We start from the raw sequence: 72,089 nt of genomic DNA, 5'->3' as shown, positions 1-72,089 counted from the left end.
GATTCACTTCATGTTACATTTGCCCCATACATATGTAAGATATTAGTAATAAGGGAAATTGGGTATGGTGTACATGGTTATTATCTTCACAATATTTCTGTAAATCTGGAACTACTCAAAACTAAAACATCCATTAAAACAACACTCAAAATCCTAGGAAATGGTAGCTACTGATCATAGCGGAAGGGACCACTGAAATGACGGGGGCGTATGGGAATTGTCTTAGAGGAAACACCACCTCCTTGCCATATGCTGGGCTTTAATGGAAGTAGAGGAAATGGGAGAGAGAGAGAGGTCAGTTTGGTTAAATTTCTAGGAGTTAAGAGGAAGGTCTCTGTTCTATAACCAGAGTGTCTGAATTTTCTGCATCCTCTGCCACCCCCGCCCCTCCAGGATGGTGAAGCTGAGGCTTTGTGATGTCAAGCCACACCATGGCAACCACTGATTTTGGGCTGCCAGAGCTGAAGTAAGTGGCTCCTCATTAACCAAAAGAGTATATGTAGAGGCCAGGACCCTTTGAGTAGTGTCTGTTGCCTCAAGATAGCGAAACTTAATAAGACGATATTGTAGACTAGTAGAGATAAGGAATAAGACTCCAAACACAAGGATGGATGAAGAAACTGCAAGTCCATAAGTGAATTTGTGTTTGTATTTTGGAGGGGGTGTGTAATGGATGGTGGTGGTCGCAGTCATGAGGAACAAAGTGTTTTGTTAGGGCTGGCAGTGTATTATAATGAATTTGATTTCCTTTTTACATGGTAGACTATTGAATATTGTTAAACTATTGAAAGGATGGGCAGCTCAAGATGTGAAGTTTTAAGCCACAACTGGTACAGTATTTTTTATAACATCATGGTCTAGAACAGCATTGTTGGATATTGGCGATACTAGAGAAGTGAGGTTTGCCTCTGTTTCACTGATGGGGAGGGATATAAGAAGGGGGCAGGCATGTGAAAAGGGAGTAATGTAGACTTTTTAGTTGTGGCACCAGACAAGACATTCCATAATGAGCCAGGCCCTTAGAATAAGGACCAGGAGAAGTCTGAATGGGGATTTTTTTTTCTCAACACTTTCTCATACTGGCAAGGAATAAAGAAGCTGATGTTTAATTTAGGTTTGGATTGGGGGTGTGGGATGGGTTGTGGTGGTCGCAGGCATGAGGAACAGGGTGTTGTGTTAGTGCTGGCAGTGTATAATAATGAAGTTGATTTCCTTTTTACATGGTAGACTATTGAATATTGTTAAACTATTGAAAGGATGGTCAACTCAAGATCTGAAGTTTTATGCCACAACTGGTCCAGTTTTTCCTTTAACAACATGGTCTAGAACAGCATTGCTGGATATTGGAGATACTAGAGAAGTGAGGTTTCACTTTAACAGTTTCACTGATGATTCACTTCATGTTACATTTGCCCCATACATAAGTAAGATATTAGTAATAAGGGATATTGGGTATGTTGTACATTGTTATTATCTTCACAATATTTCTGTAAATCTGGAACTAGTCAAAAATAAAACATCCATTAAAACAACACTCAAAATCCTAGGAAATGGTAGCAACTGATCATAGTGGAAGGGACCACTGAAATGACGGGGGAGTATGGGAATTGTCTTAGAGGAAACACCACCTCCTTGCTATATGCTGGACTTTAATGGAAGTAGAGGAAATGAGAGAGAGAGAGGTCAGTTTGGTTAAATTTCTAGGAGTTAAGAGGAAGGTCTCTGTTCTATGACCAGAGTGTCTGAATTTTCTGCATCCTCTGCCACCCCCGCCCCTCCTGGATGGTGAAGCTGAGGCTTTGTGATGTCAAGCCACACCATGGCAACCACTGATTTTGGGCTGCCAGAGCTGAAGTAAGTGGCTCCTCATTAACCAAAAGAGTATATGTAGAGACCAGGACCCTTTGAGTAGTGTTTGTTGCCTCAAGATAGCGAAACTTAATAAGACGATATTGTAGACTAGTAGAGATAAGGAATAAGACTCCAAACACAAGGATGGATGAAGAAACTGCAAGTCCATAAGTGAATTTATGTTTGTATTTTGGAGTGGGGGTGTGATGGATGTTGGTGGTCGCAGTCATGAGGAACAGGGTGTTGTGATAGTGCTGGCAGTGTATAATAATGAATTTGATTTCCTTTTTACATGGTAGACTATTTAATACTGTTAAACTATTGAAAGTATGGTCAACTCAAGATCTGAACATTTATGCCACAAGTGTTTCAGTTTTTCCTTTAACAACTTGGTCTAGAACAGCAATGCTGGATATTGTAAATACTAGGGAAGAGAGGTTTCACTTTAACAGTTTCACTGATGATTCACTTCATGTTACATTTGCCCCATACATATGTAAGATATTGGTAATGAGGGAAATTGGGTATGGTTTACATTGTTATTATCTTCACAATATTTCTGTAAATCTGGAACTACTCAAAAATAAAACATCCATTAAAACAACACTCAAAATCCTAGGAAATGGTAGCAACTGATCATAGTGGAAGGGACCACTGAAATGAAGGGGGAGTATGGGAATTGTCTTAGAGGAAACACCACCTCCTTGCCATATGCTGGACTTTAATGGAAGTAGAGGAAATGAGAGAGAGAGGTCAGTTTGGTTAAATTTCTAGGAGTTAAGAGGAAGGTCTCTGTTCTATAACCCGAGTGTCTGAATTTTCTGCATCCTCTGCCACCCCCGCCCCTCCTGGATGGTGAAGCTGAGGCTTTGTGATGTCAAGCCACACCATGGCAACCACTGATTTTGGGCTGCCAGAGCTGAAGTAAGTGGCTCCTCATTAACCAAAAGAGTATATGTAGAGGCCAGGACCCTTTGAGTAGTGTCTGTTGCCTCAAGATAGCGAAACTTAATAAGACGATATTGTAGACTAGTAGAGATAAGGAATAAGACTCCAAACACAAGGATGGATGAAGAAACTGCAAGTCCATAAGTGAATTTATGTTTGTATTTTGGCGGGGGGGTGTGATGGATGTTGGTGGTCGCAGTCATGAGGAACAGGGTGTTGTGATAGTGCTGGCAGTGTATAATAATGAATTTGATTTCCTTTTTACATGGTAGACTATTTAATACTGTTAAACTATTGAAAGTATGGTCAACTCAAGATCTGAACATTTATGCCACAAGTGTTTCAGTTTTTCCTTTAACAACTTGGTCTAGAACAGCAATGCTGGATATTGGAGATACTAGAGAAGTGAGGTTTCACTTTAACAGTTTCACTGATGATTCACTTCATGTTACATTTGCCCCATACATATGTAAGATATTAGTAATAAGGGAAATTGGGTATGGTGTACATTGTTATTATCTTCACAATATTTCTGTTAATCTGTAACTACTCAAAAATAAAACATCCATTAAAACAACACTCAAAATCCTAGGAAATGGTAGCAACTGATCATAGTGGAAGGGACCACTGAAATGACGGGGGAGTATGGGAATTGTCTTAGAGGAAACACCACCTCCTTGCTATATGCTGGACTTTAATGGAAGTAGAGGAAATGAGAGAGAGAGAGAGGTCAGTTTGGTTAAATTTCTAGGATTTAAGAGGAAGGTCTCTGTTCTATAACCAGAGTGTCTGAATTTTCTGCATCCTCTGCCACCCCCGCACCTCCTGGATGGTGAAGCTGAGGCTTTGTGATGTCAAGCCACACCATGGCAACCACTGATTTTGGGCTGCCAGAGCTGAAGTAAGTGGCTCCTCATTAACCAAAAGACTATATGTAGAGGCCAGGACCCTTTGAGTAGTGTCTGTTGCCTCAAGATAGCGAAACTTAATAAGACGATATTGTAGACTAGTAGAGATAAGGAATAAGACTCCAAACACAAGGATGGATGAAGAAACTGGAAGTCCATAAGTGAATTTGTGTTTGTATTTTGGAGGGGGTGTGTGATGGATGGTGGTGGTCGCAGTCATGAGGAACAAAGTGTTGTGTTAGGGCTGGCAGTGTATTATAATGAATTTGATTTCCTTTTTACATGGCAGAGTATTGAATATTGTTAAACTATTGAAAGGATGGGCAGCTCAAGATGTGAAGTTTTAAGCCACAACTGGTACAGTATTTTTTATAACATCATGGTCTTGAACAGCATTGTTGGATATTGGCGATACCAGAGAAGTGAGGTTTGCCTCTGTTTCACTGATGGGGAGGGATATAAGAAGGGGGCAGGCATGTGAAAAGGGAGTAATGTAGACTTTTTAGTTGTGGCACCAGACAAGACATTCCATAATGAGCCAGGCCCTTAGAATAAGGACCAGGAGAAGTCTGAATGGGGATTTTTTTTCTCAACACTTTCTCATACTGGCAAGGAATAAAGAAGCTGATGTTTAATTTAGGTTTGGATTGGGGGTGTGGGATGGGTGGTGGTGGTCGCAGTCATGAGGAACAGGGTGTTGTGTTAGTGCTGGCAGTGTATAATAATGAAGTTGATTTCCTTTTTACATGGTAGACTATTGAATATTGTTAAACTATTGAAAGGATGGTCAGCGCAAGATCTGAAGTTTTATGCCACAACTGGTCCAGTTTTTCCTTTAACAACATGGTCTAGAACAGCATTGCGGGATATTGGAGATACTAGAGAAGTGAGGTTTCACTCTGTTTCACTGATGATTCACTTCATGTTACATTTACCCCATACATAAGTAAGATATTACTAATAAGGGAAATTGGGTATGGTGTACATGGCTATGATCTTCACAATTTTTCTGTAAATCTGGAACTAATCTAAAATAAAAAAAATCCATTAAAACAACACTCCGAAACCTAGGAAATGGTAGCAACTGATCATAGTGGAATGGACCACTGAAATGACTGGGGAGTATGGGAATTGTCTTAGAGGAAACACCACCTCCCTGCCATATGCTGGACTATAATGGAACTGGAGGAAATGAGATAGAGAGCTCAGTTTGGGAAAACATTTTACGAGTTAAGAGGGAGGTCTCTGTTCTATGACCAGTGTCTGAGATTTCTGCATCCTCTTACACCCTCGCAACCTCCTGGATGGTGAAGCTGAGGCTTTGTGATTTCAAGCCACAGCATGTTAACCACTGATTTTGGGCAACCAGAGCTGAAGTGAGTGGCTCCTCATTAATCTAAAGAGTATATGTAGAGGCCAGGAGCCTTTGAGTAGTGTCTGTTGCCTCAAGATAGCGAAACTTAATAAGACGATATTGTAGACTAGTAGAGATAAGGAATAAGACTCCAAACACAAGGATGGATGAAGAAACTGGAAGTCCATAAGTGAATTTGTGTTTGTATTTTGGAGGGGGTGTGTGATGGATGGTGGTGGTCGCAGTCATGAGGAACAAAGTGTTGTGTTAGGGCTGGCAGTGTATTATAATGAATTTGATTTCCTTTTTACATGGCAGACTATTGAATATTGTTAAACTATTGAAAGGATGGGCAGCTCAAGATGTGAAGTTTTAAGCCACAACTGGTACAGTATTTTTTATAACATCATGGTCTAGAACAGCATTGTTGGATATTGGCGATACTAGAGAAGTGAGGTTTGCCTCTGTTTCACTGATGGGGAGGGATATAAGAAGGGGGCAGGCATGTGAAAAGGGAGTAATGTAGACTTTTTAGTTGTGGCACCAGACAAGACATTCCATAATGAGCCAGGCCCTTAGAATAAGGACCAGGAGAAGTCTGAATGGGGATTTTTTTTCTCAACACTTTCTCATACTGGCAAGGAATAAAGAAGCTGATGTTTAATTTAGGTTTGGATTGGGGGTGTGGGATGGGTGGTGGTGGTCGCAGTCATGAGGAACAGGGTGTTGTGTTAGTGCTGGCAGTGTATAATAATGAAGTTGATTTCCTTTTTACATGGTAGACTATTGAATATTGTTAAACTATTGAAAGGATGGTCAGCGCAAGATCTGAAGTTTTATGCCACAACTGGTCCAGTTTTTCCTTTAACAACATGGCCTAGAACAGCATTGCTGGATATTGGAGATACTAGAGAAGTGAGGTTTCACTCTGTTTCACTGATGATTCACTTCATGTTACATTTACCCCATACATAAGTAAGATATTACTAATAAGGGAAATTGGGTATGGTGTACATGGCTATTATCTTAACAATTTTTCTGTAAATCTGGAACTAATCTAAAATAAAAAAAATCCATTAAAACAACACTCCGAAACCTAGGAAATGGTAGCAACTGATCATAGTGGAATGGACCACTGAAATGACGGGGGAGTATGGGAATTGTCTTAGAGGAAACACCACCTCCCTGCCATATGCTGGACTATAATGGAACTGGAGGAAATGAGATAGAGAGCTCAGTTTGGGAAAACATTTTACGAGTTAAGAGGGAGGTCTCTGTTCTATGACCAGTGTCTGAGATTTCTGCATCCTCTTACACCCTCGCAACCTCCTGGATGGTGAAGCTGAGGCTTTGTGATTTCAAGCCACAGCATGTTAACCACTGATTTTGGGCAACCAGAGCTGAAGTGAGTGGCTCCTCATTAATCTAAAGAGTATATGTAGAGGCCAGGAGCCTTTGAGTAGTGTCTGTTGCCTCAAGATAGCGAAACTTAATAAGACGATATTGTAGACTACTAGAGATAAGGAATAAGACTCCAAACACAAGGATGGATGAAGAAACTGCAAGTCCATAAGTGAATTTATGTTTGTAATTTGGAGGGGGGGTGTGATGGATGTTGGTGGTCGCAGTCATGAGGAACAGGGTGTTGTGATAGTGCTGGCTGTGTATAATAATGAATTTGATTTCCTTTTTACGTGGTAGACTATTTAATACTGTTAAACTATTGAAAGTATGGTCAACTCAAGATCTGAACATTTATGCCACAAGTGTTTCAGTTTTTCCTTTAACAACTTGGTTTAGAACAGCAATGCTGGATATTGGAGATACTAGAGAAGTGAGGTTTCACTTTAACAGTTTCACTGATGATTCACTTCATGTTACATTTGCCCCATACATATGTAAGATATTAGTAATAAGGGAAATTGGGTATGGTGTACATTGTTATTATCTTCACAATATTTCTGTTAATCTGGAACTACTCAAAAATAAAACATCCATTAAAACAACACTCAAAATCCTAGGAAATGGTAGCAACTGATCATAGTGGAAGGGACCACTGAAATGACGGGGGAGTATGGGAATTGTCTTATGGGAAACACCACCTCCTTGCTATATGCTGGACTTTAATGGAAGTAGAGGAAATGAGAGAGAGAGAGAGGTCAGTTTGGTTAAATTTCTAGGAGTTAAGAGGAAGGTCTCTGTTCTATAACCAGAGTGTCTGAATTTTCTGCATCCTCTGCCACCCCCGCCCCTCCTGGATGGTGAAGCTGAGGCTTTGTGATGTCAAGCCACACCATGGCAACCACTGATTTTGGGCTGCCAGAGCTGAAGTAAGTGGCTCCTCATTAACCAAAAGACTATATGTAGAGGCCAGGACCCTTTGAGTAGTGTCTGTTGCCTCAAGATAGCGAAACTTAATAAGACGATATTGTAGACTAGTAGAGATAAGGAATAAGACTCCAAACACAAGGATGGATGAAGAAACTGCAAGTCCATAAGTGAATTTATGTTTGTATTTTGGAGGGGGGTTGTGATGGATGTTGGTGGTCGCAGTCATGAGGAACAGGGTGTTGTGATAGTGCTGGCAGTGTTTAATAATGAATTTGATTTCCTTTTTACATGGTAGACTATTTAATACTGTTAAACTATTGGAAGTATGGTCAACTCAAGATCTGAACATTTATGCCACAAGTGTTTCAGTTTTTCCTTTAACAACTTGGTCTAGAACAGCAATGCTGGATATTGGAGATACTAGAGAAGTGAGGTTTCACTTAAACAGTTTCACTGATGATTCACTTCATGTTACATTTGCCCCATACATATGTAAGATATTAGTAATAAGGGAAATTGGGTATGGTGTACATTGTTATTATCTTCACAATATTTCTGTAAATCTGGAACTACTCAAAAATAAAACATCCATTAAAACAACACTCAAAATCCTAGGAAATGTTAGCAACTGATCATAGTGGAAGGGACCACTGAAATGACGGGAGAGTATGGGAATTGTCTTAGAGGAAACACCACCTCCTTGCCATATGCTGGACTTTAATGGAAGTAGAGGAAATGAGAGAGAGAGAGAGAGGTCAGTTTGGTTAAATTTCTAGGAGTTAAGAGGAAGGTCTCTGTTCTATAACCAGAGTGTCTGAATTTTCTGCATCCTCTGCCACCCCCGCCCCTCCTGGATGGTGAAGCTGAGGCTTTGTGATGTCAAGCCACACCATGGCAACCACTGATTTTGGGCTGCCAGAGCTGAAGTAAGTGGCTCCTCATTAACCAAAAGAGTATATGTAGAGGCCAGGACCCTTTGAGTAGTGTCTGTTGCCTCAAGATAGCGAAACTTAATAAGACGATATTGTAGACTAGTAGAGATAAGGAATAAGACTCCAAACACAAGGATGGATGAAGAAACTGCAAGTCCATAAGTGAATTTGTGTTTGTATTTTGGAGGGGGTGTGTAATGGATGGTGGTGGTCGCAGTCATGAGGAACAAAGTGTTGTGTTAGGGCTGGCAGTGTATTATAATTAATTTGATTTCCTTTTTACATGGCAGACTATTGAATATTGTTAAACTATTGAAAGGATGGGCAGCTCAATATGTGAAGTTTTAAGCCACAACTGGTACAGTATTTTTTATAACATCATGGTCTAGAACAGCTTTGTTGGATATTGGCGATACTAGAGAAGTGAGGTTTGCCTCTGTTTCACTGATGGGGAGGGATATAAGAAGGGGGCAGGCTTGTGAAAAGGGAGTAATGTAGACTTTTTAGTTGTGGCACCAGACAAGACATTCCATAATGAGCCAGGCCCTTAGAATAAGGACCAGGAGAAGTCTGAATGGGGATTTTTTTTCTCAACACTTTCTCATACTGGCAAGGAATAAAGAAGCTGATGTTTAATTTAGGTTTGGATTGGGGGTGTGGGATGGGTGGTGGTGGTCGCAGTCATGAGGAACAGGGTGTTGTGTTAGTGCTGGCAGTGTATAATAATGAAGTTGATTTCCTTTTTACATGGTAGACTATTGAATATTGTTAAACTATTGAAAGGATGGTCAGCGCAAGATCTGAAGTTTTATGCCACAACTGGTCCAGTTTTTCCTTTAACAACATGGTCTAGAACAGCATTGCTGGATATTGGAGATACTAGAGAAGTGAGGTTTCACTTTAACAGTTTCACTGATGATTCACTTCATGTTACATTTGCCCCATACATAAGTAAGATATTAGTAATAAGGGAAATTGGGTATGTTGTACATTATTATTATCTTCACAATATTTCTGTAAATCTGTTACTACTCAAAAATAAAACATCCATTAAAACAACACTCAAAATCCTAGGAAATGGTAGCTACTGATCATAGTGGAAGGGACCACTGAAATGACGGGGGCGTATGGGAATTGTCTTAGAGGAAACACCACCTCCTTGCCATATGCTGGACTTTAATGGAAGTAGAGGAAATGAGAGAGAGAGAGAGGTCAGTTTGGTTAAATTTCTAGGAGTTAAGAGGAAGATCTCTGTTCTATGACCAGAGTGTCTGAATTTTCTGCATCCTCTGCCACCCCCGCCCCTCCTGGATGGTGAAGATGAGGCTTTGTGATGTCAAGCCACACCATGGCAACCACTGATTATGGGCTGCCAGAGCTGAAGTAAGTGGCTCCTCATTAACCAAAAGAGTATATGTAGAGGCCAGGACCCTTTGAGTAGTGTCTGTTGCCTCAAGATAGCGAAACTTAATAAGACGATATTGTAGACTAGTAGAGATAAGGAATAAGACTCCAAACACAAGGATGGATGAAGAAACTGCAAGTCCATAAGTGAATTTGTGTTTGTATTTTGGAGGGGGTGTGTGATGGATGGTGGTGGTCGCAGTCATGAGGAACAAAGTGTTGTGTTAGGGCTGGCAGTGTATTATAATGAATTTGATTTCCTTTTTACATGGCAGACTATTGAATATTGTTAAACTATTGAAAGGATGGGCAGCTCAAGATGTGAAGTTTTAAGCCACAACTGGTACAGTATTTTTTATAACATCATGGTCTAGAACAGCATTGTTGGATATTGGCGATACTAGAGAAGTGAGGTTTGCCTCTGTTTCACTGATGGGGAGGGATATAAGAAGGGGGCAGGCATGTGAAAAGGGAGTAATGTAGACTTTTTAGTTGTGGCACCAGACAAGACATTCCATAATGAGCCAGGCCCTTAGAATAAGGACCAGGAGAAGTCTGAATGGGGATTTTTTTTCTCAACACTTTCTCATACTGGCAAGGAATAAAGAAGCTGATGTTTAATTTAGGTTTGGATTGGGGGTGTGGGATGGGTGGTGGTGGTCGCAGTCATGAGGAACAGGGTGTTGTGTTAGTGCTGGCAGTGTATAATAATGAAGTTGATTTCCTTTTTACATGGTAGACTATTGAATATTGTTAAACTATTGAAAGGATGGTCAGCGCAAGATATGAAGTTTTATGCCACAACTGGTCCAGTTTTTCCTTTAACAACATGGTCTAGAACAGCATTGCTGGATATTGGAGATACTAGAGAAGTGAGGTTTCACTCTGTTTCACTGATGATTCACTTCATGTTACATTTACCCCATACATAAGTAAGATATTAGTAATAAGGGAAATTGGGTATGGTGTACATGGCTATTATCTTCACAATTTTTCTGCAAATCTGGAACTAATCTAAAATAAAAAAAAAATCCATTAAAACAACACTCGGAAACCTAGGAAATGGTAGCAACTGATCATAGTGGAATGGACCACTGAAATGACGGGGGAGTATGGGAATTGTCTTAGAGGAAACACCACCTCCCTGCCATATGCTGGACTATAATGGAACTGGAGGAAATGAGATAGAGAGCTCAGTTTGGGAAAAATTTTAGCAGTTAAGAGGGAGGTCTCTGTTCTATGACCAGTGTCTGAGATTTCTGCATCCTCTTACACCCTCGCAACCTCCTGGATGGTGAAGCTGAGGCTTTGTGATTTCAAGCCACCGCATGTTAACCACTGATTTTGGGCAACCAGAGCTGAAGTGAGTGGCTCCTCATTAATCTAGGAGTATATGTAGAGGCCAGGAGCCTTTGAGTAGTGTCTGTTGCCTCAAGATAGCGAAACTTAATAAGACGATATTGTAGACTAGTAGAGATAAGGAATAAGACTCCAAACACAAGGATGGATGAAGAAACTGCAAGTCCATAAGTGAATTTATGTTTGTATTTTGGAGGGGGGGTGTGATGGATGTTGGTGGTCGCAGTCATGAGGAACAGGGTGTTGTGATAGTGCTGGCAGTGTATAATAATGAATTTGATTTCCTTTTTACATGGTAGATTATTTAATACTGTTAAACTATTGAAAGTATGGTCAACTCAAGATCTGAACATTTATGCCACAAGTGTTTCAGTTTTTCCTTTAACAACTTGGTCTAGAACAGCAATGCTGGATGTTGGAGATACTAGAGAAGTGAGGTTTCACTTTAACAGTTTCACTGATGATTCACTTCATGTTACATTTGCCCCATACATATGTAAGATATTAGTAATAAGGGAAATTGGGTATGGTGTACATTGTTATTATCTTCACAATATTTCTGTAAATCTGGAACTACTCAAAAATAAAACTTCCATTAAAACAACACTCAAAATCCTAGGAAATGGTAGCAACTGATCATAGTGGAAGGGACCACTGAAATGACGGGGGAGTATGGGAATTGTCTTAGAGGAAACACCACCTCCTTGCTATATGCTGGACTTTAATGGAAGTAGAGGAAATGAGAGAGAGAGAGAGGTCAGTTTGGTTAAATTTCTAGGTGTTAAGAGGAAGGTCTCTGTTCTATAACCAGAGTGTCTGAATTTTCTGCATCCTCTGCCACCCCCGCCCCTCATGGATGGTGAAGCTGAGGCTTTGTGATGTCAAGCCACACCATGGCAACCACTGATTTTGGGCTGCCAGAGCTGAAGTAAGTGGCTCCTCATTAACCAAAAGAGTATATGTAGAGGCCAGGACCCTTTGAGTAGTGTCTGTTGCCTCAAGATAGCGAAACTTAATAAGACGATATTGTAGACTAGTAGAGATAAGGAATAAGACTCCAAACACAAGGATGGATGAAGAAACTGCAAGTCCATAAGTGAATTTATGTTTGTATTTTGGAGGGGGTGTGTGATGGATGTTGGTGGTCGCAGTCATGAGGAACAGGGTGTTGTGATAGTGCTGGCAGTGTATAATAATGAATTTGATTTCCTTTTTACATGGTAGACTATTTAATACTGTTAAACTATTGAAAGTATGGTCAACTCAAGATCTGAACATTTATGCCACAAGTGTTTCAGTTTTTCCTTTACCAACTTGGTCTAGAACAGCAATGCTGGATATTGGAGATACTAGAGAAGTGAGGTTTCACTTTAACAGTTTCACTGATGATTCACTTCATGTTACATTTGCCCCATACATATGTAAGATATTAGTAATAAGGGAAATTGGGTATGGTGTACATTGTTATTATCTTCACAATATTTCTGTAAATCTGGAACTACTCAAAAAAAAAACATCCATTAAAACAACACTCAAAATCCTAGGAAATGTTAGCAACTGATCATAGTGGAAGGGACCACTGAAATGACGGGGGAGTATGGGAATTGTCTTAGAGGAAACACCACCTCCTTGCCATATGCTGGACTTTAATGGAAGTAGAGGAAATGAGAGAGAGAGAGAGAGGTCAGTTTGGTTAAATTTCTAGGAGTTAAGAGGAAGGTCTCTGTTCTATAACCAGAGTGTCTGAATTTTCTGCATCATATGCCACCCCCGCCCCTCCTGGATGGTGAAGCTGAGGCTTTGTGATGTCAAGCCACACCATGGCAACCACTGATTTTGGGCTGCCAGAGCTGAAGTAAGTGGCTCCTCATTAACCAAAAGAGTATATGTAGAGGTCAGGACCCTTTGAGTAGTGTCTGTTGCCTCAAGATAGCGAAACTTAATAAGACGATATTGTAGACTAGTAGAGATAAGGAATAAGACTCCAAACACAAGGATGGATGAAGAAACTGCAAGTCCATAAGTGAATTTGTGTTTGTATTTTGGAGGGGGTGTGTAATGGATGGTGGTGGTCGCAGTCATGAGGAACAAAGTGTTGTGTTAGGGCTGGCAGTGTATTATAATGAATTTGATTTCCTTTTTACATGGCAGACTATTGAATATTGTTAAACTATTGAAAGGATGGGCAGCTCAAGATGTGAAGTTTTAAGCCACAACTGGTACAGTATTTTTTATAACATCATGGTCTAGAACAGCTTTGTTGGATATTGGCGATACTAGAGAAGTGAGGTTTGCCTCTGTTTCACTGATGGGGAGGGATATAAGAAGGGGGCAGGCATGTGAAAAGGGAGTAATGTAGACTTTTTAGTTGTGGCACCAGACAAGACATTCCATAATGAGCCAGGCCCTTAGAATAAGGACCAGGAGAAGTCTGAATGGGGATTTTTTTTCTCAACACTTTCTCATACTGGCAAGGAATAAAGAAGCTGATGTTTAATTTAGGTTTGGATTGGGGTGTGGCATGGGTGGTGGTGGTCGCAGTCATGAGGAACAGGGTGTTGTGTTAGTGCTGGCAGTGTATAATAATGAAGTTGATTTCCTTTTTACATGGTAGACTATTGAATATTGTTAAACTATTGAAAGGATGGTCAGCGCAAGATCTGAAGTTTTATGCCACAACTGGTCCAGTTTTTCCTTTAACAACATGGTCTAGAACAGCATTGCTGGATATTGGAGATACTAGAGAAGTGAGGTTTCACTTTAACAGTTTCACTGATGATTCACTTCATGTTACATTTGCCCCATACATATGTAAGATATTAGTAATAAGGGAAATTGGGTATGTTGTACATTATTATTATCTTCACAATATTTCTGTAAATCTGTTACTACTCAAAAATAAAACATCCATTAAAACAACACTCAAAATCCTAGGAAATGGTAGCTACTGATCATAGTGGAAGGGACCACTGAAATGACGGGGGCGTATGGGAATTGTCTTAGAGGAAACACCACCTCCTTGCCATATGCTGGACTTTAATGGAAGTAGAGGAAATGAGAGAGAGAGAGAGGTCAGTTTGGTTAAATTTCTAGGAGTTAAGAGGAAGATCTCTGTTCTATGACCAGAGTGTCTGAATTTTCTGCATCCTCTGCCACCCCCGCCCCTCCTGGATGGTGAAGCTGAGGCTTTGTGATGTCAAGCCACACCATGGCAACCACTGATTTTGGGCTGCCAGAGCTGAAGTAAGTGGCTCCTCATTAACCAAAAGAGTATATGTAGAGGCCAGGACCCTTTGAGTAGTGTCTGTTGCCTCAAGATAGCGAAACTTAATTAGACGATATTGTAGACTAGTAGAGATAAGGAATAAGACTCCAAACACAAGGATGGATGAAGAAACTGCAAGTCCATAAGTGAATTTATGTTTGTATTTTGGAGGGGGGGTGTGATGGATGTTGGTGGTCGCAGTCATGAGGAACAGGGTGTTGTGATAGTGCTGGCAGTGTATAATAATGAATTTGATTTCCTTTTTACATGGTAGACTATTTAATACTGTTAAACTATTGGAAGTATGGTCAACTCAAGATCTGAACATTTATGCCACAAGTGTTTCAGTTTTTCCTTTAACAACTTGGTCTAGAACAGCAATGCTGGATATTGGAGATACTAGAGAAGTGAGGTTTCACTTAAACAGTTTCACGGATGATTCACTTCATGTTACATTTGCCCCATACATATGTAAGATATTAGTAATAAGGGAAATTGGGTATGTTGTACATTATTATTATCTTCACAATATTTCTGTAAATCTGGAACTACTCAAAAATAAAACATCCATTAAAACAACACTCAAAATCCTAGGAAATGGTAGCAACTGATCATAGTGGAAGGGACCACTGAAATGACGGGGGAGTATGGGAATTGTCTTAGAGGAAACACCACCTCCTTGCCATATGCTGGACTTTAATGGAAGTAGAGGAAATGAGAGAGAGAGAGAGGTCAGTTTGGTTAAATTTCTAGGAGTTAAGAGGAAGGTCTCTGTTCTATGACCAGAGTGTCTGAATTTTCTGCATCCTCTGCCACCCCCGCCCCTCCTGGATGGTGAAGCTGAGGCTTTGTGATGTCAAGCCACACCATGGCAACCACTGATTTTGGGCTGCCAGAGCTGAAGTAAGTGGCTCCTCATTAACCAAAAGAGTATATGTAGAGGCCAGGACCCTTTGAGTAGTGTCTGTTGCCTCAAGATAGCGAAACTTAATAAGACGATATTGTAGACTAGTAGAGATAAGGAATAAGACTCCAAACACAAGGATGGATGAAGAAACTGCAAGTCCATAAGTGAATTTATGTTTGTATTTTGGAGGGGGGGTGTGATGGATGTTGGTGGTCACAGTCATGAGGAACAGGGTGTTGTGATAGTGCTGGCAGTGTATAATAATGAATTTGATTTCCTTTTTACATGGTAGACTATTTAATACTGTTAAACTATTGAAAGTATGGTCAACTCAAGATCTGAACATTTATGCCACAAGTGTTTCAGTTTTTCCTTTAACAACTTGGTCTAGAACAGCAATGCTGGATATTGGAGATACTAGAGAAGTGAGGTTTCACTTTAACAGTTTCACTGATGATTCACTTCATGTTACATTTACCCCATACATATGTAAGATATTAGTAATAAGGGAAATTGGGTATGGTGTACATTGTTATTATCTTCACAATATTTCTGTAAATCTGGAACTACTCAAAAATAAAACATCCATTAAAACAACTCTCAAAATCCTAGGAAATGTTAGCAACTGATCATAGTGGAAGGGACCACTGAAATGACGGGGGAGTATGGGAATTGTCTTAGAGGAAACACCACCTCCTTGCTATATGCTGGACTTTAATGGAAGTAGAGGAAATGAGAGAGAGAGAGGTCAGTTTGGTTAAATTTCTAGGAGTTAAGAGGAAGGTCTCTGTTCTATAACCAGAGTGTCTGAATTTTCTGCATCCTCTGCCACCCCCGCCCCTCCTGGATGGTGAATCTGAGGCTTTGTGATGTCAAGCCACACCATGGCGACTGCCCCGACCCGCGGGACAACAACGGGGGAACGAAGAGACACCCTAGGAGAATGAGACAAACAAGGGACACGAAAGAATGGAGGCAAGACAAGTTCTGATCAAGCCTCAAACTTTATTCTCACAGCGGCAGAATATATACTGTTTTAGGAAAGGGGGGTGGGTAAAGGGGTCTATGGGCAGTAACCTTTTACTAGAGATTTATTAGGCTTTTGATGGCTGTGCTTATCAGCGGAGATGTGTGATTTAGCAGCCTTCGGATGGCTGTGTGTTTATCAGTGGAGATGTGTGAAAAAGCGGCTGTGTGAGGGTAGTTTATCTGTAACTGCTGGCCAATTTGCAAGACACAGGTGGTTTCTGGTAATTAGGAGTTTCTGGAGGAACCAGAAACTTATAGTTCTTAAGATGGCTTTGTTTAAGCCAATATCTTTAATGGCTCCCAACAATTCCTCCCTTTTTCTTTATTAAGGGTGGGCTTTAACCGACTGGGGGAGTAGGGACCTGGTTCCTCCCGTGGGATGGTGGGGTCCCACCGTCAGTGGCTCTTGGTATCTTTTGGGGAGGAGAGGCAGAGCCGAAAGTTATGTATGGATACCAACCTCTATGCAAACCAGGTGTGCTCACAGGGAAATCCAGAGGAGGTCGAAAATTTTTGTGACCTTCCCTTGCAGTGCTTTGCCGTGCACCCAGGTCGGTGCCCATGCCTTTCTCCTTCTATGGGGAGTAGGCAAGCATCCCTCTGGCGTCATGCTGTCCCTGCAGGGAGGGAGTTTTAGCAGTCATTATAATCACATTCACTGTCTAACATGGCTAGACGATGGTAGTGTACCTGAATGGGTTTGGCCAGGACGCTATCAACCTGCTGTTTTACAAAGTCTGTTAATTTCCTAAAAGCCCAGGGGCCGAAAGCTAGGATTAGGAGAAGGCTTATAAGGGGGCCGAGAATAGGAAGCAGGTAGGGCAGGAGTCCGTTCAATCCGCTCCAGAGGGGGTTCTCGAATAATTCTCTCCGTCTCTTCACTAGATCTTCTTGTAACTTCTTTATCTTGTCTCGGACGATCCCGGATTTGTTGGCATAGAAGCAGCAGCGTTCCTGTAGGGCCAAGCATATTCCTCCCTGTTCTGCTGTGAGCAAATCTAACCCTCTTCTATTTTGTAGTACTACTTCAGCTAATGAATCTATCTGATCTTGGAGATCATTGATAGTGCCTGAGAGAGCTTGGACATCATCAATTAGCTGGTTAGATAATTTGTTATAGGTATGCAATGCTGTTCCTAGCCCAGCTGTACCAGTAGCTACAGCTCCAGAAATTCCTAGGCCAATAAGTAAAGGGATAAATTGAACAGCCCGCTTACTGCGTCCAGCGATGTAATCAAGGCTGGGCAGGGGGACAGGTTCTCCTCCTGGGATGATGTCAATATCCGGGAGAATACTGGCCTGTACACATAATCCTGTCCAATTTGTAGGTAGGGCCGTGTAGGCCATATTTCCCCCACAAACAAATACTCGTCCTGGAGCGGGACAGAGGGGTGAACTATAATTACTAATAGAAGAGCAATTTGTAAAGCTGACGAATCCTACATTTAAATCATAGCTATTATTTTTGGGTTCTTTTTGTAAACATGATGACAAGTTGAATGCAATAGGCTGAGTTCTAAAGGGTAAGCTAAGGGTACAATTGTTATAGGAAGTGATGGCGGTAGCATTATTATCCGGTATGACAAGGGGCATAGCTGTGCCAAGAGTCATACATAACCAGCAGTCTTCTGCGAGGGAGGGATTGGTAGTATTTAAAGCTTGAAATGTGGCTTTTAATATGTCAGAGGTTTGGGTGTCAAGATCTACGCCTCGAGACTTGGGTAAGGCCAAGGGGTGGTAATTTACAGGGGGATACATATTTCTGGAAATTTCTTCAATTTGTTTTTGAACTATGGCTTCCCTAACCCTGTCTGTCGGTCCACCGCCATCAGACACGTGGATAGGTGCCTGCAGCGGCCAGCAAACGGGTTTGCCAATTTTTCCGCGGCAAGAGGCTTGGGCATATTTAGAATGTCCCCTGCTGGAGGAGTGATCATATTCGCCTCCAAATGAGCCACTATATGTTCTTTGTAGAATAGCGGTGAGTTGTATTTTGCCCTCTGAATTAGTGCACTGTTGAACGGTGTTATAGCAGGTAGAGTGCATCTGAGTGACTGCTTGGCAGTCCGAGGGACAAGGCCCTGGCCTATCATTAATCGGGGGTATGATTTTGGGCTTTCCTACACATTTCCAGCTTGATTTGTATCCTCCTGCCATTAAAGGCTCAGAGATAAGGTAAGCAGTAACGGAGCCACAATCAGCTGTTCGGGTGTATTGGTGTGTCCAGGGTGTCACCGCAGTGTGACCTCCCCTGCAGTCGCAGGGAGGCCCAAAAAGCACTTTGGATAGTTCAGCTAAGTTCGGGGGGGACTGCAGCCCACCAAGGGCAGTAGGGAGCAGGACGGAGAGAATAATAACCGTCTGGGGGAACATTATAATTGTAGGAGGTTTATACATCAGTGGCCCAACAGGGACAAAAGTGTCTTCCTCCAGGTATCAGATCAGGGTTGCGCCTACACTCACGGAGGACTGAGATGAATATAAGTAAAAAGCCAAGGAGAATTCCTATCCAAAAGTACCAGGGTAGAGAATACCAGAGCATTTTTAAGGGGCAATTACCTTGACCGGCGATGCCAAATGGCTTCGGCTTCCTGAAAGAGAAAGGGAAAAATCGTTCTCAGGGACTATTTCCCTGGATGAATGTATTATTTCGAGGGGTTAATGGGTTTAATTAGACGTTCAGGTAACCATCGTGGTCCTTCCTCTTGCGTGTCATAGACACATGCAGATCCGCGTCCCCAAATGAGAACTGGATCAGGGCCATGCCATCTGGCGGTCATGGGATCTTTCCACATGACTTTAGCATATTGTTTTTTTGTCTCTTGGTGCCATAGCCGGTCTGCAGCAGATTTCCCTTCCTTGTCAAGTTGGAGGAAGTTTAAGGTAAATAAGGCATGAGATAGGAGATTGCGAGGAGAACCTTTGGTGGGATATATGTTAGTTGATTTGAGTTTATTTATGGTATTTTTGAGAGTTTGGTGAGCCCGTTCAATTATTCCCTGGCCTTGGGGATTGTAAGGAATTCCAGTGATATGTTTAATGTTAAATTGAAGGCAGAAGTTTTTAAAAGCCTGGGAGGTATACCCAGGTCCATTATCTGTTTTTATTGTTTGTGGTTTCCCGAGAGTAGTTAAGCATTGGAGGACATGGGCTATAACATTCTTTGAAGCCTCACCACTATGAAGGGAGGCAAAGATAAATCCACTATAGGTATCGATGGACACATGGACGTACTTAAGATTGCCAAATTCAGATATATGGGTGACATCCATCTGCCAAATTTCATTAGGAAGTAGGCCCCTGGGGTTGACTCCTAGGTGAGGAAGAGGGAGGAGAGTAACACATCCTGGACAATTTTTAACTATTTGTCTGGCTTGTTCTCTGGTGATTTTAAACAGGAGGCGTAACGTATGGGCATTTACGTGGTGGAGGCTATGATATTGCTTGGCTTTAGAAATCAGGTCTATAGAAAGGGAACATGTGAGGCGAGTGTGTCTGTCTGCGAGGGCGTTGCCATGAGAGAGGGGGCCGGGGAGATCGGTGTGAGCCCTTAGGTGTCCTATATAAAAGGGAGCATTTCTTGCTATGATAAGGGCCTGAAGCTGGTGGAAGAGCGGGACTGCATTAGTAGATGGCTTGATATAGGGCACTGTTTCTAGTGAGGGTATAGAGAGTGCTATATAAGCGCTGTCGGTGTAGAGGTTAAAGGGGGTGTTAGGTAATTTCGTGAATACTTGGAGGATTGCATATAATTCAACAAGTTGTGCGGACTTGAAGGGGGATGGGGTGGTATAAGGTTGGTTGTCAATGATATAAGCAGCTATACCACTAGAGGACCCATCTGTAAATACCAGGGAAGCTTGTTTTAGTGGTATTCTTGAGGTGATTTTAGGAAATATAAATGGATGTAAACGGGCAAAATGGATTAGTTTATGAGGGGGATAATGGTTATCAATCTTTCCCTGGAATGAGGAGAGAGATATAGCCCATTCGTCCTCATTTTGTGAGAGCCAGTTTATTTGTTCTTTAGTGTAGGGAAGAATGAGTTGATCAGGGTCTTTGCCAAAATGGTGTCGGCTTTTTTCTCTGCCAATTTTTAAGAGGAGAGCAACTAGGGAGGGGTATGAGACAAGTACTTTAGATGGGGAAGAGGGTAGGTGAACCCACAAGAGGGGGTTATCTTGCCATAAAAGTCCAGTGGGAGTATGGGGTGTAGCACAAATAATGAAGGTGAAGGGTTTATTGTATGAAATGAATGTTATTTGTTGTTGTTGTATGGCTTTGTTAATTATGTGGAGAGTCTCTCTTGCTTTTAGGGAGAGAGTACGGGGGGACAACGGGTCTGGATCTCCTGGTAGAATATCAAAGAGGGGTTTTAAGTCATGAGTGGTGAGTTTGAGATAAGGTCTAAGCCAGTTGATATCGCCTAAGAATTTTTGAAAGTCATTAAGGGTGTGTAAATGTGAGGTTTTTAGTTGAATTTTCTGTGTGGTGATTTTATTGGAGTTTAACTCAAAGCCTAGGTAATAGTAGGGATCTTTAAGCTGTATTTTATTAGGGGCAATTTGGAACCCAAAGGAAGTGAGGTGGTGGGTTAATTCTTGGCTGCATTTGAGTACCTCGGAGGTGGAAGCTCCTGCTAAGAGGATATCATCCATATAATGGATAACATAGATATAGGGCCATCGTGTCCTGAGAGGGTCGATGGCTTGGGCAACAAATTTTTGACAGAGTGTGGGGCTGTTTGCCATGCCTTGGGGGAGGACTTTCCATTGATATCGTTGCATTGGACCTTTGAAGTTAGTGACTGGGAGGCTGAATGCAAAGCGTTCCCTGTCCTGGGGATGCAGGGGGATAGTAAAAAAACAATCTTTAAGATCGATAATGATTTTGAAATAATTAGCTGGGATAGCTATGGGAGAGGGGAGGCCAGGTTGGAGGGCTCCCATGGTAAACATCGTTTTATTGATTTCTCTGAGATCTTGGAGGAGTCTCCACGCCCCACTTTTCTTTTTAATTACGAAAATGGGGGTGTTCCAAGGAGAAGTAGTGGGCTCTAGATGTCCGGCAGCCAGTTGTTCCTGTACTAACCTAGTGGCAGCCGAAAGTTTTTCATTTGTTAAAGGCCATTGATCTACCCACACAGGGGAATCGGACTTCCATTTGATTTTGTCTGCATGGGGTACAGGGAAGTCAATGGCCGTTATGAAAAATTTTTACTTCCTAGTCCTGAGCGATCAATGTTGGAATCAACTGAGATAGGGTGTTTGATGCCTTGATTGTTTTTTCCAAGTCCTTGCCCAGGGAGATAGCCCTGATTGAGCATTAATTGAGTTACAATTTCATTAGGACTACACATAATGAGTTTTAACTGAGATAGTATATCACGGCCCCATAGATTAACAGGAAGATTGGGGACTACATAGGGTTGTACCTGCCCAGAGTTGCCTTCATTGTCGGTCCAGGTTAAGACCTTTGAGCTTTGTTTAGGATTGGTAGATTGGCCAATACCCTTGAGGTGAGTTATAGTAGTTGTAGTGGGCCAAGAAGTTGGCCAGAGGTGGGCAGCAATGACAGTGGCATCTGCCCCCGTGTCAATTAATCCTTTAAATGATTTTCCATCTAATTTAAGGGTAAGTAAAGGTCTTTCAGGAGTAATTTGTTGTACCCAATAGGTATTAGAGGAGCCAAAGGCAGCATTTAATCTGGGGTTTTTGTTATTGCTTTTATTTGTGGAATCTAAGGGGAGTAGTATGAGCTGAGCTATTCTTTTTCCTTTTTGGATAGATATGGGGCCTGTCGGGGCTGATGCCAGGAGAGTAATTTGTCCCGTGTAGTCATTATCAATAACTCCTGGGGTAATGTGGAGGCCAGCCAACGTAGAGCTTCCTCGTCCTAAGATTAGGCCAAATGTCCCAGGGGGTAGGGGTCCATAAGCCTCTGTAGGGATAAGTTGAATCCCTTGTTCGGGGGTTAGTATTGTGTTGGAGGCGGAACAGAGGTCCAGTCCTGCGCTTCCCGGAGTGGCGCGGCAGAGGGAGTTGATGCCTGCGCGGGGAAGGTTCGTTTCTGTGTTTGCGCTTGGGGAACGAACCTGGCTGCCCCTAGGTTCTGTTCTGATGGTGGGGCCAGGGGCTGGCCCCTCTGGGAGTTTCCCTGTTTTGGTAGAAGTGGTGTACCTTCAATGTCTGTTTTGGAATGACACTCATTGGCCCAATGTAAGCCGCGTCGGCATCGAGGGCAAATTGTTTTAGGGGGTGCGCGGGGCTGTGTCCCTGCCGGGCACTCACGAGCAATATGCCCTGGCTGCTTACAATTAAAACAAGTTTTTTGTTGCTTATCCTTGGTAAAGTCCTTAAGCGCAGCCCCTATGGCTAGTCCAATGGCATGGGAGGTTCCTATACCTGAGCAGAGTTTGATATAATCAGAGAGACTGCCGCAGCGATGGGGTCGTATAGTTTCCTGGCAAGACGGGTTAGCATTTTCATAGGCCAGGTGTTTAATAAAAGCACTTTCTGTTTCTCCTTCCCCGACTAGTCTTTCAGCCGCGTCAGTTAAGCGGCTGACGAAATCACTGTACGGTTCATCAGGGCCTTGGCGGATTTTTGCTAAGGAGGTGGTAGCTGAGCCTTTAGGCGGAAGGCGCCGCCAAGCCTTAAGGGCTGCGTTTTGGATTTGGGCTAAAAGGCCGGGGGGGAAGGCTGCTTGAGCTTCATTGGTGTCGTAGGGGCTGCGCCCAAGTAGCTTATCCCTAGTCCATGAGCGAGAGGTCTTACTTTCACTATTGCGCTGCGCGGTCTCGCGGCAGTTTTCCACAAAATCTGTTCGCCATAGGACATACTCCCCTCCTGCTAGCGTGGCTCGAGCCAGGGAAAACCAATCGTTAGGGATCAGCCATCCATCGCTCAGGCTTTCGATTAAGGCTAGGGTGAAAGGGGCAGTAGGGCCATAATTGGTTACAGCCGCTTTTAAATCTTTTAAATGTTTTAGGTTTAAGCGACGGTATTTTTGGCCTTTAGCTTGGTTTTTTGTTTTATCCTGGTCTGAAATGGGGTCCTCTGCATCAGAGGCTTCATCTGTAGAATTTTGGTCTCGGTTTTGCGAGTCAGGGGAGTCCTCCTCCCCCTCTTCCTCGGGGAGAGGTACGTCCTCCGGAGGAGGTCCTGAGTTGTGACTACGGGTAACTGGAAATGCAAGGACAGGAGTTTTAGATTTTAGATTTTTTGTGGGCTTTTTAGGAGGCTGGGTGGGTTGATTGGGGCTTAGGGATGTGAGTTCAGCCTCGAGGGCTCGGATTTCTTTGACAAGTTGGACGTGTTCGCGTTTTTGCTGTAGAATTTCCTTTAGTGAGGAAATTTCCTGGGTTAGGGAGATTTTAGCTTGCCGGATAGGATCGGGGGAGGGAGAGGGGCCGTGGAATGGTTCCAGGGCTGGAATTCGAAAGATAGGGATGTTTAGTGAGGGGTCGGGGTTGTAAGGAGGGGGCCTAAAGGATTTATTAGAGGTGCTACGAAGAGCCGGCGCCGTAAAACGCCAGGGGTCTTTATTATTGTGATAATGGGCGGCCTGATCTTCTAAGGTTTTCTCATCCTCCGGAGACAGGTGGTCCTCTAGATGTCTTTGGGAGGTGAGGGAAGGATAGATACTTGAGATTTTAGGGGGAGGGGGTTCAGGTTTATTACAGATGTCTGGAGATTCTTTGTCAGGCTGAGATTTAGTGATTTCTTTGGAGAGTGCCATGGGCTCCTCAGGGATATCAACAGATACTGAAGGGCAGGCAGAGGGTGGCCGGGAGCTATCCCTAAGGGCCGTTTCTGCTGTTTTTATTATGTTTTGGATGTCAGGGTCTTTAGGGTGGACTTTAAGGATGTCCTGGATAAGATTCCAATACGAGAAGGCAGAGACAGGGATTTTTTCAGGTCCAAAGGTTTGATAGAAATCCTGAAGGGCATCGCCTACTCTTTTCCATCGTCTATGGTCAATAGTGCCCTCTAGGGGGAACCATGGGCAGGTCTCATGAATAAAGGAGAAGAATTGTCTAAGATCCTTTCTCTTAACCCTTACTCCCCGTGTCCTGAGGGACTCCTTGAGCCCACCTAGAAATACCTCATGAGAGTTCAATGAGTTGCCCATTATTTTGGCTGGGTAGTTCTCAAGATTTCCTCCTCCACGTAAGCCTCTGGGACGTATAAACCCCGTGCCAGGTCAGCTGGGAATTTCTTAAATCTCTGGTGATCCTTATGTAACCGCTCTCCTTTTACCTTACGGCCTCTGCTCGCGTGTCATAGGTTGGGATGTATAAGCCCCATACCAGGATTGCAACCACTAAGACATAGCGAGCTCAGAGTTTGCCAGAGAGGGCGACACAGGTCGGGCCAGAGAAGAATTACTTTTCCCAGTGATTCAGAGTTTTCACTGCCGGTGTCGGGTACCTTTCACTCTTCCCCGAACGGCGAGGTGAAGTGCTTATTAGTGGACTGGAGGGAGATCAAGAAAACTAAAAAGGCCAGCCAAAGAGGGTGCCAAAGAGGGTGAAGGCTCTCAAGAGGTATTTTGAAATTCTTGTTTGAAAAGTTTCGTCTGCTTACCTTCACAACGATCTGTCTCACGGGCGGGTGAAACCGTGGCGATCAAGATGCCGAGTCTTCACTCACGAGTCAATACTGCGCGGCGACTCTATGGGGTGCCTGGCCAGGCGCTTCAAGCAGACGTTCTCGCAGGGGGTCCCCAACGCCCCACGTTGGGCGCCAGACTGCCCCGACCCGCGGGACAACAACGGGGGAACGAAGAGACACCCTAGGAGAATGAGACAAACAAGGGACACGAAAGAATGGAGGCAAGACAAGTTCTGATCAAGCCTCAAACTTTATTCTCACAGCGGCAGAATATATACTGTTTTAGGAAAGGGGGGTGGGTAAAGGGGTCTATGGGCAGTAACCTTTTACTAGAGATTTATTAGGCTTTTGATGGCTGTGCTTATCAGCGGAGATGTGTGATTTAGCAGCCTTCGGATGGCTGTGTGTTTATCAGTGGAGATGTGTGAAAAAGCGGCTGTGTGAGGGTAGTTTATCTGTAACTGCTGGCCAATTTGCAAGACACAGGTGGTTTCTGGTAATTAGGAGTTTCTGGAGGAACCAGAAACTTATAGTTCTTAAGATGGCTTTGTTTAAGCCAATATCTTTAATGGCTCCCAACAGGCAACCACTGATTTTGGGCTGCCAGAGCTGAAGTAAGTGGCTCCTCATTAACCAAAAGAGTATATGTAGAGGCCAGGACCCTTTGAGTAGTGTCGGTTGCCTCAAGATAGCGAAACTTAATAAGACGATATTGTAGACTAGTAGAGATAAGGAATAAGACTCCAAACACAAGGATGGATGAAGAAACTGCAAGTCCATAAGTGAATTTGTGTTTGTATTTTGGAGGGGGTGTGTGATGGATGGTGGTGGTCGCAGTCATGAGGAACAAAGTGTTGTGTTAGGGCTGGCAGTGTATTATAATGAATTTGATTTCCTTTTTACATGGCAGACTATTGAATATTGTTAAACTATTGAAAGGATGGGCAGCTCAAGATGTGAAGTTTTAAGCCACAACTGGTACAGTATTTTTTATAACATCATGGTCTAGAACAGCATTGTTGGATATTGGCGATACTAGAGAAGTGAGGTTTGCCTCTGTTTCACTGATGGGGAGGGATATAAGAAGGGGGCAGGCATGTGAAAAGGGAGTAATGTAGACTTTTTAGTTGTGGCACCAGACAAGACATTCCATAATGAGCCAGGCCCTTAGAATAAGGACCAGGAGAAGTCTGAATGGGGATTTTTTTTCTCAACACTTTCTCATACTGGCAAGGAATAAAGAAGCTGATGTTTAATTTAGGTTTGGATTGGGGGTGTGGGATGGGTGGTGGTGGTCGCAGTCATGAGGAACAGGGTGTTGTGTTAGTGCTGGCAGTGTATAATAATGAAGTTGATTTCCTTTTTACATGGTAGACTATTGAATATTGTTAAACTATTGAAAGGATGGTCAGCGCAAGATCTGAAGTTTTATGCCACAACTGGTCCAGTTTTTCCTTTAACAACATGGTCTAGAACAGCATTGCTGGATATTGGAGATACTAGAGAAGTGAGGTTTCACTCTGTTTCACTGATGATTCACTTCATGTTACATTTACCCCATACATAAGTAAGATATTAGTAATAAGGGAAATTGGGTATGGTGTACATGGCTATTAACTTCACAATTTTTCTGTAAATCTAGAACTAATCTAAAATAAAAAAAAATCCATTAAAACAACACTCCGAAACCTAGGAAATGGTAGCAACTGATCATAGTGGAATGGACCACTGAAATGACGGGGGAGTATGGGAATTGTCTTAGAGGAAACACCACCTCCCTGCCATATGCTGGACTGTAATGGAACTGGAGGAAATGAGATAGAGAGCTCAGTTTGGGAAAAATTTTAGGAGTTAAGAGGGAGTTCTCTGTTTTATGACCAGTGTCTGAGATTTCTCTATCCTCTTACACCCTCGCAACCTCCTGGATGGTGAAGCTGAGGCTTTGTGATTTCAAGCCACAGCATGTTAACCACTGATTTTGGGCAACCAGAGCTGAAGTGAGTGGCTCCTCATTAATCTAGGAGTATATGTAGAGGCCAGGAGCCTTTGAGTAGTGTCCGTTGCCTCAAGATAGCGAAACTTAATAAGACGATATTGTAGACTAGTAGAGATAAGGAATAAGACTCCAAACACAAGGATGGATGAAGAAACTGCAAGTCCATAAGTGAATTTATGTTTGTATTTTGGAGGGGGTGTGTGATGGATGGTGGTGGTCGCAGTCATGAGGAACAAAGTGTTGTGTTAGGGCTGGCAGTGTATTATAATGAATTTGATTTCCTTTTTACATGACAGACTATTGAATATTGTTAAACTATTGAAAGGATGGGCAGCTCAAGATGTGAAGTTTTAAGCCACAACTGGTACAGTATTTTTTATAACATCATGGTCTAGAACAGCATTGTTGGATATTGGCGATACCAGAGAAGTGAGGTTTGCCTCTGTTTCACTGATGGGGAGGGATATAAGAAGGGGGCAGGCATGTGAAAAGGGAGTAATGTAGACTTTTTAGTTGTGGCACCAGACAAGACATTCCATAATGAGCCAGGCCCATAGAATAAGGACCAGGAGAAGTCTGAATGGGAATTTTTTTTCTCAACACTTTCTCATACTGGCAAGGAATAAAGAAGCTGATGTTTAATTTAGGTTTGGATTGGGGGTGTGGGATGGGTGGTGGTGGTCGCAGGCATGAGGAACAGGGTGTTGTGTTAGTGCTGGCAGTGTATAATAATGAAGTTGATTTCCTTTTTACATGGTAGACTATTGAATATTGTTAAACTATTGAAAGGATGGTCAGCGCAAGATCTGAAGTTTTATGCCACAACTGGTCCAGTTTTTCCTTTAACAACATGGTCTAGAACAGCATTGCTGGATATTGGAGATACTAGAGAAGTGAGGTTTCACTCTGTTTCACTGATGATTCACTTCATGTTACATTTACCCCATACATAAGTAAGATATTAGTAATAAGGGAAATTGGGTATGGTGTACATGGCTATTATCTTCACAATTTTTCTGTAAATCTGGAACTAATCTAAAATAAAAAAAAAAATCCATTAAAACAACACTCCGAAACCTAGGAAATGGTAGCAACTGATCATAGTGGAATGGACCACTGAAATGACGGGGGAGTATGGGAATTGTCTTAGAGGAAACACCACCTCCCTGCCATATGCTGGACTATAATGGAACTGGAGGAAATGAGATAGAGAGCTCAGTTTGGGAAAAATTTTAGGAGTTAAGAGGGAGGTCTCTGTTCTATGACCAGTGTCTGAGATTTCTGCATCCTCTTACACCCTCGCAACCTCCTGGATGGTGAAGCTGAGGCTTTGTGATTTCAAGCCACAGCATGTTAACCACTGATTTTGGGCAACCAGAGCTGAAGTGAGTGGCTCCTCATTAATCTAGGAGTATATGTAGAGGCCAGGAGCCTTTGAGTAGTGTCTGTTGCCTCAAGATAGCGAAACTTAATAAGACGATATTGTAGACTAGTAGAGATAAGGAATAAGACTCCAAACACAAGGATGGATGAAGAAACTGCAAGTCCATAAGTGAATTTATGTTTGTATTTTGGAGGGGGTGTGTGATGGATGTTGGTGGTCGCAGTCATGAGGAACAGGGTGTTGTGATAGTGCTGGCAGTGTATAATAATGAATTTGATTTCCTTTTTACATGGTAGACTATTTAATACTGTTAAACTATTGGAAGTATGGTCAACTCAAGATCTGAACATTTATGCCACAAGTGTTTCAGTTTTTCCTTTAACAACTTGGTCTAGAACAGCAATGCTGGATGTTGGAGATACTAGAGAAGTGAGGTTTCACTTTAACAGTTTCACTGATGATTCACTTCATGTTACATTTGCCCCATACATATGTAAGATATTAGTAATAAGGGAAATTGGGTATGGTGTACATTGTAATTATCTTCACAATATTTCTGTAAATCTGGAACTACTCAAAAATAAAACTTCCATTAAAACAACACTCAAAATCCTAGGAAATGGTAGCAACTGATCATAGTGGAAGGGACCACTGAAATGACGGGGGAGTATGGGAATTGTCTTAGAGGAAACACCACCTGCTTGCTATATGCTGGACTTTAATGGAAGTAGAGGAAATGAGAGAGAGAGAGAGGTCAGTTTGGTTAAATTTCTAGGAGTTAAGAGGAAGGTCTCTGTTCTATAACCAGAGTGTCTGAATTTTCTGCATCCTCTGCCACCCCCGCCCCTCCTGGATGGTGAAGCTGAGGCTTTGTGATGTCAAGCCACACCATGGCAACCACTGATTTTGGGCTGCCAGAGCTGAAGTAAGTGGCTCCTCATTAACCAAAAGAGTATATGTAGAGGCCAGGACCCTTTGAGTAGTGTCTGTTGCCTCAAGATAGCGAAACTTAATAAGACGATATTGTAGACTAGTAGAGATAAGGAATAAGACTCCAAACACAAGGATGGATGAAGAAACTGCAAGTCCATAAGTGAATTTATGTTTGTATTTTGGAGGGGGGGTGTGATGGATGTTGGTGGTCGCAGTCATGAGGAACAGGGTGTTTTGATAGTGCTGGCAGTGTATAATAATGAATTTGATTTCCTTTTTACATGGTAGACTATTTAATACTGTTAAACTATTGAAAGTATGGTCAACTCAAGATCTGAACATTTATGCCACAAGTGTTTCAGTTTTTCCTTTAACAACTTGGTCTAGAACAGCAATGCTGGATATTGGAGATACTAGAGAAGTGAGGTTTCACTTTAACAGTTTCACTGATGATTCACTTCATGTTACATTTGCCCCATACATATGTAAGATATTAGTAATAAGGGAAATTGGGTATGGTGTACATTGTTATTATCTTCACAATATTTCTGTAAATCTGGAACTACTCAAAAATAAAACATCCATTAAAACAACACTCAAAATCCTAGGAAATGTTAGCAACTGATCATAGTGGAAGGGACCACTGAAATGACGGGGGAGTATGGGAATTGTCTTAGAGGAAACACCACCTCCTTGCCATATGCTGGACTTTAATGGAAGTAGAGGAAATGAGAGAGAGAGAGAGAGGTCAGTTTGGTTAAATTTCTAGGAGTTAAGAGGAAGGTCTCTGTTCTATAACCAGAGTGTCTGAATTTTCTGCATCCTCTGCCACCCCCGCCCCTCCTGGATGGTGAAGCTGAGGCTTTGTGATGTCAAGCCACACCATGGCAACCACTGATTTTGGGCTGCCAGAGCTGAAGTAAGTGGCTCCTCATTAACCAAAAGAGTATATGTAGAGGCCAGGACCCTTTGAGTAGTGTCTGTTGCCTCAAGATAGCGAAACTTAATAAGACGATATTGTAGACTAGTAGAGATAAGGAATAAGACTCCAAACACAAGGATGGATGAAGAAACTGCAAGTCCATAAGTGAATTTGTGTTTGTATTTTGGAGGGGGTGTGTAATGGATGGTGGTGGTCGCAGTCATGAGGAACAAAGTGTTGTGTTAGGGCTGGCAGTGTATTATAATGAATTTGATTTCCTTTTTACATGGCAGACTATTGAATATTGTTAAACTATTGAAAGGATGGGCAGCTCAATATGTGAAGTTTTAAGCCACAACTGGTACAGTATTTTTTATAACATCATGGTCTAGAACAGCTTTGTTGGATATTGGCGATACTAGAGAAGTGAGGTTTGCCTCTGTTTCACTGATGGGGAGGGATATAAGAAGGGGGCAGGCTTGTGAAAAGGGAGTAATGTAGACTTTTTAGTTGTGGCACCAGACAAGACATTCCATAATGAGCCAGGCCCTTAGAATAAGGACCAGGAGAAGTCTGAATGGGGATTTTTTTTCTCAACACTTTCTCATACTGGCAAGGAATAAAGAAGCTGATGTTTAATTTAGGTTTGGATTGGGGGTGTGGGATGGGTGGTGGTGGTCGCAGTCATGAGGAACAGGGTGTTGTGTTAGTGCTGGCAGTGTATAATAATGAAGTTGATTTCCTTTTTACATGGTAGACTATTGAATATTGTTAAACTATTGAAAGGATGGTCAGCGCAAGATCTGAAGTTTTATGCCACAACTGGTCCAGTTTTTCCTTTAACAACATGGTCTAGAACAGCATTGCTGGATATTGGAGATACTAGAGAAGTGAGGTTTCACTTTAACAGTTTCACTGATGATTCACTTCATGTTACATTTGCCCCATACATAAGTAAGATATTAGTAATAAGGGAAATTGGGTATGTTGTACATTATTATTATCTTCACAATATTTCTGTAAATCTGTTACTACTCAAAAATAAAACATCCATTAAAACAACACTCAAAATCCTAGGAAATGGTAGCTACTGATCATAGTGGAAGGGACCACTGAAATGACGGGGGCGTATGGGAATTGTCTTAGAGGAAACACCACCTCCTTGCCATATGCTGGACTTTAATGGAAGTAGAGGAAATGAGAGAGAGAGAGAGAGGTCAGTTTGGTTAAATTTCTAGGAGTTAAGAGGTAGATCTCTGTTCTATGACCAGAGTGTCTGAATTTTCTGCATCCTCTGCCACCCCCGCCCCTCCTGGATGGTGAAGATGAGGCTTTGTGATGTCAAGCCACACCATGGCAACCACTGATTTTGGGCTGCCAGAGCTGAAGTAAGTGGCTCCTCATTAACCAAAAGAGTATATGTAGAGGCCAGGACCCTTTGAGTAGTGTCTGTTGCCTCAAGATAGCGAAACTTAATAAGACGATATTGTAGACTAGTAGAGATAAGGAATAAGACTCCAAACACAAGGATGGATGAAGAAACTGCAAGTCCATAAGTGAATTTGTGTTTGTATTTTGGAGGGGGTGTGTGATGGATGGTGGTGGTCGCAGTCATGAGGAACAAAGTGTTGTGTTAGGGCTGGCAGTGTATTATAATGAATTTGATTTCCTTTTTACATGGCAGACTATTGAATATTGTTGAACTATTGAAAGGATGGGCAGCTCAAGATGTGAAGTTTTAAGCCACAACTGGTACAGTATTTTTTATAACATCATGGTCTAGAACAGCATTGTTGGATATTGGCGATACTAGAGAAGTGAGGTTTGCCTCTGTTTCACTGATGGGGAGGGATATAAGAAGGGGGCAGGCATGTGAAAAGGGAGTAATGTAGACTTTTTAGTTGTGGCACCAGACAAGACATTCCATAATGAGCCAGGCCCTTAGAATAAGGACCAGGAGAAGTCTGAATGGGGATTTTTTTTTCTCAACACTTTCTCATACTGGCAAGGAATAAAGAAGCTGATGTTTAATTTAGGTTTGGATTGGGGGTGTGGGATGGGTGGTGGTGGTCGCAGTCATGAGGAACAGGGTGTTGTGTTAGTGCTGGCAGTGTATAATAATGAAGTTGATTTCCTTTTTACATGGTAGACTATTGAATATTGTTAAACTATTGAAAGGATGGTCAGCGCAAGATATGAAGTTTTATGCCACAACTGGTCCAGTTTTTCCTTTAACAACATGGTCTAGAACAGCATTGCTGGATATTGGAGATACTAGAGAAGTGAGGTTTCACTCTGTTTCACTGATGATTCACTTCATGTTACATTTACCCCATACATAAGTAAGATATTAGTAATAAGGGAAATTGGGTATGGTGTACATGGCTATTATCTTCACAATTTTTCTGTAAATCTGGAACTAATCTAAAATAAAAAAAAAAATCCATTAAAACAACACTCGGAAACCTAGGAAATGGTAGCAACTGATCATAGTGGAATGGACCACTGAAATGACGGGGGAGTATGGGAATTGTCTTAGAGGAAACACCACCTCCCTGCCATATGCTGGACTATAATGGAACTGGAGGAAATGAGATAGAGAGCTCAGTTTGGGAAAAATTTTAGGAGTTAAGAGGGAGGTCTCTGTTCTATGACCAGTGTCTGAGATTTCTGCATCCTCTTACACCCTCGCAACCTCCTGGATGGTGAAGCTGAGGCTTTGTGATTTCAAGCCACAGCATGTTAACCACTGATTTTGGGCAACCAGAGCTGAAGTGAGTGGCTCCTCATTAATCTAGGAGTATATGTAGAGGCCAGGAGCCTTTTAGTAGTGTCTGTTGCCTCAAGATAGCGAAACTTAATAAGACGATATTGTAGACTAGTAGAGATAAGGAATAAGACTCCAAACACAAGGATGGATGAAGAAACTGCAAGTCCATAAGTGAATTTATGTTTGTATTTTGGAGGGGGGGTGTGATGGATGTTGGTGGTCGCAGTCATGAGGAACAGGGTGTTGTGATAGTGCTGGCAGTGTATAATAATGAATTTGATTTCCTTTTTACATGGTAGATTATTTAATACTGTTAAACTATTGAAAGTATGGTCAACTCAAGATCTGAACATTTATGCCACAAGTGTTTCAGTTTTTCCTTTAACAACTTGGTCTAGAACAGCAATGCTGGATGTTGGAGATACTAGAGAAGTGAGGTTTCACTTTAACAGTTTCACTGATGATTCACTTCATGTTACATTTGCCCCATACATATGTAAGATATTAGTAATAAGGGAAATTGGGTATGGTGTACATTGTTATTATCTTCACAATATTTCTGTAAATCTGGAACTACTCAAAAATAAAACTTCCATTAAAACAACACTCAAAATCCTAGGAAATGGTAGCAACTGATCATAGTGGAAGGGACCACTGAAATGACGGGGGAGTATGGGAATTGTCTTAGAGGAAACACCACCTCCTTGCTATATGCTGGACTTTAATGGAAGTAGAGGAAATGAGAGAGAGAGAGAGGTCAGTTTGGTTAAATTTCTAGGTGTTAAGAGGAAGGTCTCTGTTCTATAACCGAGTGTCTGAATTTTCTGCATCCTCTGCCACCCCCGCCCCTCCTGGATGGTGAAGCTGAGGCTTTGTGATGTCAAGCCACACCATGGCAACCACTGATTTTGGGCTGCCAGAGCTGAAGTAAGTGGCTCCTCATTAACCAAAAGAGTATATGTAGAGGCCAGGACCCTTTGAGTAGTGTCTGTTGCCTCAAGATAGCGAAACTTAATAAGACGATATTGTAGACTAGTAGAGATAAGGAATAAGACTCCAAACACAAGGATGGATGAAGAAACTGCAAGTCCATAAGTGAATTTGTGTTTGTATTTTGGAGGGGGTGTGTAATGGATGGTGGTGGTCGCAGTCATGAGGAACAAAGTGTTGTGTTAGGGCTGGCAGTGTATTATAATGAATTTGATTTCCTTTTTACATGGCAGACTATTGAATATTGTTAAACTATTGAAAGGATGGGCAGCTCAAGATGTGAAGTTTTAAGCCACAACTGGTACAGTATTTTTTATAACATCATGGTCTAGAACAGCTTTGTTGGATATTGGCGATACTAGAGAAGTGAGGTTTGCCTCTGTTTCACTGATGGGGAGGGATATAAGAAGGGGGCAGGCATGTGAAAAGGGAGTAATGTAGACTTTTTAGTTGTGGCACCAGACAAGACATTCCATAATGAGCCAGGCCCTTAGAATAAGGACCAGGAGAAGTCTGAATGGGGATTTTTTTTCTCGACACTTTCTCATACTGGCAAGGAATAAAGAAGCTGATGTTTAATTTAGGTTTGGATTGGGGGTGTGGCATGGGTGGTGGTGGTCGCAGTCATGAGGAACAGGGTGTTGTGTTAGTGCTGGCAGTGTATAATAATGAAGTTGATTTCCTTTTTACATGGTAGACTATTGAATATTGTTAAACTATTGAAAGGATGGTCAGCGCAAGATCTGAAGTTTTATGCCACAACTGGTCCAGTTTTTCCTTTAACAACATGGTCTAGAACAGCATTGCTGGATATTGGAGATACTAGAGAAGTGAGGTTTCACTTTAACAGTTTCACTGATGATTCACTTCATGTTACATTTGCCCCATACATATGTAAGATATTAGTAATAAGGGAAATTGGGTATGTTGTACATTATTATTATCTTCACAATATTTCTGTAAATCTGTTACTACTCAAAAATAAAACATCCATTAAAACAACACTCAAAATCCTAGGAAATGGTAGCTACTGATCATAGTGGAAGGGACCACTGAAATGACGGGGGCGTATGGGAATTGTCTTAGAGGAAACACCACCTCCTTGCCATATGCTGGACTTTAATGGAAGTAGAGGAAATGAGAGAGAGAGAGAGGTCAGTTTGGTTAAATTTCTAGGAGTTAAGAGGAAGGTCTCTGTTCTATGACCAGAGTGTCTGAATTTTCTGCATCCTCTGCCACCTCCGCCCCTCCTGGATGGTGAAGCTGAGGCTTTGTGATGTCAAGCCACACCATGGCAACCACTGATTTTGGGCTGCCAGAGCTGACGTAAGTGGCTCCTCATTAACCAAAAGAGTATATGTAGAGGCCAGGACCCTTTGAGTAGTGTCTGTTGCACAAGATAGTGAAACTTAATAAGACGATATTGTAGACTAGTAGAGATAAGGAATAAGACTCCAAACACAAGGATGGATGAAGAAACTGCAAGTCCATAAGTGAATTTATGTTTGTATTTTGGAGGGGGTGTGTGATGGATGGTGGGGGTTACAGTCATGAGGAACAAAGTGTTGTGTTAGGGCTGGCAGTGTATAATAATGAATTTGATTTCCTTTTTACATGGCAGACTATTGAATATTGTTAAACTATTGAAAGGATGGGCAGCTCAAGATGTGAAGTTTTAAGCCACAACTGGTACAGTATTTTTTATAACATCATGGTCTAGAACAGCATTGTTGGATATTGGCGATACCAGAGAAGTGAGGTTTGCCTCTGTTTCACTGATGGGGAGGGATATAAGAAGGGGGCAGGCATGTGAAAAGGGAGTAATGTAGACTTTTTAGTTGTGGCACCAGACAAGACATTCCATAATGAGCCAGGCCCTTAGAATAAGGACCAGGAGAAGTCTGAATGGGGATTTTTTTTCTCAACACTTTCTCATACTGGCAAGGAATAAAGAAGCTGATGTTTAATTTAGGTTTGGATTGGGGGTGTGGGATGGGTGGTGGTGGTCGCAGGCATGAGGAACAGGGTGTTGTGTTAGTGCTGGCAGTGTATAATAATGAAGTTGATTTCCTTTTTACATGGTAGACTATTGAATATTGTTAAACTATTGAAAGGATGGTCAACTCAAGATCTGAAGTTTTTTGCCACAACTGGTCCAGTTTTCCTTTAACAACATGGTCTAGAACAGCATTGCTGGATATTGGAGATACTAGAGAAGTGAGGTTTCACTTTGACAGTTTCACTGATGATTCACTTCATGTTACATTTGCCCCATACATATGTAAGATATTAGTAATAAGGGAAATTGGGTATGTTGTACATTGTTATTATCTTCACAATATTTCTGTAAATCTGGAACTAGTCAAAAATAAAACATCCATTAAAACAACACTCAAAATCCTAGGAAATGGTAGCAACTGATCATAGTGGAAGGGACCACTGAAATGAAGGGGGAGTATGGGAATTGTCTTAGAGGAAACACCACCTCCTTGCCATATGCTGGACTTTAATGGAAGTAGAGGAAATGAGAGAGAGAGAGAGGTCAGTTTGGTTAAATTTCTAGGAGTTTCAAGGAAGGTCTCTGTTCTATGACCAGAGTGTCTGAATTTTCTGCATCCTCTGCCACCCCCGCCCCTCCTGGATGGTGAAGCTGAGGCTTTGTGATGTCAAGCCACACCATGGCAACCACTGATTTTGGGCTGCCAGAGCTGAAGTAAGTGGCTCCTCATTAACCAAAAGAGTATATGTAGAGGCCAGGACCCTTTGAGTAGTGTCTGCTGCCTCAAGATAGCGAAACTTAATAAGACGATATTGTAGACTAGTAGAGATAAGGACTAAGACTCCAAACACAAGGATGGATGAAGAAACTGCAAGTCCATAAGTGAATTTATGTTTGTATTTTGGAGGGGGGGTGTGATGGATGTTGGTGGTCGCAGTCATGAGGAACAGGGTGTTGTGATAGTGCTGGCAGTGTATAATAATGAATTTGATTTCCTTTTTACATGGTAGACTATTTAATACTGTTAAACTATTGGAAGTATGGTCAACTCAAGATCTGAACATTTATGCCACAAGTGTTTCAGTTTTTCCTTTAACAACTTGGTCTAGAACAGCAATGCTGGATATTGGAGATACTAGAGAAGTGAGGTTTCACTTTAACAGTTTCACTGATGATTCACTTCATGTTACATTTGCCCCATACATATGTAAGATATTAGTAATAAGGGAAATTGGGTATGTTGTACATTGTTATTATCTTCACAATATTTCTGTAAATCTGGAACTACTCAAAAATAAAACATCCATTAAAACAACACTCAAAATCCTAGGAAATGGTAGCGACTGATCATAGTGGTAGGTACCACTGAAATGACGGGTGAGTATAGGAATTGTCTTAGAGGAAACACCACCTCCTTGCCATATCCTGGACTTTAATGGAGGTAGAGGAAATGAGAGAGAGAGAGAGGTCAGTTTGGTTAAATTTCTAGGAGTTAAGAGGAAGGTCTCTGTTCTGTAACCAGAGTGTCTGAATTTTCTGCATCCTGTGCCACCCCCGCCCCTCCTGGATGGTGAAGCTGAGGCTTTGTGATGTCAAGCCACACTATGGCAACCACTGATTTTGGGCTGCCAGAGCTGAAGTAAGTGGCTCCTCATTAACCAAAAGAGTATATGTAGAGGCCAGGACCCTTTGAGTAGTGTCTGTTGCCTCAAGATAGCGAAACTTAATAAGACGATATTGTAGACTAGTAGAGATAAGGAATAAGACTCCAAACACAAGGATGGATGAAGAAACTGCAAGTCCATAGTGAATTTATGTTTGTATTTTGGAGGGGGGGTGTGATGGATGTTGGTGGTCGCAGTCATGAGGAACAGGGTGTTGTGATAGTGCTGGCAGTGTATAATAATGAATTTGATTTCCTTTTTACATGGTAGACTATTTAATACTGTTAAACTATTGAAAGTATGGTCAACTCAAGATCTGAACATTTATGCCACAAGTGTTTCAGTTTTTCCTTTAACAACATGGTCTAGAACAGCAATGCTGGATATTGGAGATACTAGAGAAGTGAGGTTTCACTTTAACAGTTTCACTGATGATTCACTTCATGTTACATTTGCCCCATACATATGTAAGATATTAGTAATAAGGGAAGTTGGGTATGGTGTACATTGTTATTATCTTCACAATATTTCTGTAAATCTGGAACTACTCAAAAATAAAACATCCATTAAAACAACACTCAAAATCCTAGGAAATGGTAGCAACTGATCATAGTGGAAGGGACCACTGAAATGAAGGGGGAGTATGGGAATTGTCTTAGAGGAAACACCACCTCCTTGCCATATGCTGGGCTTTAATGGAAGTAGAGGAAATGAGAGAGAGAGAGAGGTCAGTTTGGTTAAATTTCTAGGAGTTAAGAGGAAGGTCTCTGTTCTATAACCAGAGTGTCTGAATTTTCTGCATCCTCTGCCACCCCTGCCCCTCCTGGATGGTGAAGCTGAGGCTTTGTGATGTCAAGCCACACCATGGCAACCACTGATTTTGGGCTGCCAGAGCTGAAGTAAGTGGCTCCTCATTAACCAAAAGAGTATATGTAGAGGCCAGGACCCTTTGAGTAGTGTCTGTTGCCTCAAGATAGCGAAACTTAATAAGACGATATTGTAGACTAGTAGAGATAAGGAATAAGACTCCAAACACAAGGATGGATGAAGAAACTGCAAGTCCATAAGTGAATTTATGTTTGTATTTTGGAGGGGGGGTGTGATGGATGTTGGTGGTCGCAGTCATGAGGAACAGGGTGTTGTGATAGTGCTGGCAGTGTATAATAATGAATTTGATTTCCTTTTTACATGGTAGACTATTTAATACTGTTAAACTATTGAAAGTATGGTCAACTTAAGATCTGAACATTTATGACACAAGTGTTTCAGTTTTTCCTTTAACAACTTGGTCTAGAACAGCAATGCTGGATATTGGAGATACTAGGGAAGATAGGTTTCACTTTAACAGTTTCACTGATGATTCACTTCATGTTACATTTGCCCCATACATATGTAAGATATTGGTAATAAGGGAAATTGTGTATGGTGTACATTGTTATTATCTTCACAATATTTCTGTAAATCTGGAACTACTCAAAAATAAAACATCCATTAAAACAACACTCAAAATCCTAGGAAATGGTAGCAACTGATCATAGTGGAAGGGACCACTGAAATGAAGGGGGAGTATGGGAATTGTCTTAGAGGAAACACCACCTCCCTGCCATATACTGGGCTTTAATGGAAGTAGAGGAAATGAGAGAGAGGTCAGTTTGGTTAAATTTCTAGGAGTTAAGAGGAAGGTCTCTGTTCTATGACCAGAGTGTCTGAATTTTCTGCATCCTCTGCCACCCCCGCCCCTCCTGGATGGTGAAGCTGAGGCTTTGTGATGTCAAGCCACACCATGGCAACCACTGATTTTGGGCTGCCAGAGCTGAAGTAAGTGGCTCCTCATTAACCAAAAGAGTATATGTAGAGGCCAGGACCCTTTGAGTAGTGTCTGTTGCCTCAAGATAGCGAAACTTAATAAGACGATATTGTAGACTAGTAGAGATAAGGAATAAGACTCCAAACACAAGGATGGATGAAGAAACTGCAAGTCCATAAGTGAATTTATGTTTGTATTTTGGAGGGGGGGTGTGATGGATGTTGGTGGTCGCAGTCATGAGGAACAGGGTGTTGTGATAGTGCTGGCAGTGTATAATAATGAATTTGATTTCCTTTTTACATGGTAGACTATTTAATACTGTTAAACTATTGAAAGTATGGTCAACTCAAGATCTGAACATTTATGCCACAAGTGTTTCAGTTTTTCCTTTAACAACTTGGTCTAGAACAGCAATGCTGGATATTGGAGATACCAGAGAAGTGAGGTTTCACTTTAACAGTTTCACCGATGATTCACTTCATGTTACATTTGCCCCATACATATGTAAGATATTAGTAATAAGGGAAATTGGGTATGGTGTACATTGTTATTATCTTCACAATATTTCTGTAAATCTGGAACTACTCAAAAATAAAACATCCATTAAAACAACACTCAAAATCCTAGGAAATGGTAGCAACTGATCATAGTGGAAGGGACCACTGAAATGACGGGGGAGTATGGGAATTGTCTTAGAGGAAACACCACCTCCTTGCCATATGCTGGACTTTAATGGAAGTAGAGGAAATGAGAGAGAGAGAGAGGTCAGTTTGGTTAAATTTCTAGGAGTTAAGAGGAAGGTCTCTGTTCTATAACCATAGTGTCTGAATTTTCTGCATCCTCTGCCACCCCTGCCCCTCAGGGATGGTGAAGCTGAGGCTTTGTGATGTCATGCCACACCATGGCAACCACTGATTTTGGGCTGCCAGAGCTGAAATAAGTGGCTCCTCATTAACCAAAAGAGTATATGTAGAGGCCAGGACCCTTTGAGTAGTGTCTGTTGCCTCAAGATAGCAAAACTTAATAAGCCGATATTGTAGACTAGTAGAGATAAGGAATAAGACTCCAAACACAAGGATGGATGAAGAAACTGCAAGTCCATAAGTGAATTTATGTTTGTATTTTGGAGGGGGTGTGTGATGGATGGTGGTGGTTACAGTCATGAGGAACAAAGTGTTGTGTTAGGGCTGGCAGTGTATAATAATGAATTTGATTTCCTTTTTACATGGCAGACTATTGAATATTGTTAAACTATTGAAAGGATGGGCAGCTCAAGATGTGAAGTTTTAAGCCACAACTGGTACAGTATTTTTTATAACATCATGGTCTAGAACAGCATTGTTGGATATTGGCGATACCAGAGAAGTGAGGTTTGCCTCTGTTTCACTGATGGGGAGGGATATAAGAAGGGGGCAGGCATGTGAAAAGGGAGTAATGTAGACTTTTTAGTTGTGGCACCAGACAAGACATTCCATAATGAGCCAGGCCCTTAGAATAAGGACCAGGAGAAGTCTGAATGGGGATTTTTTTTCTCAACACTTTCTCATACTGGCAAGGAATAAAGAAGATGATGTTTAATTTAGGTTTGGATTGGGGGTGTGGGATGGGTGGTGGTGGTCGCAGGCATGAGGAACAGGGTGTTGTGTTAGTGCTGGCAGTGTATAATAATGAAGTTGATTTCCTTTTTACATGGTAGACTATTGAATATTGTTAAACTATTGAAAGGATGGTCAACTCAAGATCTGAAGTTTTATCCCACAACTGGTCCAGTTTTTCCTTTAACAACATGGTCTAGAACAGCATTGCTGGATATTGGAGATACTAGAGAAGTGAGGTTTCACTTTAACAGTTTCACTGATGATTCACTTCATGTTACATTTGCCCCATACATATGTAAGATATTAGTAATAAGGGAAATTGGGTATGTTGTACATTGTTATTATCTTCACAATATTTCTGTAAATCTGGAACTAGTCAAAAATAAAACATCCATTAAAACAACACTCAAAATCCTAGGAAATGGTAGCAACTGATCATAGTGGAAGAGACCACTGAAATGATGGGGGTGTATGGGAATTGTCTTAGAGGAAACACCACCTCCTTGCCATATGCTGGACTTTAATGGAAGTAGAGGAAATGAGAGAGAGAGAGAGGTCAGTTTGGTTAAATTTCTAGGAGTTAAGAGGAAGGTCTCTGTTCTATCACCAGAGTGTCTGAATTTTCTGCATCCTCTGCCACCCCCGCCCCTCCTGGATGGTGAAGCTGAGGCTTTGTGATGTCAAGCCACACCATGGCAACCACTGATTTTGGGCTGCCAGAGCTGAAGTAAGTGGCTCCTCATTAACCAAAAGAGTATATGTAGAGGCCAGGACACTTTGAGTAGTGTCTGTTGCCTCAAGATTGCGAAACTTAATAAGACGATATTGTAGACTAGTAGAGATAAGGAATAAGACTCCAAACACAAGGATGGATGAAGAAACTGCAAGTCCATAAGTGAATTTATGTTTGTATTTTGGAGGGGGTGTGTGATGGATGGTGGTGGTCGCAGTCATGAGGAACAAAGTGTTGTGTTAGGGCTGGCAGTGTATTATAATGAATTTGATTTCCTTTTTACATGGCAGACTATTGAATATTGTTAAACTATTGAAAGGATGGGCAGCTCAAGATGTGAAGTTTTAAGCCACAACTGGTACAGTATTTTTTATAACATCATGGTCTAGAACAGCATTGTTGGATATTGGCGATACTAGAGAAGTGAGGTTTGCCTCTGTTTCACTGATGGGGAGGGATATAAGAAGGGGGCAGGCATGTGAAAAGGGAGTAATGTAGACTTTTTAGTTGTGGCACCAGACAAGACATTCCATAATGAGCCAGGCCCTTAGAATAAGGACCAGGAGAAGTCTGAATGGGGATTTTTTTTTCTCAACACTTTCTCATAGTGGCAAGGAATAAAGAAGCTGATGTTTAATTTAGGTTTGGATTGGGGGTGTGGGATGGGTGGTGGTGGTCGCAGTCATGAGGAACAGGGTGTTGTGTTAGTGCTGGCAGTGTATAATAATGAAGTTGATTTCCTTTTTACATGGTAGACTATTGAATATTGTTAAACTATTGAAAGGATGGTCAGCGCAAGATCTGAAGTTTTATGCCACAACTGGTCCAGTTTTTCCTTTAACAACATGGTCTAGAACAGCATTGCTGGATATTGGAGATACTAGAGAAGTGAGGTTTCACTCTGTTTCACTGATGATTCACTTCATGTTACATTTACCCCATACATAAGTAAGATATTAGTAATAAGGGAAATTGGGTATGGTGTACATGGCTATGATCTTCACAATTTTTCTGTAAATCTGGAACTAATCTAAAATAAAAAAAATCCATTAAAACAACACTCCGAAACCTAGGAAATGGTAGCAACTGATCATAGTGGAATGGACCACTGAAATGACAGGGGAGTATGGGAATTGTCTTAGAGGAAACACCACCTCCCTGCCATATGCTGGACTATAATGGAACTGGAGGAAATGAGATAGAGAGCTCAGTTTGGGAAAAATTTTAGGAGTTAAGAGGGAGGTCTCTGTTCTATGACCAGTGTCTAAGATTTCTGCATCCTCTTACACCCTCGCGACCTCCTGGATGGTGAAGCTGAGGCTTTGTGATTTCAAGCCACAGCATGGCAACCACTGATTTTGGGCAACCAGAGCTGAAGTGAGTGGCTCCTCATTAATCTAAAGAGTATATGTAGAGGCCAGGAGCCTTTGAGTAGTGTCTGTTGCCTCAAGATAGCGAAACTTAATAAGACGATATTGTAGACTAGTAGAGATAAGGAATAAGACTCCAAACACAAGGATGGATGAAGAAACTGCAAGTCCATAAGTGAATTTATGTTTGTATTTTGGAGGGGGGGTGTGATGGATGTTGGTGGTCGCAGTCATGAGGAACAGGGTGTTGTGATAGTGCTGGCAGTGTATAATAATGAATTTGATTTCCTTTTTACATGGTAGACTATTTAATACTGTTAAACTATTGAAAGTATGGTCAACTCAAGATCTGAACATTTATGCCACAAGTGTTTCAGTTTTTCCTTTAACAACTTGGTCTAGAACAGCAATGCTGGATATTGGAGATACTAGAGAAGTGAGGTTTCACTTTAACAGTTTCACTGATGATTCACTTCATGTTACATTTGCCCCATACATATGTAAGATATTAGTAATAAGGGAAATTGGGTATGGTGTACATTGTTATTATCTTCACAATATTTCTGTAAATCTGGAACTACTCAAAAATAAAACATCCATTAAAACAACACTCAAAATCCTAGGAAATGGTAGCAACTGATCATAGTGGAAGGGACCACTGAAATGACGGGGGAGTATGGGAATTGTCTTAGAGGAAACATCACCTCCTTGCCATATGCTGGACTTTAATGGAAGTAGAGGAAATGAGAGAGAGAGAGAGGTCAGTTTGGTTAAATTTCTAGGAGTTTCGAGGAAGGTCTCTGTTCTATGACCAGAGTGCCTGAATTTTCTGCATCCTCTGCCACCCCCGCCCCTCCTGGATGGTGAAGCTGAGGCTTTGTGATGTCAAGCCACACCATGGCAACCACTGATTTTGGGCTGCCAGAGCTGAAGTAAGTGGCTCCTCATTAACCAAAAGACTATATGTAGAGGCCAGGACCCTTTGAGTAGTGTCTGTTGCCTCAAGATAGCGAAACTTAATAAGACGATATTGTAGACTAGTAGAGATAAGGAATAAGACTCCAAACACAAGGATGGATGAAGAAACTGCAAGTCCATAAGTGAATTTATGTTTGTATTTTGGAGGGGGGGTGTGATGGATGTTGGTGGTCGCAGTCATGAGGAACAGGGTGTTGTGATAGTGCTGGCAGTGTATAATAATGAATTTGATTTCCTTTTTACATGGTAGACTATTTAATACTGTTAAACTATTGAAAGTATGGTCAACTTAAGATCTGAACATTTATGCCACAAGTGTTTCAGTTTTTCCTTTAACAACTTGGTCTAGAACAGCAATGCTGGATATTGGAGATACTAGAGAAGTGAGGTTTCACTTTAACAGTTTCACTGATGATTCACTTCATGTTACATTTGCCCCATACATATGTAAGATATTGGTAATGAGGGAAATTGGGTATGGTGTACATTGTTATTATCTTCACAATATTTCTGTAAATCTGGAACTACTCAAAAATAAAACATCCATTAAAACAACACTCAAAATCCTAGGAAATGGTAGCAACTGATCATAGTGGAAGGGACCACTGAAATGAAGGGGGAGTATGGGAATTGTCTTAGAGGAAACACCACCTCCTTGCCATATGCTGGACTTTAATGGAAGTAGAGGAAATGAGAGAGAGAGGTCAGTTTGGTTAAATTTCTAGGAGTTACGAGGAAGGTCTCTGTTCTATAACCAGAGTGTCTGAATTTTCTGCATCCTCTGCCACCCCCGCCCCTCCTGGATGGTGAAGCTGAGGCTTTGTGATGTCAAGCCACACCATGGCAACCACTGATTTTGGGCTGCCAGAGCTGAAGTAAGTGGCTCCTCATTAACCAAAAGAGTATATGTAGAGGCCAGGACCCTTTGAGTAGTGTCTGTTGCCTCAAGATAGCGAAACTTAATAAGACGATATTGTAGACTAGTAGAGATAAGGAATAAGACTCCAAACACAAGGATGGATGAAGAAACTGCAAGTCCATAAGTGAATTTATGTTTGTATTTTGGAGGGTGGGTGTGATGGATGTTGGTGGTCGCAGTCATGAGGAACAGGGTGTTGTGATAGTGCTGGCAGTGTATAATAATGAATTTGATTTCCTTTTTACATGGTAGACTATTTAATACTGTTAAACTATTGAAAGTATGGTCAACTCAAGATCTGAACATTTATGCCACAAGTGTTTCAGTTTTTCCTTTAACAACTTGGTCTAGAAGAGCAATGCTGGATATTGGAGATACTAGAGAAGTGAGGTTTCACTTTAACAGTTTCACTGATGATTCACTTCATGTTACATTTGCCCCATACATATGTAAGATATTAGTAATAAGGGGAATTGCTTATGGTGTACATTGTTATTATCTTCACAATATTTCTGTAAATCTGGAACTACTCAAAAATAAAACATCCATTAAAACAACACTCAAAATCCTAGGAAATGGTAGCAACTGATCATAGTGGAAGGGACCACTGAAATGACGGGGGAGTATGGGAATTGTCTTAGAGGAAACACCACCTCCTTGCCATATGCTGGGCTTTAATGGAAGTAGAGGAAATGAGAGAGAGAGAGAGGTCAGTTTGGTTAAATTTCTAGGAGTTAAGAGGAAGGTCTCTGTTCTATGACCAGAGTGTCTGAATTTTCTGCATCCTCTGCCACCCCCGCCCCTCCTGGATGGTGAAGCTGAGGCTTTGTGATGTCAAGCCACACCATGGCAACCACTGATTTTGGGCTGCCAGAGCTGAAGTAAGTGGCTCCTCATTAACCAAAAGAGTATATGTAGAGGCCAGGACCCTTTGAGTAGTGTCTGTTGCCTCAAGATAGCGAAACTTAATAAGACGATATTGTAGACTAGTAGAGATAAGGAATAAGACTCCAAACACAAGGATGGATGAAGAAACTGCAAGTCCATAAGTGAATTTGTGTTTGTATTTTGGATGGGGTGTGTAATGGATGGTGGTGGTCACAGTCATGAGGAACAAAGTGTTGTGTTAGGGCTGGCAGTGTATAATAATGAATTTGATTTCCTTTTTACATGGCAGACTATTGAATATTGTTAAACTATTGAAAGATGGGCAGCTCAAGATGTGAAGTTTTAAGCCACAACTGGTACAGTATTTTTTATAACATCATGGTCTAGAACAGCATTGTTGGATATTGGCGATACTAGAGAAGTGAGGTTTGCCTCTGTTTCACTGATGGGGAGGGATATAAGAAGGGGGCAGGCATGTGAAAAGGGAGTAATGTAGACTTTTTAGTTGTGGCACCAGACAAGACATTCCATAATGAGCCAGGCCCTTAGAATAAGGACCAGGAGAAGTCTGAATGGGGATTTTTTTTCTCAACACTTTCTCATACTGGCAAGGAATAAAGAAGCTGATGTTTAATTTAGGTTTGGATTGGGGGTGTGGGATGGGTGGTGGTGGTCGCAGTCATGAGGAACAGGGTGTTGTGTTAGTGCTGGCAGTGTATAATAATGAAGTTGATTTCCTTTTTACATGGTAGACTATTGAATATTGTTAAACTATTGAAAGGATGGTCAGCGCAAGATCTGAAGTTTTATGCCACAACTGGTCCAGTTTTTCCTTTAACAACATGGTCTTGAACAGCATTGCTGGATATTGGAGATACTAGAGAAGTGAGGTTTCACTTTAACAGTTTCACTGATGATTCACTTCATGTTACATTTGCCCCATACATATGTAAGATATTAGTAATAAGGGAAGTTGGGTATGGTGTACATTGTTATTATCTTCACAATATTTCTGTAAATCTGGAACTACTCAAAAATAAAACATCCATTAAAACAACACTCAAAATCCTAGGAAATGGTAGCAACTGATCATAGTGGAAGGGACCACTGAAATGACGGGGGAGTATGGGAATTGTCTTAGATGAAACACCACCTCCTTGCCATATGCTGGACTTTAATGGAAGTAGAGGAAATGAGAGAGAGAGAGAGGTCAGTTTGGTTAAATTTCTAGGAGTTAAGAGGAAGGTCTCTGTTCTATGACCAGAGTGTCTGAATTTTCTGCATCCTCTGCCACCCCCGCCCCTCCTGGATGGTGAAGCTGAGGCTTTGTGATGTCAAGCCACACCATGGCAACCACTGATTTTGGGCTGCCAGAGCTGAAGTAAGTGGATCCTCATTAACCAAAAGAGTATATGTAGAGGCCAGGACCCTTTGAGTAGTGTCTGTTGCCTCAAGATAGCGAAACTTAATAAGACGATATTGTAGACTAGTAGAGATAAGGAATAAGACTCCAAACACAAGGATGGATGAAGAAAGTGCAAGTCCATAAGTGAATTTATGTTTGTATTTTGGAGGGGGGGTGTGATGGATGTTGGTGGTCGCAGTCATGAGGAACAGGGTGTTGTGATAGTGCTGGCAGTGTATAATAATGAATTTGATTTCCTTTTTACATGGTAGACTATTTAATACTGTTAAACTATTGAAAGTATGGTCAACTCAAGATCTGAACATTTATGACACAAGTGTTTCAGTTTTTCCTTTAACAACTTGGTCTAGAACAGCAATGCTGGATATTGGAGATACTAGAGAAGTGAGGTTTCACTTTAACAGTTTCACTGATGATTCACTTCATGTTACATTTGCCCCATACATATGTAAGATATTAGTAATAAGGGAAGTTGGGTATGGTGTACATTGTTATTATCTTCACAATATTTCTGTAAATCTGGAACTACTCAAAAATAAAACATCCATTAAAACAACACTCAAAATCCTAGGAAATGGTAGCAACTGATCATAGTGGAAGGGACCAATGAAATGACGGGGGAGTATGGGAATTGTCTTAGAGGAAACACCACCTCCTTGCCATATGCTGGACTTTAATGGAAGTAGAGGAAATGAGAGAGAGAGAGAGGTCAGTTTGGTTAAATTTCTAGGAGTTAAGAGGAAGGTCTCTGTTCTATAACCATAGTGTCTGAATTTTCTGCATCCTCTTCACCCCCTACCCCTCCTGGATGGTGAAGCTGAGGCTTTGTGATGTCAAGCCTCACCATGGCAACCACTGATTTTGGGCTGCCAGAGCTGAAGTAAGTGGCTCCTCATTAACCAAAAGAGTATATGTAGAGGCCAGGACCCTTTGAGTAGTGTCTGTTGCCTCAAGATAGCGAAACTTAATAAGACGATATTGTAGACTAGTAGAGATAAGGATTAAGACTCCAAACACAAGGATGGATGAAGAAACTGCAAGTCCATAAGTGAATTTGTGTTTGTATTTTGGAGGGGGTGTGTGATGGATGGTGGTGGTCGCAGTCATGAGGAACAAAGTGTTGTTTTAGGGCTGGCAGTGTATAATAATGAATTTGATTTCCTTTTTACATGGCAGACTATTGAATATTGTTAAACTATTGAAAGGATGGGCAGCTCAAGATGTGAAGTTTTAAGCCACAACTGGTACAGTATTTTTTATAACATCATGGTCTAGAACAGCATTGTTGGATATTGGCGATACTAGAGAAGTGAGGTTTGCCTCTGTTTCACTGACGGGGAGGGATATAAGAAGGGGGCAGGCATGTGAAAAGGGAGTAATGTAGACTTTTTAGTTGTGGCACCAGACAAGACATTCCATAATGAGCCAGGCCCTTAGAATAAGGACCAGGAGAAGTCTGAATGGGGATTTTTTTTCTCAACACTTTCTCATACTGGCAAGGAATAAAGAAGCTGATGTTTAATTTAGGTTTGGATTGGGGGTGGGGGATGGGTGGTGGTGGTCGCAGGCATGAGGAACAGGGTGTTGTGTTAGTGCTGGCAGTGTATAATAATGAAGTTGATTTCCTTTTTACATGGTAGACTATTGAATATTGTTAAACTATTGAAAGGATGGTCAACTCAAGATCTGAAGTTTTATGCCACAACTGGTCCAGTTTTTCCTTTAACAACATGGTCTAGAACAGCATTGCTGGATATTGGAGATACTAGAGAAGTGAGGTTTCACTTTAACAGTTTCACTGATGATTCACTTCATGTTACATTTGCCCCATACATATGTAAGATATTAGTAATAAGGGAAGTTGGGTATGGTGTACATTGTTATTATCTTCACAATATTTCTGTAAATCTGGAACTACTCAAAAATAAAACATCCATTAAAACAACACTCAAAATCCTAGGAAATGGTAGCAACTGATCATAGTGGAAGGGACCATTGAAATGACGGGGGAGTATGGGAATTGTCTTAGATGAAACACCACCTCCTTGCCATATGCTGGACTTTAATGGAAGTAGAGGAAATGAGAGAGAGAGAGAGGTCAGTTTGGTTAAATTTCTAGGAGTTAAGAGGAAGGTCTCTGTTCTATGACCAGAGTGTCTGAATTTTCTGCATCCTCTGCCACCCCCGCCCCTCCTGGATGGTGAAGCTGAGGCTTTGTGATGTCAAGCCACACCATGGCAACCACTGATTTTGGGCTGCCAGAGCTGAAGTAAGTGGCTCCTCATTAACCAAAAGAGTATATGTAGAGGCCAGGACCCTTTGAGTAGTGTCTGTTGCCTCAAGATAGCGAAACTTAATAAGACGATATTGTAGACTAGTAGAGATAAGGAATAAGACTCCAAACACAAGGATGGATGAAGAAAGTGCAAGTCCATAAGTGAATTTATGTTTGTATTTTGGAGGGGGGGTGTGATGGATGTTGGTGGTCGCAGTCATGAGGAACAGGGTGTTGTGATAGTGCTGGCAGTGTATAATAATGAATTTGATTTCCTTTTTACATGGTAGACTATTTAATACTGTTAAACTATTGAAAGTATGGTCAACTCAAGATCTGAACATTTATGACACAAGTGTTTCAGTTTTTCCTTTAACAAATTGGTCTAGAACAGCAATGCTGGATATTGGAGATACTAGAGAAGTGAGGTTTCACTTTAACAGTTTCACTGATGATTCACTTCATGTTACATTTGCCCCATACATATGTAAGATATTAGTAATAAGGGAAGTTGGGTATGGTGTACATTGTTATTATCTTCACAATATTTCTGTAAATCTGGAACTACTCAAAAATAAAACATCCATTAAAACAACACTCAAAATCCTAGGAAATGGTAGCAACTGATCATAGTGGAAGGGACCACTGAAATGACGGGGGAGTATGGGAATTGTCTTAGAGGAAACACCACCTCCTTGCCATATGCTGGACTTTAATGGAAGTAGAGGAAATGAGAGAGAGAGAGAGGTCAGTTTGGTTAAATTTCTAGGAATTAAGAGGAAGGTCTCTGTTCTATAACCATAGTGTCTGAATTTTCTGCATCCTCTTCACCCCCTACCCCTCCTGGATGGTGAAGCTGAGGCTTTGTGATGTCAAGCCTCACCATGGCAACCACTGATTTTGGGCTGCCAGAGCTGAAGTAAGTGGCTCCTCATTAACCAAAAGAGTATATGTAGAGGCCAGGACCCTTTGAGTAGTGTCTGTTGCCTCAAGATAGCGAAACTTAATAAGACGATATTGTAGACTAGTAGAGATAAGGATTAAGACTCCAAACACAAGGATGGATGAAGAAACTGCAAGTCCATAAGTGAATTTGTGTTTGTATTTTGGAGGGGGTGTGTGATGGATGGTGGTGGTCGCAGTCATGAGGAACAAAGTGTTGTGTTAGGGCTGGCAGTGTATAATAATGAATTTGATTTCCTTTTTACATGGCAGACTATTGAATATTGTTAAACTATTGAAAGGATGGGCAGCTCAAGATGTGAAGTTTTAAGCCACAACTGGTACAGTATTTTTTATAACATCATGGTCTAGAACAGCATTGTTGGATATTGGCGATACTAGAGAAGTGAGGTTTGCCTCTGTTTCACTGACGGGGAGGGATATAAGAAGGGGGCAGGCATGTGAAAAGGGAGTAATGTAGACTTTTTAGTTGTGGCACCAGACAAGACATTCCATAATGAGCCAGGCCCTTAGAATAAGGACCAGGAGAAGTCTGAATGGGGATTTTTTTTCTCAACACTTTCTCATACTGGCAAGGAATAAAGAAGCTGATGTTTAATTTAGGTTTGGATTGGGGGTGTGGGATGGGTGGTGGTGGTCGCAGGCATGAGGAACAGGGTGTTGTGTTAGTGCTGGCAGTGTATAATAATGAAGTTGATTTCCTTTTTACATGGTAGACTATTGAATATTGTTAAACTATTGAAAGGATGGTCAACTCAAGATCTGAAGTTTTATGCCACAACTGGTCCAGTTTTTCCTTTAACAACATGGTCTAGAACAGCATTGCTGGATATTGGAGATACTAGAGAAGTGAGGTTTCACTTTAACAGTTTCACTGATGATTCACTTCATGTTACATTTGCCCCATACATATGTAAGATATTAGTAATAAGGGAAGTTGGGTATGGTGTACATTGTTATTATCTTCACAATATTTATGTAAATCTGGAACTACTCAAAAATAAAACATCCATTAAAACAACACTCAAAATCCTAGGAAATGGTAGCAACTGATCATAGTGGAAGGGACCACTGAAATGACAGGGGAGTATGGGAATTGTCTTACAGGAAACACCACCTCCTTGCCATATGCTGGGCTTTAATGGAAGTAGAGGAAATGAGAGAGAGAGAGAGGTCAGTTTGGTTAAATTTCTAGGAGTTAAGAGGAAGGTCTCTGTTCTATGACCAGTGTCTGAGATTTCTGCATCCTCTTACACCCTCGCGACCTCCTGGATGGTGAAGCTGAGGCTTTGTGATTTCAAGCCACACCATGGCAACCACTGATTTTGGACAACCAGAGCTGAAGTGAGTGGCTCCTCATTAATCTAAAGAGTATATGTAGGGGCCAGGACCCTTTGAGTAGTGTCTGTTGCCTCAAGATAGCGAAACTTAATAAGACGATATTGTAGACTAGTAGAGATAAGGAATAAGACTCCAAACACAAGGATGGATGAAGAAACTGCAAGTCCATAAGTGAATTTGTGTTTGTATTTTGGAGGGGGTGTGTGATGGATGGTGGTGGTCGCAGTCATGAGGAACAAAGTGTTGTGTTAGGGCTGGCAGTGTATAATAATGAAGTTGATTTCCTTTTTACATGGTAGACTATTGAATATTGTTAAACTATTGAAAGGATGGTCAACTCAAGATCTGAAGTTTTATGCGACAACTGGTCCAGTTTTTCCTTTAACAACATGGTCTAGAACAGCATTGCTGGATATTGGAGATACTAGAGAAGTGAGTTTTCACTCTGTTTCACTGATGATTCACTTCATGTTACATTTGCCCCATACATATGTAAGATATTAGTAATAAGGGAAATTGGGTATGGTGTACATGGCTATGATCTTCACAATTTTTCTGTAAATCTGGAACTAATCTAAAATAAAAAAAAATCCATTAAAACAACACTCCGAAACCTAGGAAATGGTAGCAACTGATCATAGTGGAATGGACCACTGAAATGATGGGGGAGTATGGGAATTGTCTTAGAGGAAACACCACCTCCCTGCCATATGCTGGACTATAATGGAACTGGAGGAAATGAGATAGAGAGCTCAGTTTGGGAAAAATTTTAGGAGTTAAGAGGGAGGTCTCTGTTCTATGACCAGTGTCTGAGATTTCTGCATCCTCTTATACCCTCACGACCTCCTGGATGGTGAAGCTGAGGCTTTGTGATTTCATGCCACAGCATGGCAACCACTGATTTTGGGCAACCAGAGCTGAAGTGAGTGGCTCCTCATTAACCTAAAGAGTATATGTAGAGGCCAGGAGCCTTTGAGTAGTGTCTGTTGCCTCAAGATAGCGAAACTTAATAAGACGATATTGTAGACTAGTAGAGATAAGGAATAAGACTCCAAACACAAGGATGGATGAAGAAAGTGCAAGTCCATAAGTGAATTTATGTTTGTATTTTGGAGGGGGGGTGTGATGGATGTTGGTGGTCGCAGTCATGAGGAACAGGGTGTTGTGATAGTGCTGGCAGTGTATAATAATGAATTTGATTTCCTTTTTACATGGTAGACTATTTAATACTGTTAAACTATTGAAAGTATGGTCAACTCAAGATCTGAACATTTATGCCACAAGTGTTTCAGTTTTTCCTTTAACAACTTGGTCTAGAACAGCAATGCTGGATATTGGAGATACTAGAGAAGTGAGGTTTCACTTTAACAGTTTCACTGATGATTCACTTCATGTTACATTTGCCCCATACATATGTAAGATATTAGTAATAAGGGAAGTTGGGTATGGTGTACATTGTTATTATCTTCACAATATTTCTGTAAATCTGGAACTACTCAAAAATAAAACATCCATTAAAACAACACTCAAAATCCTAGGAAATGGTAGCAACTGATCATAGTGGAAGGGACCACTGAAATGACGGGGGAGTATGGGAATTGTCTTAGAGGAAACACCACCTCCTTGCCATATGCTGGACTTTAATGGAAGTAGAGGAAATGAGAGAGAGAGAGAGGTCAGTTTGGTTAAATTTCTAGGAGTTAAGAGGAAGGTCTCTGTTCTATGACCAGAGTGTCTGAATTTTCTGCATCCTCTGCCACCCCCGCCCCTCCTGGATGGTGAAGCTGAGGCTTTGTGATGTCAAGCCACACCATGGCAACCACTGATTTTGGGCTGCCAGAGCTGAAGTAAGTGGCTCCTCATTAACCAAAAGAGTATATGTAGAGGCCAGGACCCTTTGAGTAGTGTCTGTTGCCTCAAGATAGCGAAACTTAATAAGACCATATTGTAGACTAGTAGAGATTAGGAATAAGACTCCAAACACAAAGATGGATGAAGAAACTGCAAGTCCATAAGTGAATTTATGTTTGTATTTTGGAGGGGGGAGGTGTGATGGATGTTGGTGGTCGCAGTCATGAGGAACAGGGTGTTGTGATAGTGCTGGCAGTGTATAATAATGAATTTGATTTCCTTTTTACATGGTAGACTATTTAATACTGTTAAACTATTGAAAGTATGGTCAACTCAAGATCTGAACATTTATGCCACAAGTGTTTCAGTTTTTCCTTTAACAACTTGGTCTAGAACAGCAATGCTGGATATTGTAAATACTAGGGAAGAGAGGTTTCACTTTAACAGTTTCACTGATGATTCACTTCATGTTACATTTGCCCCATACATATGTAAGATATTGGTAATGAGGGAAATTGGGTATGGTGTACATTGTTATTATCTTCACAATATTTCTGTAAATCTGGAACTACTCAAAAATAAAACATCCATTAAAACAACACTCAAAATCCTAGGAAATGGTAGCAACTGATCATAGTGGAAGGGACCACTGAAATGAAGGGGGAGTATGGGAATTGTCTTAGAGGAAACACCACCTCCTTGCCATATGCTGGACTTTAATGGAAGTAGAGGAAATGAGAGAGAGAGAGAGGTCAGTTTGGTTAAATTTCTAGGAGTTAAGAGGAAGGTCTCTGTTCTATAACCAGAGTGTCTGAATTTTCTGCATCCTCTGCCACCCCCGCCCCTCCTGGATGGTGAAGCTGAGGCTTTGTGATGTCAAGCCACACCATGGCAACCACTGATTTTGGGCTGCCAGAGCTGAAGTAAGTGGCTCCTCATTAACCAAAAGAGTATATGTAGAGGCCAGGACCCTTTGAGTAGTGTCTGTTGCCTCAAGATAGCGAAACTTAATAAGACGATATTGTAGACTAGTAGAGATAAGGAATAAGACTCCAAACACAAGGATGGATGAAGAAACTGCAAGTCCATGAGTGAATTTATGTTTGTATTTTGTAGGGGGTGTGTGATGGATGTTGGTGGTCGCAGTCATGAGGAACAGGGTGTTGTGATAGTGCTGGCAGTGTATAATAATGAATTTGATTTCCTTTTTACATGGTAGACTATTTAATACTGTTAAACTATTGAAAGTATCGTCAACTCAAGATCTGAACATTTATGCCACAAGTGTTTCAGTTTTTCCTTTAACAACTTGGTCTAGAACAGCAATGCTGGATATTGGAGATACTAGAGAAGTGAGGTTTCACTTTAACAGTTTCACTGATGATTCACTTCATGTTATATTTGCCCCATACATATGTAAGATATTAGTAATAAGGGAAATTGGGTATGGTGTACATTGTTATTATCTTCACAATATTTCTGTAAATCTGGAACTACTCAAAAATAAAACATCCATTAAAACAACACTCAAAATCCTAGGAAATGGTAGCAACTGATCATAGTGGAAGGGACCACTGAAATGACGGGGGAGTATGGGAATTGTCTTAGAGGAAACACCACCTCCTTGCCATATGCTGGACTTTAATGGAAGTAGAGGAAATGAGAGAGAGAGAGAGAGGTCAGTTTGGTTAAATTTCTAGGAGTTAAGAGGAAGGTCTCTGTTCTATGACCAGAGTGTCTGAATTTTCTGCATCCTCTGCCACCCCCGCCCCTCCTGGATGGTGAAGCTGAGGCTTTGTGATGTCAAGCCTCACCATGGCAACCACTGATTTTGGGCTGCCAGAGCTGAAGTAAGTGGCTCCTCATTAACCAAAAGAGTATATGTAGAGGCCAGGACCCTTTGAGTAGTGTCTGTTGCCTCAAGATAGCGAAACTTAATAAGCCGATATTGTAGACTAGTAGAGATAAGGAATAAGACTCCAAACACAAGGATGGATGAAGAAACTGCAAGTCCATAAGTGAATTTATGTTTGTATTTTGGAGGGGGTGTGTGATGGATGGTGGTGGTTACAGTCATGAGGAACAAAGTGTTGTGTTAGGGCTGGCAGTGTATAATAATGAATTTGATTTCCTTTTTACATGACAGACTATTGAATATTGTTAAACTATTGAAAGGATGGGCAGCTCAAGATATGAAGTTTTAAGCCACAACTGGTACAGTATTTTTTATAACATCATGGTCTAGAACAGCATTGTTGGATATTGGCGATACCAGAGAAGTGAGGTTTGCCTCTGTTTCACTGATGGGGAGGGATATAAGAAGGGGGCAGGCATGTTAAAAGGGAGTAATGTAGACTTTTTAGTTGTGGCACCAGACAAGACATTCCATAATGAGCCAGGCCCTTAGAATAAGGACCAGGAGAAGTCTGAATGGGAATTTTTTTTCTCAACACTTTCTCATACTGGCAAGGAATAAAGAAGCTGATGTTTAATTTAGGTTTGGATTGGGGGTGTGGGATGGGTGGTGGTGGTCGCAGGCATGAGGAACAGGGTGTTGTGTTAGTGCTGGCAGTGTATAATAATGAAGTTGATTTCCTTTTTACATGGTAGACTATTGAATATTGTTAAACTATTGAAAGGATGGTCAACTCAAGATCTGAAGTTTTATGCCACAACTGGTCCAGTTTTTCCTTTAACAACATGGTCTAGAACAGCATTGCTGGATATTGGAGATACTAGAGAAGTGAGGTTTCTCTTTAACAGTTTCACTGATGATTCACTTCATGTTACATTTGCCCCATACATATGTAAGATATTAGTAATAAGGGAAATTGGGTATGTTGTACATTGTTATTATCTTCACAATATTTCTGTAAATATGGAACTAGTCAAAAATAAAACTTCCATTAAAACAACACTCAAAATCCTAGGAAATGGTAGCAACTGATCATAGTGGAAGAGACCACTGAAATGACGGGGGAGTATGGGAATTGTCTTAGAGGAAACACCACCTCCTTGCCATATGCTGGACTTTAATGGAAGTAGAGGAAATGAGAGAGAGAGAGAGGTCAGTTTGGTTAAATTTCTAGGAGTTTCGAGGAAGGTCTCTGTTCTATGACCAGAGTGTCTGAATTTTCTGCATCCTCTGCCACCCCCGCCCCTCCTGGATGGTGAAGCTGAGGCTTTGTGATGTCAAGCCACACCATGGCAACCACTGATTTTGGGCAACCAGAGCTGAAGTGAGTGGCTCCTCATTAATCTAAAGAGTACATGTAGAGGCCAGGAGCCTTTGAGTAGTGTCTGTTGCCTCAAGATAGCGAAACTTAATAAGACGATATTGTAGACTAGTAGAGATAAGGAATAAGACTCCAAACACAAGGATGGATGAAGAAACTGCAAGTCCATAAGTGAATTTATGTTTGTATTTTGGAGGGGGGGTGTGGTGGATGTTGGTGGTCGCAGTCATGAGGAACAGGGTGTTGTGATAGTGCTGGCAGTGTATAATAATGAATTTGATTTCCTTTTTACATGGTAGACTATTTAATACTGTTAAACTATTGAAAGTATGGTCAACTTAAGATCTGAACATTTATGACACAAGTGTTTCAGTTTTTCCTTTAACAACTTGGTCTAGAACAGCAATGCTGGATATTGGAGATACTAGGGAAGAGAGGTTTCACTTTAACAGTTTCACTGATGATTCAATTCATGTTACATTTGCCCCATACATATGTAAGATATTGGTAATAAGGGAAATTGGGTATGGTGTACATTGTTATTATCTTCACAATATTTCTGTAAATCTGGAACTACTCAAAAATAAAACATCCATTAAAACAACACTCAAAATCCTAGGAAATGGTAGCAACTGATCATAGTGGAAGGGACCACTGAAATGACGGGGAAGTATGGGAATTGTCTTAGAGGAAACACCACCTCCTTGCCATATGCTGGACTTTAATGGAAGTAGAGGAAATGAGAGAGAGAGAGAGGTCAGTTTGGTTAAATTTCTAGGAGTTAAGAGGAAGGTCTCTGTTCTATGACCAGAGTGTCTGAATTTTCTGCATCCTCTGCCACCCCCGCCCCTCCTGGATGGTGAAGCTGAGGCTTTGTGATGTCAAGCCACACCATGGCAACCACTGATTTTGGGCTGCCAGAGCTGAAGTAAGTGGCTCCTCATTAACCAAAAGAGTATATGTAGAGTCCAGGACCTTTTGAGCAGTGTCTGTTGCCTCAAGATAGCGAAACTTAATAAGACGATATTGTAGACTAGTAGAGATAAGGAATAAGACTCCAAACACAGGGATGGATGAAGAAACTGCAAGTCCATAAGTGAATTTATGTTTGTATTTTGTAGGGGGTGTGTGATGGATGTTGGTGGTCGCAGTCATGAGGAACAGGGTGTTGTGATAGTGCTGGCAGTGTATAATAATGAATTTGATTTCCTTTTTACATGGTAGACTATTTAATACTGTTAAACTATTGAAAGTATGGTCAACTCAAGATCTGAACATTTATGCCACAAGTGTTTCAGTTTTTCCTTTAACAACTTGGTCTAGAACAGCAATGCTGGATATTGGAGATACTAGGGAAGAGAGGTTTCACTTTAACAGTTTCACTGATGATTCACTTCATGTTACATTTGCCCCATACATATGTAAGATATTAGTAATAAGGGAAGTTGGGTATGGTGTACATTGTTATTATCTTCACAATATTTCTGTAAATCTGGAACTACTCAAAAATAAAACATCCATTAAAACAACACTCAAAATCCTAGGAAATGGTAGCAACTGATCATAGTGGAAGGGACCACTGAAATGACAGGGGAGTATGGGAATTGTCTTAGAGGAAACACCACCTCCTTGCCATATGCTGGGCTTTAATGGAAGTAGAGGAAATGAGAGAGAGAGAGAGGTCAGTTTGGTTAAATTTCTAGGAGTTAAGAGGAAGGTCTCTGTTCTATAACCAGAGTGTCTGAATTTTCTGCATCCTCTGCCACCCCCGCCACTCCTGGATGGTGAAGCTGAGGCTTTGTGATGTCAAGCCACACCATGGCAACCACTGATTTTGGGCTGCCAGAGCTGAAGTAAGTGGCTCCTCATTCACCAAAAGAGTATATGTAGAGGCCAGGACCCTTTGAGTAGTGTCTGTTGCCTCAAGATAGCGAAACCTAATAAGACGATATTGTAGACTAGTAGAGATAAGGAATAAGACTCCAAACACAAGGATGGATGAAGAAACTGCAAGTCCATAAGTAAATTTGTCTTTGTATTTTGGAGGGGGTGTGTGATGGATGGTGGTGGTCGCAGTCATGAGGAACAAAGTGTTGTGTTAGGGCTGGCAGTGTATTAGAATGAATTTGATTTCCTTTTTACATGGCAGACTATTGAATATTGTTAAACTATTGAAAGATGGGCAGCTCAAGATGTGAAGTTTTAAGCCACAACTGGTACAGTATTTTTTATAACATCATGGTCTAGAACAGCATTGTTGGATATTGGCGATACTAGAGAAGTGAGGTTTGCCTCCGTTTCACTGATGGGGAGGGATATAGGAAGGGGGCAGGCATGTGAAAAGGGAGTAATGTAGACTTTTTAGTTGTGGCACCAGACAAGACATTCCATAATGAGCCAGGCCCTTAGAATAAGGACCAGGAGAAATCTGAATGGGGATTTTTTTTTCTCAACACTTTCTCATAGTGGCAAGGAATAAAGAAGATGATGTTTAATTTAGGTTTGGATTGGGGGTGTGGGATGGGTGGTGGTGGTCGCAGTCATGAGGAACAGGGTGTTGTGTTAGTGCTGGCAGTGTATAATAATGAAGTTGATTTCCTTTTTACATGGTAGACTATTGAATATTGTTAAACTATTGAAAGGATGGTCAGCGCAAGATCTGAAGTTTTATGCCACAACTGGTCCAGTTTTTCCTTTAACAACATGGTCTAGAACAGCATTGCTGGATATTGGAGATACTAGAGAAGTGAGGTTTCACTCTGTTTCACTGATGATTCACTTCATGTTACATTTACCCCATACATAAGTAAGATATTAGTAATAAGGGAAATTGGGTATGGTGTACATGGCTATGATCTTCACAATTTTTCTGTAAATCTGGAACTAATCTAAAATAAAAAAAATCCATTAAAACAACACTCCGAAACCTAGGAAATGGTAGCAACTGATCATAGTGGAATGGACCACTGAAATGACGGGGGAGTATGGGAATTGTCTTAGAGGAAACACCACCTCCCTGCCATATGGTGGACTATAATGGAACTGGAGGAAATGAGATAGAGAGCTCAGTTTGGGAAAAATTTTAGGAGTTAAGAGGGAGGTCTCTGTTCTATGACCAGTGTCTGAGATTTCTGCATCCTCTTACACCCTCGCGACCTCCTGGATGGTGAAGCTGAGGCTTTGTGATTTCAAGCCACAGCATGGCAACCACTGATTTTGGGCAACCAGAGCTGAAGTGAGTGGCTCCTCATTAATCTAAAGAGTATATGTAGAGGCCAGGAGCATTTGAGTAGTGTCTGTTGCCTCAAGATAGCGAAACTTAATAAGACGATATTGAAGACTAGTAGAGATAAGGAATAAGACTCCAAACACAAGGATGGATGAAGAAACTGCAAGTCCATAAGTGAATTTATGTTTGTATTTTGGAGGGGGGGTGTGATGGATGTTGGTGGTCGCAGTCATGAGGAACAGGGTGTTGTGATAGTGCTGGCAGTGTATAATAATGAATTTGATTTCCTTTTTACATGGTAGACTATTTAATACTGTTAAACTATTGAAAGTATGGTCAACTCAAGATCTGAACATTTATGCCACAAGTGTTTCAGTTTTTCCTTTAACAACTTGGTCTAGAACAGCAATGCTGGATATTGGAGATACTAGAGAAGTGAGGTTTCACTTTAACAGTTTCACTGATGATTCACTTCATGTTACATTTGCCCCATACATATGTAAGATATTAGTAATAAGGGAAATTGGGTATGGAGTACATTGTTATTATCTTCACAATATTTCTGTAAATCTGGAACTACTCAAAAATAAAACATCCATTAAAACAACACTCAAAATCCTAGGAAATGGTAGCAACTGATCATAGTGGAAGGGACCACTGAAATGAAGGGGGAGTATGGGAATTGTCTTAGAGGAAACACCACCTCCTTGCCATATGCTGGACTTTAATGGAAGTAGAGGAAATGAGAGAGAGGTCAGTTTGGTTAAATTTCTAGGAGTTAAGAGGAAGGTCTCTGTTCTATGACCAGAGTGTCTGAATTTTCTGCATCCTCTGCCACCCCCGCCCCTCCTGGATGGTGAAGCTGAGGCTTTGTGATGTCAAGCCACACCATGGCAACCACTGATTTTGGGCTGCCAGAGCTGAAGTAAGTGTCTCCTCATTAACCAAAAGAGTATATGTAGTGGCCAGGACCCTTTGAGTAGTGTCTGTTGCCTCAAGATAGCGAAACTTAATAAGACGATATTGTAGACTAGTAGAGATAAGGAATAAGACTCCAAACACAAGGATGGATGAAGAAACTGCAAGTCCATAAGTGAATTTATGTTTGTATTTTGGAGGGGGGGTGTGATGGATGTTGGTGGTCGCAGTCATGAGGAACAGGGTGTTGTGATAGTGCTGGCAGTGTATAATAATGAATTTGATTTCCTTTTTACATGGTAGACTATTTAATACTGTTAAACTATTGAAAGTATGGTCAACTCAAGATCTGAATATTTATGCCACAAGTGTTTCAGTTTTTCCTTTAACAACTTGGTCTAGAACAGCAATGCTGGATATTGGAGATACTAGGGAAGAGAGGTTTCACTTTAACAGTTTCACTGATGATTCACTTCATGTTACATTTGCCCCATACATATGTAAGATATTGGTAATAAGGGAAATTGGGTATGGTGTACATTGTTATTATCTTCACAATATTTCTGTAAATCTGGAACTACTCAAAAATAAAACATCCATTAAAACAACACTCAAAATCCTAGGAAATGGTAGCAACTGATCATAGTGGAAGGGCCCACTGAAATGAAGGGGGAGTATGGGAATTGTCTTAGAGGAAACACCACCTCCTTGCCATATGCTGGACTTTAATGGAAGTAGAGGAAATGAGAGAGAGGTCAGTTTGGTTAAATTTCTAGGAGTTAAGAGGAAGGTCTCTGTTCTATAACCAGAGTGTCTGAATTTTCTGCATCCTCTGCCACCCCCGCCCCTCCTGGATGGTGAAGCTGAGGCTTTGTGATGTCAAGCCACACCATGGCAACCACTGATTTTGGGCTGCCAGAGCTGAAGTAAGTGGCTCCTCATTAACCAAAAGAGTATATGTAGAGGCCAGGACCCTTTGAGTAGTGTCTGTTGCCTCAAGATAGCGAAACTTCATAAGACGATATTGTAGACTAGTAGAGATAAGGAATAAGACTCCAAACACAAGGATGGATGAAGAAACTGCAAGTACATAAGTGAATTTATGTTTGTATTTTGGAGGGGGGGTGTGATGGATGTTGGTGGTCGCAGTCATGAGGAACAGGGTGTTGTGATAGTACTGGCAGTGTATAATAATGAATTTGATTTCCTTTTTACATGGTAGACTATTTAATACCGTTAAACTATTGAAAGTATGGTCAACTCAAGATATTAACATTTATGACACAAGTGTTTCAGTTTTTCCTTTAACAACTTGGTCTAGAACAGCAATGCTGGATATTGGAGATACTAGAGAAGTGAGGTTTCACTTTAACAGTTTCACTGATGATTCACTTCATGTTACATTTGCCCCATACATATGTAAGATATTAGTAATAAGGGAAATTGGGTATGGTGTACATTGTTATTATCTTCACAATATTTCTGTAAATCTGGAACTACTCAAAAATAAAACATCCATTAAAACAACACTCAAAATCCTAGGAAATGGTAGCAACTGATCATAGTGGAAGGGACCACTGAAATGACGGGGGAGTATGGGAATTGTCTTAGAGGAAACACCACCTCCTTGCCATATGCTGGACTTTAATGGAAGTAGAGGAAATGAGAGAGAGAGAGAGGTCAGTTTGGTTAAATTTCTAGGAGTTAAGAGGAAGGTCTCTGTTCTATGACCAGAGTGTCTGAATTTTCTGCATCCTCTGCCACCCCCGCCCCTCCTGGATGGTGAAGCTGAGGCTTTGTGATGTCAAGCCACACCATGGCAACCACTGATTTTGGGCTGCCAGAGCTGAAGTAAGTGGCTCCTCATTAACCAAAAGAGTATATGTAGTGGCCAGGACCCTTTGAGTAGTGTCTGTTGCCTCAAGATAGCGAAACTTAATAAGACGATATTGTAGACTAGTAGAGATAAGGAATAAGACTCCAAACACAAGGATGGATGAAGAAACTGCAAGTCCATAAGTGAATTTATGTTTGTATTTTGGAGGGGGGGTGTGATGGATGTTGGTGGTCGCAGTCATGAGGAACAGGGTGTTGTGATAGTGCTGGCAGTGTATAATAATGAATTTGATTTCCTTTTTACATGGTAGACTATTTAATACCGTTAAACTATTGAAAGTATGGTCAACTCAAGATATTAACATTTATGACACAAGTGTTTGTTTTTCCTTTAACAACTTGGTCTAGAACAGCAATGCTGGATATTGGAGATACTAGAGAAGTGAGGTTTCACTTTAACAGTTTCACTGATGATTCAATTCATGTTACATTTGCCCCATACATATGTAAGATATTGGTAATAAGGGAAATTGGGTATGGTGTACATTGTTATTATCTTCACAATATTTCTGTAAATCTGGAACTACTCAAAAATAAAACATCCATTAAAACAACACTCAAAATCCTAGGAAATGGTAGCAACTGATCATAGTGGAAGGGACCACTGAAATGAAGGGGGAGTATGGGAATTGTCTTAGAGGAAACACCACCTCCTTGCCATATGCTGGGCTTTAATGGAAGTAGAGGAAATGAGAGAGAGGTCAGTTTGGTTAAATTTCTAGGAGTTAAGAGAAAGGTCTCTGTTCTATAACCAGAGTGTCTGAATTTTCTGCCCCTCTGCCACCCCCGCCCCTCCTGGATGGTGAAGCTGAGGCTTTGTGATGTCAAGCCACACCATGGCAACCACTGATTTTGGGCTGCCAGAGCTGAAGTAAGTGGCTCCTCATTAACCAAAAGACTATATGTAGAGGCCAGGACCCTTTGAGTAGTGTCTGTTGCCTCAAGATAGCGAAACTTAATAAGACGATATTATAGATTAGTAGAGATAAGGAATAAGACTCCAAACACAAGGATGGATGAAGAAACTGCAAGTCCATAAGTGAATTTATGTTTGTATTTTGGAGGGGGGGTGTGATGGATGTTGGTGGTCGCAGTCATGAGGAACAGGGTGTTGTGATAGTGCTGGCAGTGTATAATAATGAATTTGATTTCCTTTTTACATGGTAGACTATTTAATACTGTTAAACTATTGAAAGTATGGTCAACTCAAGATCTGAACATTTATGCCACAAGTGTTTCAGTTTTTCCTTTAACAACTTGGTCTAGAACAGCAATGCTGGATATTGGAGATACTAGGGAAGAGAGGTTTCACTTTAACAGTTTCACTGATGATTCACTTCATGTTACATTTGCCCCATACATATGTAAGATATTAGTAATAAGGGAAATTGGGTATGGTGTACATGGCTATGATCTTCACAATTTTTCTGTAAATCTGGAACTAATCTAAAATAAAAAAAATCCATTAAAACAACACTCCGAAACCTAGGAAATGGTAGCAACTGATCATAGTGGAATGGACCACTGAAATGACGGGGGAGTATGGGAATTGTCTTAGAGGAAACACCACCTCCTTGCCATATGCTGGGCTTTAATGGAAGTAGAGGAAATGAGAGAGAGAGGTCAGTTTGGTTAAATTTCTACGAGTTAAGAGGAAGGTCTCTGTTCTATAACCAGAGTGTCTGAATTTTCTGCATCCTCTGCCACCCCCGCCCCTCCTGGATGGTGAAGCTGAGGCTTTGTGATGTCAAGCCACACCATGGCAACCACTGATTTTGGGCTGCCAGAGCTGAAGTAAGTGGCTCCTCATTAACCAAAAGACTATATGTAGAGGCCAGGACCCTTTGAGTAGTGTCTGTTGCCTCAAGATAGCGAAACTTAATAAGACGATATTGTAGACTAGTAGAGATAAAGAATAAGACTCCAAACACAAGGATGGATGAAGAAACTGCAAGTCCATAAGTGAATTTATGTTTGTATTTTGGAGGGGGTGTGTGATGGATGTTGGTGGTCGCAGTCATGAGGAACAGGGTGTTGTGATAGTGCTGGCAGTGTATAATAATGAATTTGATTTCCTTTTTACATGGTAGACTATTTAATACTGTTAAACTATTGAAAGTATGGTCAACTCAAGATCGGAACATTTATGCCACAAGTGTTTCAGTTTTTCCTTTAACAACTTGGTCTAGAACAGCAATGCTGGATATTGTAAATACTAGGGAAGAGAGTTTTCACATTAACAGTTTCACTGATGATTCACTTCATGTTACATTTGCCCCATACATATGTAAGATATTGGTAATGAGGGAAATTGGGTATGGTGTACATTGTTATTATCTTCACAATATTTCTGTAAATCTGGAACTACTCAAAAATAAAACATCCATTAAAACAACACTCAAAATCCTAGGAAATGGTAGCAACTGATCATAGTGGAAGAGACCACTGAAATGACGGGGGAGTATGGGAATTGTCTTAGAGGAAACACCACCTCCTTGCCATATGCTGGACTTTAATGGAAGTAGAGGAAATGAGAGAGAGAGAGAGGTCAGTTTGGTTAAATTTCTAGGAGTTTCGAGGAAGGTCTCTGTTCTATGACCAGAGTGTCTGAATTTTCTGCATCCTCTGCCACCCCCGCCCCTCCTGGATGGTGAAGCTGAGGCTTTGTGATGTCAAGCCACACCATGGCAACCACTGATTTTGGGCTGCCAGAGCTGAAGTAAGTGGCTCCTCATTAACCAAAAGAGTATATGTAGAGGCCAGGACCTTTTGAGTAGTGTCTGTTGCCTCAAGATAGCGAAACTTAATAAGACGATATTGTAGACTAGTAGAGATAAGGAATAAGACTCCAAACACAAGGATGGATGAAGAAACTGCAAGTCCATAAGTGAATTTATGTTTGTATTTTGGAGGGGGTGTGTGATGGATGGTGGTGGTCACAGTCATGAGGAACAAAGTGTTGTGTTAGGGCTGGCAGTGTATAATAATGAATTTGATTTCCTTTTTACATGGCAGACTATTGAATATTGTTAAACTATTGAAAGGATGGGCAGCTCAAGATGTGAAGTTTTAAGCCACAACTGGTACAGTATTTTTTATAACATCATGGTCTAGAACAGCATTGTTGGATATTGGCAATACTAGAGAAGTGAGGTTTGCCTCTGTTTCACTGATGGGGAGGGATATAAGAAGGGGGCAGGCATGTGAAAAGGGAGTAATGTAGACTTTTTAGTTGTGGCACCAGACAAGACATTCCATAATGAGCCAGGCCCTTAGAATAAGGACCAGGAGAAGTCTGAATGGGGATTTTTTTTCTCAACACTTTCTCATACTGGCAAGGAATAAAGAAGCTGATGTTTAATTTAGGTTTGGATTGGGGGTGTGGGATGGGTTGTGGTGGTCGCAGGCATGAGGAACAGGGTGTTGTGTTAGTGCTGGCAGTGTATAATAATGAAGTTGATTTCCTTTTTACATGGTAGACTATTGAATATTGTTAAACTATTGAAAGGATGGTCAACTCAAGATCTGAAGTTTTATGCCACAACTGGTCCAGTTTTTCCTTTAACAACATGGTCTAGAACAGCATTGCTGGATATTGGAGATACTAGAGAAGTGAGGTTTCACTTTAACTGTTTCACTGATGATTCACTTCATGTTACATTTACCCCATACATGAGTTAGATATTAGTAATAGGGGAAATTGGGTATGGTGTACATGGCTATGATCTTCACAATTTTTCTGTAAATCTGGAACTAATCTAAAATGAAAAAAATCCATTAAAACAACACTCCGAAACCTAGGAAATGGTAGCAACTGATCATAGTGGAATGGACCACTGAAATGACGGGGGAGTATGGGAATTGTCTTAGAGGAAACACCACCTCCCTGCCATATGCTGGACTATAATGGAACTGGAGGAAATGAGATAGAGAGCTCAGTTTGGGAAAAATTTTAGGAGTTAAGAGGGAGGTCTCTGTTCTATGACCAGTGTCTGAGATTTCTGCATCCTCTTACACCCTCGCGACCTCCTGGATGGTGAAGCTGAGGCTTTGTGATTTCAAGCCACAGCATGGCAACCACTGATTTTGGGCAACCAGAGCTGAGGTGAGTGGCTCCTCATTGATCTAAAGAGTATATGTAGAGGCCAGTGGCCTTTGAGTAGTGTCTGTTGCCTCAAGATAGCGAAACTTAATAAGACGATATTGTAGACTAGTAGAGATAAGGAATAAGACTCCAAACACAAGGATGGATGAAGAAACTGCAAGTCCATAAGTGAATTTATGTTTGTATTTTGGAGGGGGGGTGTGATGGATGTTGGTGGTCGCAGTCATGAGGAAGAGGGTGTTGTGATAGTGCTGGCAGTGTATAATAATGAATTTGATTTCCTTTTTACATGGTAGACTATTTAATACTGTTAAACTATTGAAAGTATGGTCAACTCAAGATCTGAACATTTATGACACAAGTGTTTCAGTTTTTCCTTTAACAACTTGGTCTAGAACAGCAATGCTGGATATTGGAGATACTAGAGAAGTGAGGTTTCACTTTAACAGTTTCACTGATGATTCACTTCATGTTACATTTGCCCCATACATATGTAAGATATTAGTAATAAGGGAAATTGGGTATGGTGTACATTGTTATTATCTTCACAATATTTCTGTAAATCTGGAACTACTCAAAAATAAAACATCCATTAAAACAACACTCAAAATCCTAGGAAATGGTAGCAACTGATCATAGTGGAAGGGACCACTGAAATGACGGGGGAGTATGGGAATTGTCTTAGAGGAAACACCACCTCCTTGCCATATGCTGGACTTTAATGGAAGTAGAGGAAATGAGAGAGAGAGAGAGGTCAGTTTGGTTAAATTTCTAGGAGTAAAGAGGAAGGTCTCTGTTCTATGACCAGAGTGTCTGAATTTTCTGCATCCTCTGCCACCACCGCCCCTCCTGGGTGGTGAAGCTGAGGCTTTGTGATGTCAAGCCACACCATGGCAACCACTGATTTTGGGCTGCCAGAGCTGAAGTAAGTGGCTCCTCATTAACCAAAAGAGTATATGTAGAGGCCAGGACCTTTTGAGTAGTGTCTGTTGCCTCAAGATAGCGAAACTTAATAAGAAGATATTGTAGACTAGTAGAGATAAGGAATAAGACTCCAAACACAAGGATGGATGAAGAAACTGCAAGTCCATAAGTGAATTTATGTTTGTATTTTGGAGGGGGGGTGTGATGGATGTTGGTGGTCGCAGTCATGAGGAACAGGGTGTTGTGATAGTGCTGGCAGTGTATAATAATGAATTTGATTTCCTTTTTACATGGTAGACTATTTAATACTGTTAAACTATTGAAAGTATGGTCAACTCAAGATATTAACATTTATGACACAAGTGTTTCAGTTTTTCCTTTAACAACTTGGTCTAGAACAGCAATGCTGGATATTGGAGATACTAGAGAAGTGAGGTTTCACTTTAACAGTTTCACTGATGATTCACTTCATGTTACATTTGCCCCATACATATGTAAGATATTAGTAATAAGGGAAATTGGGTATGTTGTACATTGTTATTATCTTCACAATATTTCTTTAAATCTGGAACTACTCAAAAATAAAACATCCATTAAAACAACACTCAAAATCCTAGGAAATGGTAGCAACTGATCATAGTGGAAGGGACCACTGAAATGACGGGGGAGTATGGGAATTCTCTTAGAGGAAACACCACCTCCTTGCCACATGCTGGACTTTAATGGAAGTAGAGGAAATGAGAGAGAGAGAGAGGTCAGTTTGGTTAAATTTCTAGGAGTTAAGAGGAAGGTCTCTGTTCTATAACCAGAGTGTCTGAATTTTCTGCATCCTCTGCCACCCCCGCCCCTCCTGGATGGTGAACCTGAGGCTTTGTGATGTCAAGCCACACCATGGCAACCACTGATTTTGGGCTGCCAGAGCTGAAGTAAGTGGCTCCTCATTGACCAAAAGAGTATATGTAGAGGCCAGGACCTTTTGAGTAGTGTCTGTTGCCTCAAGATAGCGAAACTTAATAAGACGATATTGTAGACTAGTAGAGATAAGGAATAAGACTCCAAACACAAGGATGGATGAAGAAACTGCAAGTCCATAAGTGAATTTATGTTTGTATTTTGGAGGGGGGGTGTGATGGATGTTGGTGGTCGCAGTCATGAGGAACAGGGTGTTGTGATAGTGCTGGCAGTGTATAATAATGAATTTGATTTCCTTTTTACATGGTAGACTATTTAATACTGTTAAACTATTGAAAGTATGGTCAACTCAAGATCTGAACATTTATGCCACAAGTGTTTCAGTTTTTCCTTTAACAACTTGGTCTAGAACAGCAATGCTGGATATTGGAGATACTAGGGAAGAGAGGTTTCACTTTAACAGTTTCACTGATGATTCACTTCATGTTACATTTGCCCCATACATATGTAAGATATTGGTAATTAGGGAAATTGGGTATGGTGTACATTGTTATTATCTTCACAATATTTCTGTAAATCTGGAACTACTCAAAAATAAAACATCCATTAAAAGAACACTCAAAATCCTAGGAAATGGTAGCAACTGATCATAGTGGAAGGGACCACTGAAATGAAGGGGGAGTATGGGAATTGTCTTAGAGGAAACACCACCTCCTTGCCATATGCTGGACTTTAATGGAAGTAGAGGAAATGAGAGAGAGGTCAGTTTGGTTAAATTTCTAGGAGTTAAGAGGAAGGTCTCTGTTCTATAACCAGAGTGTCTGAATTTTCTGCATCCTCTGCCACCCCCGCCCCTCCTGGATGGTGAAGCTGAGGCTTTGTGATGTCAAGCCACACCATGGCAACCACTGATTTTGGGCTGCCAGAGCTGAAGTAAGTGGCTTCTCATTCGCCAAAAGAGTATATGTAGAGGCCAGGACCCTTTGAGTAGTGTCTGTTGCCTCAAGATAGCGAAACTTAATAAGACGATATTGTAGACTAGTAGAGATAAGGAATAAGACTCCAAACACAAGGATGGATGAAGAAACTGCAAGTCCATAAGTGAATTTATGTTTGTATTTTGGAGGGGGGGGTGTGATGGATGTTGGTGGTCGCAGTCATGAGGAACAGGGTGTTGTGATAGTGCTGGCAGTGTATAATAATGAATTTGATTTCCTTTTTACATGGTAGACTATTTAATACTGTTAAACTATTGAAAGTATGGTCAACTCAAGATCTGAACATTTATGCCACAAGTGTTTCAGTTTTTCCTTTAACAACTTGGTCTAGAACAGCAATGCTGGATATTGGAGATACTAGAGAAGTGAGGTTTCACTTAAACAGTTTCACTGATGATTCACTTCATGTTACATTTGCCCCATACATATGTAAGATATTAGTAATAAGGGAAATTGGGTATGGTGTACATGGTTATTATCTTCACAATATTTCTGTAAATCTGGAACTACTCAAAAATAAAACATCCATTAAAACAACACTCAAAATCCTAGGAAATGGTAGCTACTGATCATAGCGGAAGGGACCACTGAAATGACGGGGGCGTATGGGAATTGTCTTAGAGGAAACACCACCTCCTTGCCATATGCTGGGCTTTAATGGAAGTAGAGGAAATGAGAGAGAGAGAGAGGTCAGTTTGGTTAAATTTCTAGGAGTTAAGAGGAAGGTCTCTGTTCTATAACCAGAGTGTCTGAATTTTCTGCATCCTCTGCCACCCCCGCCCCTCCAGGATGGTGAAGCTGAGGCTTTGTGATGTCAAGCCACACCATGGCAACCACTGATTTTGGGCTGCCAGAGCTGAAGTAAGTGGCTCCTCATTAACCAAAAGAGTATATGTAGAGGCCAGGACCCTTTGAGTAGTGTCTGTTGCCTCAAGATAGCGAAACTTAATAAGACGATATTGTAGACTAGTAGAGATAAGGAATAAGACTCCAAACACAAGGATGGATGAAGAAACTGCAAGTCCATAAGTGAATTTGTGTTTGTATTTTGGAGGGGGTGTGTAATGGATGGTGGTGGTCGCAGTCATGAGGAACAAAGTGTTTTGTTAGGGCTGGCAGTGTATTATAATGAATTTGATTTCCTTTTTACATGGCAGACTATTGAATATTGTTAAACTATTGAAAGGATGGGCAGCTCAAGATGTGAAGTTTTAAGCCACAACTGGTACAGTATTTTTTATAACATCATGGTCTAGAACAGCATTGTTGGATATTGGCGATACTAGAGAAGTGAGGTTTGCCTCTGTTTCACTGATGGGGAGGGATATAAGAAGGGGGCAGGCATGTGAAAAGGGAGTAATGTAGACTTTTTAGTTGTGGCACCAGACAAGACATTCCATAATGAGCCAGGCCCTTAGAATAAGGACCAGGAGAAGTCTGAATGGGGATTTTTTTTTCTCAACACTTTCTCATACTGGCAAGGAATAAAGAAGCTGATGTTTAATTTAGGTTTGGATTGGGGGTGTGGGATGGGTTGTGGTGGTCGCAGGCATGAGGAACAGGGTGTTGTGTTAGTGCTGGCAGTGTATAATAATGAAGTTGATTTCCTTTTTACATGGTAGACTATTGAATATTGTTAAACTATTGAAAGGATGGTCAACTCAAGATCTGAAGTTTTATGCCACAACTGGTCCAGTTTTTCCTTTAACAACATGGTCTAGAACAGCATTGCTGGATATTGGAGATACTAGAGAAGTGAGGTTTCACTTTAACAGTTTCACTGATGATTCACTTCATGTTACATTTGCCCCATACATAAGTAAGATATTAGTAATAAGGGATATTGGGTATGTTGTACATTGTTATTATCTTCACAATATTTCTGTAAATCTGGAACTAGTCAAAAATAAAACATCCATTAAAACAACACTCAAAATCCTAGGAAATGGTAGCAACTGATCATAGTGGAAGGGACCACTGAAATGACGGGGGAGTATGGGAATTGTCTTAGAGGAAACACCACCTCCTTGCTATATGCTGGACTTTAATGGAAGTAGAGGAAATGAGAGAGAGAGAGGTCAGTTTGGTTAAATTTCTAGGAGTTAAGAGGAAGGTCTCTGTTCTATGACCAGAGTGTCTGAATTTTCTGCATCCTCTGCCA

The sequence above is a fragment of the Myotis nattereri genome (genome assembly GCF_964212035.1).
Source record: "Myotis nattereri genome assembly, chromosome: 16".
NCBI lineage: Eukaryota > Metazoa > Chordata > Mammalia > Chiroptera > Vespertilionidae > Myotis > Myotis nattereri.
The sequence above is the reverse complement of the archived record's forward strand: the minus strand, read 5'-3'. Positions refer to the sequence as shown.